General features: G+C 39.3%; 1 protein-coding gene across 2 annotated transcripts; it reads right to left on the bottom strand.

Moving 5' to 3' along the window:
* Positions 1–2,330: 2,330 nt before the first annotated feature.
* Positions 2,331–46,164, bottom strand: TAB3 (TGF-beta activated kinase 1 (MAP3K7) binding protein 3). 2 transcript variants are annotated; one of them, XM_084201204.1, is made up of 8 exons: positions 45,891–46,164; positions 20,261–20,449; positions 16,203–17,334; positions 15,885–16,022; positions 12,660–12,820; positions 10,442–10,535; positions 8,966–9,049; positions 2,331–6,822 (listed from the first exon to the last, which is right to left on the bottom strand). In XM_084201204.1, exons 2-8 carry the CDS (start codon positions 20,360–20,362, stop codon positions 6,674–6,676), a joined length of 1,860 nt encoding a protein of 619 aa, XP_084057330.1. In that variant the 5' UTR covers positions 20,363–20,449; positions 45,891–46,164; the 3' UTR covers positions 2,331–6,673. The 2 variants fall into 2 exon arrangements, with proteins under 2 accessions (XP_084057330.1, XP_084057329.1); XM_084201203.1 differs by having other exon boundaries at positions 15,885–17,334.
* Positions 46,165–61,739: the final 15,575 nt, after the last annotated feature.

Below are 61,739 nucleotides of genomic sequence, written 5' to 3'. Positions count from 1 at the left end.
AAAGCAAGGCACATACAGAAACTTAATTAGAGGGAAGGATTCACCAGCTCTCATAAAGCACAAGTTCTTCTCTACAAAGCTTTCTCAGACCCAGCTTACTCCCATCAGCCACCTGCAAAGTGTGTTTGTGTCACTCTCCCCATCCCTGGGGGCTCGGGGATCTGACTGTGGGCAGTCACACAGGGTGCTGCCAAAAGCAACTTCTGTCTTGCAAAATCATTGGATTTAACTGAATGGCTCAAAAGTAGAGTAATAATTTCAGGTGGAATAAAACATAATCCCCCAAACCTGAAATGTGCAAGACTGGTTTGGGATACTTTAGAGCAAACCAGCAGAGAGCCACTGAGAGTTTGGGATGAATATCTGAGCTGTGACTATTCTGTCACTGCAATCAATGCCAGAACTTGACACCAACTGCAGAAGACACTGTTGGGCTGCACCAGTCTGGAATCAGAATACCACATTCAAACCCATGAAAACTTTCCCCACCTAGAAGTTTTTTTCCTGAAGTATTCCATATTTTCCCTAAACTTATTTTTCTGAAATTCCTCAAAAAAAAAAAAAAAGAAAAAAAAAGAAAAAAAAAGAAGCCTTTAGTCAAAAGCAAAGCAGCACCTGCATTGCATATCTTTAATTCCCAGGCTTTGTGGCTTAGTTTCTAAAACGGTAATGGAATCATATTGACTTCATTTTTAAGGTAAACCTGGCGAGAGAGATTTTGTTAACTGGAAGAAGGGACAATGAATCAATGAGTTTGTATCATTAAAATGGAGCTCGCAAAAGCAGCAAGTATATGCAAGGCTCTAAGTCTTGCCTATCTGCAAAATTACCTGCTGAGGTTTTTCTGTTTTGGTTTGGTTTCTTTGAGTTTTTTGTTTGTTTGAGTTTTCTTCGGTTGGTTGGTTTTTGTGTTTGTTTGTTGTTGTTGTTGTTGCTGTTTAATTCAATATATTACTGTTTTCTAGAGAAACAGAATATTTTCTGAAGCAGCGTGGCGCCCCTTAAAAAGGCTTTTGCAGGTCTGGCCTGGCTCTACTGTCCAACTAGAACATGTCATAATCACAGACCCTCCAGCTAAAAATTAACAAAACCCCTTCTTTAACAACTTCACAAGGTTTCCATAAAAATTCAGGTAGCCCACTGAGTAGGTAACACTTTGAGTCCAGCCATTCAGACAAAACCAGGTATCAACCACCTCCTTTGAAAAAGCACATTTACAACCAGAGATGGTGCAATAAAGAATGCACAGCACCTACCCATCACAGCATGGGCTGTCCTCACTAGAAGCAGCAGCACAGCATTCCAGGAACATTTACCAGAACACAGGACAAACTATCTCTCAAAGAGCCACGGATTTAAGACACGGTTCACTGCTGCCAAAACAAAATTATCCTGAGGAATTAATCAACCAGTTTTATGCAATCCAGGCAGATCTGCCTCCTCATGGTCACCTCATGGTGACCACTTGTTAGACTGGTGTCTATTGTGCTAATGACGGTTTCCCATTAGCACAATATACTTTACAGGTATCTCAACTTTTGTATGTTTGCTTTTTTTAATCTGTTTCAACTGCAATGATTTCTAAAGCGAAAAAAATAAAACGCTTAATTAAAATACAAATGTCTCCTGAAACTCTGAAAAAGTCAACTTAGCAAAAGGAATGCAGAATGAAATTCTTACCTGTGTTTCCTGAGCGAAGTGCAGCAGGTTTGTGACCAGAAGGCAGCGGGTCACAGCTCTGGAGCTCCTGAGCTGTGGGCAGCTGATGCCATGGAGAACAGGACCCTACCAAGTGCCTGCACTCACATTTGTGCACTGGCACCTCTCCCCCTCTCCCAGAGCAGTGCCTTTCCAAGGGGTTAAGGCAGCAGAGGGACTCCTGTGCTGCAGGAACTGGGTACTGCAGCCATCACCCAGGGGCTGCAGCAGGCAAAGCTGCTCCTGGTAACAACCTTCTGTCCAAGGCAAGGGAGAAGTGCTGAGGCCAGCCTCACACTCTGAACATGCTATGTCCTGTTTCTACACCAGAAGCTGCACAGAATATCCATCATCTAAATAGGATTCCTACTCATTCACATTCATGGGAACAGGATGTGGACCCCAGTTCAATATTCAGGAAATGCCTAATGATCACCAAAACAAAAACCCCAAAAGCCCTGAAACAAACTTGCTACAGCTACAGGTCCAAGTGGGAGATCAGAAACAATCAGGCTATGAAGGCCTAAAAAGGCTGTATTTTAAAAATGTTTCCTACTACATACGAGAACAAATGCAGGATGTGATGTTTGCTTAGTTTTATTAATTTATTTTTGCAGGAATCTGCAGCTTGGAGTATGCACTTTCTGGAGGTACCATGCATGCATAGCCTCTGAATGCTTTTATACAATTTCATCTCTTAGTAATAAGTTCATTCACAGCATACACAAATCTAGAATGTAGACACCATATATACAGGATTAAACAAGATCGTGTCTTTTTTTAATGAAAAAATTTAACAGGGTTTCACACAGCAGGAAGTATGGATTAGATACACTGGTGCCACCATAAATAAATAAGTTTCAAGAACACAGTTTTTTAAAATTGGTTTCAAAGATACTGGAAATCCAGGATTATAATATTGCATTAACTCCATTGATTTCTGATTATTCCAAGAAAAATATTTGCATTTATGGACATAGACAGCAATGAAAGCCCCAACTGAAGAAATGTGGCAAAACTCAGTCATGTCTGGGTTCATGTTAAGACTGACTTTTTGAAATAAAAAAATGCAGCTGCACACAGAGACAGTACTGACTGTGAGATGTGATATCTGTGCATGTCTTCCTTCTTTGTGGGATCTGGAGTCACTGCAATACAGAGAACATCAATTCTGTGGTACCAAATTAGTTGTTGAATTCTTTATGTCTAACCATCCACTTCTCATCAGGATAGCCATGTTCACATTCTAGGGTACACCACTGGATTTTAAAAGAACTATCATCCTGATGACAAGCTTGTTTTTAACATATTTAATATTCTCACATTCTTTTTTAAAACATTCTTTATTTTGTCCCCATTTCAACTCAAGTATTTCTATTTCAGTTTCAAGGGATTTTACAATCAATATTAAATGTAGAAGTATTTAGAAATTGAAGTGAGAGATGTATAGCTGGGAGAGATAAAAGTAACTGAGAGAAAAGCTGGGTTTAAAAATAAAAACAAACGTGATTCAGTAGCATATCATAATCAGAAAGTACTGAGACCAGCTCTTTTAAGAATTATTACACCTTTTCACCACACCTCCCATTTTTCAAGGGAAACACACACATACCACAGACACACAGATACACAATTCAATCTGATCTAAGACTACATTTTACAAAGTACTTCCTTTCCTTTTCCTTTCCCACCCCCTTCCTCTTCACCCAAACAAGACTAATAATTACATCAAATTAAAAGTAGATCCAAAGTTCAGGATTTCTTTTGGTTTACTATGTTCTGAATAATTTTCCACAAGCCCCACTCTAAATAAACTTTTAAAGAACTACAGTAGTATCCTATAATTAAAGGGAATTCATCTTAATAGCACAGTAAATATAAAATAAGCTTTATAAAATTTCAATGAACAGTAAGATCATTTTGAATAACTGAATGTCCAAGTCAGTTACAAACTCTACCAATCTAGTAGCATGGTTGAGGGAGAGCTCAGTCATTAAGGAAAAAAGAAAATACAAGTAGTGCATTAAATCAACAGCATCAGCATCCCAACATTCTCTCTCTCACTCACACACACACAAGTTTTATACAATACAGTGCATTTTGTTGCCAGCTGACATTAGGGTTTTATGTGCATTCAATAAATATTCCATTAACCAATCTTTTTGGTATAATCTACAATTCAGTTGGGGTTTGAATGGCATCACCTGCTTTCAGAAAGAAAATGGATCTTCCAATATTCAAAATACAATTACATTCTAACAAACTAGAAATATTCAAGCACCATGTCAAGTCTTTACTATTAAAGTTTGAGTATGGGCATTTACAAGTAAAAGAATATAACAGAAGGGTGTGGTGGTTTCTTTGTTTGTTTGTACAAGCAACAAATGAGAGTAATTGAAAAAACAGAGTAAAGTCATTGGTACAAAGGACTCATTTATCAATTTAATGGCGCTCACTCACTCTTCCAATGATTATCTTGCTGTGGTGGCAGCCCTCCTTCTCTTCCTCTGGTGAAGCTGGGACTATGATTGGCAAGTCTCCATGTAAGGTTATTGCAGTTCAGGGCATTTTTGGACTGAATGCATATTTGCACCTCCTCCTTTGAAAGTAGCATCTATTCTGTCTGAAAATGGCACAACTGTGTTTTTGCATGACACCCCTACTCTCATTTGCTGACTGTCACTTCAGTTGCTATCTTTTTTGTAATTCCAGCAAAAACAAATGCTTCTAGAACTTCACCAGAAGTACAAAGGAACAGAAAATTGAAATAATACAATGGCAAAGGCATCAGGATAGAAAAGCCATGAAGTTACTGGTATTGTTTGGAATAATTCGTTATACAGCTGATAACAGCAATGCCTCTGCTCATCTGTTTTCTCTTTCTCAGTTTTGTCAAACTGTCCACTGGCATGCACAAAATTAATACCTGGCTTTTAATTTGAGCTGACAGTAACTGACAGTAACTTTCTTACCCCCTTCCACATGTGATGAGCTCCCCTCACAGCAGTGTAAATCACTGGGAAGGAAGGAAAACTACCTCTGATGCCTTTGACTTAGTTTTGCTCATTAGTGGTGCCCACTGATTGCTGGAGATCTCTTAGCTTATTTTAATTTATCCTGAAGATTTAGTGCAAGAACATATTGAAAAATGCCAGATAAAATATTGGTTCCTCATCTAAGATCAACAGTTTGGTTCTTACTGTTGTCTTTATAAACCACGGGGAAAGAAGACACCAGATTGAGCAATGCAGTCAAGATGAGTTTTTCTCCACCCACCCCTTGCAAATGCTGCTTTATTTTAAATAAAGATTCAGACATATGATTGTTCTACCACAGCTTAGCATGTTATCACACATCGAGTGAACTGTGGTAATTGACAATATGGATGTGGCTGCCATGAGCTAAGAACAGCTTAAAATGAAGTAGTTTCAAAATTTCATGGTAAAGTTAATAGCAAATTTTGCTTTACCAAGTCAATTACCATAATTCAGCTGAAGTGCTTGGCTGCATCTCTGAATTGTGATGAAGTTATACCATAAAAACTCAAATGCACTGTACCAGCCTCTGACCTGTACACAGAACACCCTACTCAGGCACACAGCTGTGTCACAGAATCATTCAGCTGCCCAAACCCAAGGTTGATCTCAAAGTATCGAGTGCTTAATTCCAGCAGCCTGAAGCATTCAGACAGATTGAACATCACCTTTAGAATACAGTGTATCATAGGCAGATAAGTACCAGTAGGATTTTCAATTGCAAGTCTTGTGTTCTTTAACCTATGACAAATATTTCCTGACCAAAATAGAAAGAATGCAGTGTGTAATTCTTCAGGATCTGGCATCTGCTATTTTGTACAGGCTGGTTTATTAATAATGTGCAAATAAACCTTTACTGAAGAACTGATTAATCATTTTTCAGCTAACTTTGATCTGGGGCACAAAGTACCTTCTGTGCTGTAAACACCATGAATTCTTCACAAATTGGAAGCTGAAAAGGCCTAAGGAACTGGGTATAAACTCTTCTCAAACACAACCATGGCTGAGCCCAAGTCTTCCAAATGGAATTTGGAGTAGCCTGTGTTTGGCATACCTCACTGTGCTGCTGCACAGCACAGGCTCAGAAGGTTGTATAGAAAAGCATCCTTTGAGCTTGGAAATACGACGGCCCAATGAAAGCATGCAGCAGGATTTGCATCTGCAGTGTGGTAGAATTCATTCTCGGTTTATTACCAGTGTTGACACAGCCAGGTGGGCACTGTACAAGCAAACGGGATTGTAAAAAATTACCTCTGATTACACTCTCTGTAACACTCACACAGTTCCTCACTTAGTCACCTCAGGTCACTATTTCAAACAGCAATTTTTTGTAGACATAAGTTACCCTGAAAAAAAGCAGCAATTACAAATACCCTTCTCCTTGTTTTTTTATACATTGCAAAATTTATCATTGCATTTACCTGTCTTCTTTTTCAGTAGCTTACAATCTAGAAGCACAGGGAGCCTTTGTTTTCCAGCTAGCTGTGGCCAGGTTAAGTCACCTCTGGCTCTTCAGTTCTTCTGGTTAAGTGTAACACTTCACACCATTACTAAGAGTCCTATAATTTTCTTTAAAAAACCAGTAGTTTTGGGTTGGTTGTTTTTAGAGCCACTAAGCAGTAACTATAACCACAGGAATAAACACCAGTAGTTATTTGCTTTCCTGCATACATTCTTCTCAAAATTAATCCTTTTACATTTTCAGGTTTCATTTTCTGCTTTGCTCACTACAATGGGAAGGAATTTAACCCTTAATTTATTTATTTTCTAGTGCAGCAGAAGCAGAAACATCCTAACACATTACCCCCACCCCTTGCAGTATGAAGATTGTTGACTGGCAAAGGCCGGGCAGGTGGTCTGAAAGGTTCCCCATGTTTCCTTCTCTTACAGCTGTTGGCTTGAGAGCCTGTGTTCAACCCAGTGCAGCCCTCTCCTGAATTTCAGGTGTATCGTGGCATTTCACACTGTTCACAGCGATTTAGTGCTGGGTGGTTTAGAAAGGTGCAGCTACCACAATTCCATGGGGCCCCTTCAAAGTCTTCATCTCTTGGCTGAGTCCGTGGAGTCTGTTTGGAGCTGTTTTGATGCTCTAAAGAAAAGCCAAAAGAAAATATTTTATTTCAGAAGAGAAGGATTAATAGTCAAGATCACATTACTGAAAGGTGACCTAATTAAACAGTCTATCTTAAAATGAACATGGAAACCTCTTCCTAAAGCACTTCTAATTGAATTTGTGAAATCTGAATATTTACAGAAGTATTTCACTTCTGTAAAGAGCCGCTTAACTTTAACACCTTAAAACCAAGAAGAGAACTCATCCCTGTTAGGTCACTGATGCTGCTAAAGGTTTAATAGCTTAAAGCATACAAGTTTGTTACTGGCACTGGAGCACCATCCTGTTAAGGTTTACACAGCAGACTATTTCCAAATATTTAACTACCATAACCCTGCTTCACCTGAAAGGGAAAAACTACTTCTAACTTAGTTGCTTCAAGTAATGTGACAAAACACATGTTAATTCTAGCATTAATTCAGGCTGAAAAAGAATACAATCTAAAAATAAAATGACAGGCCTATTTCAAAACAAGACAATTCCTCCTCATGCCTTTGAAGTAGGGATATATGTACATGAATCAGCATTTAAGTCTGTTTTCACTCATAAAATCAGTACATATGCAAATAACACAACAGGCCTTAACCCACAGAAACACTCAATTTTTCATGTCTCCCGACACCACCTCAACACCTCAGGTTATCTACTTTAAGTAAGGAATGCTCCCAGGATGTGGAAACACATTAGAAAATGTTAATATTTATTAACACACACACCTAGAAGGAATGGCTAGGACACCCAGCTGCTAAACATCTGCGAACTCATGTCTAACAAAGGCCTGCAATTTGTAAGTGCACACAAAGTAATTTGCAGTTGCTGCTCCACCTGCTAAGAAATGCAGCAGACCCCGATGACAACTTTAGTGCAGATAGTACAGAGACAAACAGAGGAAATAAAAGTAACCTCTTTGCTTAGATGCAGTCTCCAGGCCAGAAGCTGCACAGTCTCATCAGCAGTGCTCGACCTCAACAAATTCCTGGTGAGCCAGGCAGTGTGGGCACTCAGTGCGTTCCACTGGCTGGCCAGATGGCAGCACAGAGCACACCCTTGTCTGCCCACACCCGTCTGGCTGCCCACGCTTTCAACAGCTCAATATTAAACAATATTTATTATTTAAGGGAAAAAAATTTGATGCCTCCATGTAATAGTACAAGCTCTGAATACAGTACAGCAGCCCTACAACTGAACTGTAATAAGCTGGCAGACAAAACCTGGAAGCCTGTTGTAGAAATCCTTACAAGGCACTATATTCCCAACTGCCAAGTAAAATAACTCATTTCATGTGAGTTTTGCACATTATTTTGCTTTGAAATAACACATTAAATATGGTAGTGTAATTAAGATGATGTCTTCAAGCACCATAAAGTTGACAACTTCTTAACCAACTGCATGATCACTGCAATTTAAGGGGACTCCAGCCAGGCATACCATAGCTCACCTGGTGCTACTGCTTTCCTGGACACTACCACCTAATACAGGCAGCTCCTCCCAGTATTATCTTTGAGCCACAAGCAACAGTTCTAGGCCTCCTCTTTCTTTTAAATTTCCACTCAGTCATAATTTTATTACCTTGAGGAGTAAAACACTTACTTCAAAAGAGAGGGAAAATTTCCTAATATGAATTTAAAATTCACCTACAGAAACCTTTGTGGAGTCTTAGCAGCAACCAGAACTCATTTACAAACTTTGGAGTGTCAGGGAGACCATAGGATTACTGATTCAGAAGAGCTTTCCTTTCCACTAACAAGTGCAGTGCATGCCAGTTACACCAAGAGGAGACACTATATTACAAACCTTATCACACATAATATTTTCAGGGAAAAGATTGCTGTTTCTTCTGTATCAGAGCATAGGATCCCACACTGGCTATTTCAGCTCTTTTTTCTAGTAGAGAGTAACTATTTATAATCAAGGTGGTATTAACAGAACATTCATTCACAACAGTGAGGAAAACAAGTTGTAGCCAGGATTACTGCACTTACAGAAAAATGTTCTGGTTTGAATTATAGACAGAAAAGTTAAATAACTAGAGCTGCTTCCTGCCAACACAGGAATAATTTAAAAAGAAGAAAACCTCACTCAATGCAGATTTGGTGATAATGCCTGTTTGTTGACCTACCTTTTTTATATGGCTTTGGTGGCACAACAGGACCAGGCTCTATGTTATCATAGAAGTTACATGTGGCTTTCGGATCAAAGTTTCCTGTTAGAAAAGAAAAAGAAAGTGTAACTTGAAGATTATTTAAATGCCTAAGCCAGTGACATGAACATCCAAAGGCTTCTTATTTTATACATCTTATTATGACATTATATCTTCGCATTTTCACAAGTTTTGTCACATATTTTTAGTTTTCTGTCAATCATAGTAATTTTTAGCGGGGCAATCCCATATTGAAAAATCAACTCCAGCTCAATATTTTGCATTGCTGTGAAAATATGTGAAATGTACATCTTCCTACAGGATACTTCCTTGATAAAAAAGGATTGTGCATCTCCTTATCTCTTTGATTCGATTTGAGACAAGTTTCTGCTACAAAAAACTTTTAAAAACCCTAGTAAATTTCTGTTTGCCAGCCTCTTGGTTGCAACTCATTGTTCAGTTCTCTATTACTTGGCCATAGCCTTTGCCAGCAAAAAGTTAAAATTTTAAGTGAAGGATCTTCACAAAGGAGTAATGTTTTTTAATATGCTCTTGGCAAAGTCATTTTATGTCACCACTTTCTTGCTAATGGAATTTAACTTGGCTAACAGAAGTATTAGCAAGCCAAGTTATTAGGTTGCAACTGAAAAAACGCACACTTTTTAGAGGCAAGTTGTCACTGCTAATATAAATTGAACTATAAAAACATGCCATATTAGAATCATAGGATCATTTAGGTTGGAGAAGACCTCAAAGATCATTGAGTCCAGCTGCTACCCCAGCACTGCCAAGTCAATCACTAACCTATGTCCCCAGGAGCTGCATCTATAGGTTTTTTAAATACCTCCAGGGATGGCAACTCCACCACTTTCCTAGGCAGCCTGTTCCAGTGCTTGACAACCCTTGCCCTGAAGACATTTTCCCTAACATCCAATCTAAACCTGCTCTGGTGCAACTTGAGGCTGTTTCCTCTCATCTGTCACTTGTAACCTGGGAGAAGAGACTCCACCTCACCACAGCCTCCTTTCACGTTATTGTAAAGAGCAATGAGGTCCTCCTGAGCCTCCTTTTCTCCAGGCTAAACACTCACAGCTGCCTCAGCCATTTCTCATGGGACTGACTCTCCAGAGAGGAACAATTTGTGCCCTGCTCCTGCTGCTGCACAATTGCTGATCCAGGCCAGGTGCCATGGGCCTCCCTGGGCACACCTGGATCAAGTTCAGCTGCTGCTCACCAGCATCCCCAGCTCCTTTTCCTCCAGACACATTTCCAGCCACTCTCTCCCCAGCCTATAGCTCTGCCTGGGGTGTTATGACACATTTGAACCTCATAAAATTGACCACGCCCCATTATCCAACCTGTCCAGAGCCCTCTGCAGAGCCTTCCTAACCTCCAGCAGACTAACATTTGTGACCATATCCAAATGATATTTCTTAAAAAGCATCAATTCAATACCTCTAGATTGAAGGAGATCAACTTCTTTCAGTGTACAGTCAACATTTATCTGGAGTTGTCTGTTGAGGCTTCTCAATCTGGTCATTTCCTCAGGCTAGAAAGAAACATCCCAAAATAGTAATTGGGGGAAAGTCAGCATCTTATTTGAAATAGAAAAAACATTGCTGTATCTTTGTTAATAGCTTTACTAAAAACTGAGTATAGGTAAGACACTGAAAGAAGCCCAACTGTTGGGCCCACTAGCCCTAACTCACTCGCCCTCAAAAAACATTCTATTGGTTACGTGAGGAGGAAAACAGACAAGTTGATATTAAAATTCATTAGTAAGATGACATAGCTGAGGTCGAGTTTATAAAACACATGTTACTAAATTCTGTATAAATGGATGACTTGCTACCTGAGTTTGCATCAAGATAATAAAAAACAGAATACAAACTGCAGCCCACATTGACTATTACTTGCTTATAACTGAATGAGGTCAAAAGTTTATTCATTTGCATCAACCCAAGGAGCTCCAAGAAGCCCAACCTTTTAGCTCGGTATATTTAAATCACTCAATGATGAAAGACTGCAATTATTTTTAACAGCATAATCAGTTATTTAAGTGCATATATTTGCATATCGTTAAGAAACCCTAAGTTACTGGAATGGAAAGCTTTCTTAATGCTAGCAGCATCAATCACTAACACATTTTATCCAAGGATACATTCCATCATCACAGTCACAAAATCACAGAATATTCAAGGTTGCAAGGAACCTCTGGAGATCATCCAGGACTTTCCATCCTAGAAGTTCACTAAGCCTGGCTTCCCCTTGGTGAATCTATGTGACTGCTGCTGACCACTTTCTTGTCCTTCATGTGCCTGGAAACAGTCAGCAGCATTAGCTGCTCAATCACTTTCCCAAGGATCAAAGTGAGGCTGACCAACCTGTAGTTCCCTGGGTCCCCCCCTTCTTGCAGACATCAGTGATATTTGCTCTCCTCTAGCCTTTGGGAACTTTCCCAAACACCATTAATGAACCAAAGTTTATCTGGAGTGGCCTTGCAATGACACCTGCCAGCTCCCTCAGCACTCACAGGTATCTCATCCAGGATTATGACCTCGTGTGTGATTGCTTTGGCCAAGAATACCCTGACCTGATTCTCTTCCATTAAGGATATACCTTCTTTGCTTCACACTTTGCCCACAGTCTCTGGGACCTGGAATTCCTAATGGACTGTAAAGACTGAACCAAGGAGTTCATTCAGTATCTCAAGCCTTTTCCATGTCCTTCATAACCATGCCCCCCAACTTGCTGAGCCCACATTTTCACTGGCCTTCCTGCTGTCACCTAGGTAGTAACAGAAGCCTTTCTTTTGGTCTTTGAAATCCTGTGCCAGATTCACCTCCAGCTGGTCTCTGGCTTTCCTAACCTCATTCTGGCACACTCAGTGCCTCTGCACTTCTCCCAGGTACATCTTTGCCAAATGCTGTCCTGGAACAGGTGAGACACAGAACAGCCGCAGCAGCTAAACAGCCAAGAGCCCTTCTTTGCTTTCCAGCCTGCACCTGTGTGCATTGTTTGTGTCAATACAGCCTGTAAGTCTGAGCTGATTTGCTTAACAACTACACATAGTGGAAGCTATTTTTCAGCCAGATGAATTCCCTTATCAGAGCCACACACATGTCAGGGCTAGAGTCACTTGCAGGTAGAAGTCACACAGATAAGAAGAATCAACAAGGAAAATAGGAGAGTTCCAACTATTTCAGGCAACACTGCCACTGAGAAGTTATTTGGCACACCTGCACATATCAAAAGAGAAATACTGTCTATGAGGAGCAACTATTCAAACAATAAAATAGCTTTTAAAAAACAAAAGGTAAACCTTCCTGCATGAACACCAAGCTCTATATGGCTAAGGCTAACTGAATAGACTTGGACATACTTTTATTGGTTGTTAAGAAACCCAGTATAAAAACACATGCATACAAGTGCATGTGCTTCTGAAGTTTTACTGAGAACACCAAGAAAACTGCACACATATCCATTTCATCAACTACAAGAATTAGCTTATGACAAGTCAAGTACTTAGTGTCCTCAAAGACTGAAGACTTTATACTCAGAATACTTTTTGAAGTATTCAAAAATACCCAGTATTTTTGAACAGTACCTTAGTTTCGTCAAAACACAAAAAATAAATGTGTATGTTGAATTAAAATACTAACAAATTGCTTACTGTGGGAATTGCAGTTGTACAGCTGACTCTCCGAAGCCGCCTCTGCATCAGATCATGCTCCATGCCATTCACTTCAGTCTTCAGGCGTTCAAGCTCTTCTTTCTCAAGCTTCAGTTCCTTTGCTAATCTCTCCATCCTTGCCCGTTGATGTAACAGCAAGGCTAATGTTTTACATAGAAGAAATAGTTACTAGCACATAAAAACCTGAACGCTGAATTCTTAACGTATGCATAAGATTCATGAGTGACCCTTCTGGAAATAAAAAAGTGATCACAGACATGCAACCAAATATCAGTGTGAAGATGCTTTCATGCCAAATGAACTACAATTTAGAACAAAGTTCTTCCAGAATAAAAACACATTTTATACAGTAACTTGAAGTTGTTATTACCATTTTGGTCAAAGCTTCTTTTTTTGCATTTGGTCTTTCTCATCTCAAAAATATAAAGGCACCTGTACAAGGAGACAGCTTCTCAGGATGAAACAGCAACCTAGTCATACTAATACTCTACTGACAAAAAAAAAAAAAATATACCAGAGGTAAGATCAGGAGGTAACACACACTTCATACCTGCAGCTCAACAGCAGCTGACACACCAGCCCTGAGACATCAGCCAAATGTCAGTCCCAAATTTGTTTTTTCATTGCTATTCTAAACTGTGGTATAACTTCTAAGTACTTTTAGCTTTTCAGGAAATATTGTAATCCTCAATACTGTAATTTCCTAAGGGTTCAGAGGGAAAACTATGGAGCTTCAACAAAAAACTACAGTATTCAGAAAATAAAGAGTTGAGTCAGCTCAGGTGCTTCAGATCTTAATTTTATGACAGATCAATTTCTCCAACCTCTCTCTGCTGTTGAGTCACTCCCTCATTTTCATCATGGTATTGAAATTTATGACTCTCAGTCACAAACTGCTGTTGGGCTCCCAGAGAATTAAAGAAAAGAATTGTGACTAGCTAGAAGATAATATTCAGCTTCATAAAGAAGAGTATTTCTCAGTATTTCATCATGGTGCAAAGCTGGCCAAGTCAGTGTGATGCTTAATCCTTTCTGATCAGGCTGGTTTTACCTGATTGAAGTCTGCTAGGACAGAGAAAAAGAAGATATTTGATGTGGGTATTCAGACAAACATGCTGCTCATATAACAATGTTCAAAGCAAGGACGCTGTAGAACCTGCAAAATGATGCTTCATGAAAAGTCACAGCCAGAACTTGCCCTTTCCTTCATTCCATCCAAAAAGGCAAAGGAAAAGCAAAGAATGCAAGAATATTAACATATGAGCTAAAAAGAATTAGAAAAATAAGTAACAACATGACAACTTACTGTAAAGGAAGAACGCCCCAACCTGTTAGAAGCAGATATCACCATTCCACACAAAAATGTAGCACTGTAATTTGGATTTTGTATGGATTCACCAATTCATGGCCAACAAATAAACACCAAAGAGCCTAGCCAAGAATAACACCAGGAGTTTTTACACTACAGGCACCAGAATTATTGAACAGAACTGTTCTCTAGTTTTTCAAGTAGCATAAGTCATGCAAGCAGGATTAAGAAAAAAAGTACAGATATCAGACTGAATGATTTTCCACTATTGTTACCAATCCCTGTCTCTGTGTGATTCCTTAACTTAACATGGTGTGACTACATTTCAGAGCTTCACATTATACCCTAGTACAACTCATCAAATATGACTCATGTTACAAAGAAGCAAAGTACAGAAACTAGAATGAAATTCTGATTAAACTTTTTACAATGGCTCACATTCCAGCAAAAATTAAACAAACTTGTTCCCTAAATTAAGCTGTTAAACATACTCTTTTCTAGGACTCCTTTGTGGTAGTAAAGATAAAATGTTTATTCTTCTATAATTTATTTCTATCAAAAGTTCAGAGTGCAGCAATAAAAAAAAGCTCTGGTTGGTATTGCTACAATTGCAAACACCCCAAAAAGCATATACGAATTGGTTTTATTTGGTTTGCTTTTCAGAGACACAAATCTAATGGAAGGCACAAAGGCAAAACCAGGTCTTACATTTCAGAACATGTTTTTCACAGCTATGTGCAGCTACTTGCATTTTTCTCACATCAATACAATCTCTACTGAAGCTGTAATAGTAACACTACCAAAGCACAAGGCCTCAGTTACAGACCTACTGGCATTCATTTTTACTGAAGAATTGGGTCTACAGAATTTCTAATTGGGTCTACAAGGGACAGAACAGCTTTGTTGATGAGTTAGAAGAGCTCAAAAGGGAGTAGGTGAAATAAGAAATCAAGAACTACAGAGCAGCACTATAAGCTCTCATTTCAGCTCTCTGAAGTAAAACAAAGGCTAGAAGGAGCAACAAAGGAATAGACTCTTCTTTCCAAACACAAATCCAGAAAATACCTGTTGCAGGTTAACATTCTGTCATTACCCAAATTACTGGTTTGAATGCTTACAGATTGATTCACTTGCTTAATTTTAAATGCTTCCAATCTACAAATCTTGGAGCAGATTGCTCCAAGAAAAGTAGTTTTCAGCTTAGGGTTAACTTCATTTTTTTTTTTTACTGAATTACCAAATTCTTCATTTATATATGGCATTAAAACTATGTTTTATCCCTGTGCAGCAGAACAGACATCCTAAAATTTGTCTGCCAATCTCCTCTTCCTCTTTGAAAACTTGAAGTGGAAGAAGTGAACTTTTAAGATCTTCAAAATAATTACATTTTATTACCTTTAAAAAATATTTGTATTGACAAAGTTTTTCTAGCTGCATTCTTATCTCTCTCTCTTCTCTTTCACTTAATATGCTTCAATCTAAACCAAATGTAGAAGCCACTGCTTCAGGTGTTCTAACACTTCAACAGGGAACAAATACAAAACATTATAAAAATCCACATGTAATTTTATGACCCAGTTCTTCAATGCAGAATTGACAAAACTGACCCCATAGTACACGAACAAACTACTTATCATTGTTAACTGCAGTGTTTTAAGAAAGTCCCCTGAAATGAGAAGTACAGCAACGTTAGGACCCTTAGAAATTCTTTATGTATTAGAGTGAAATTTGGCAGTATTTAAAAAAAAAAAAAAAAAAACCAGAAAAAACTGTCTGATTTTTGACACAGTTTCTATTTTTTTTTTCTGTACAGGTTCAAATATTGTCACTAAGCAGCAAAATCAAACTGAAAATGCATTTTACAACAACCACAATTTGCAGAGTGAAACATTTACCTTGAGTGTAAGCATAGTCGTCTGATCCAGAACTAGAACTTCTCTGATACTTATGGCTTCCTTTTTCTCCTCCAGATCCTGGGATTACAGAAATAGGCTGAATAGGTTCTGGTGCTGCAGAACGCTCTTCTTGGTCCACTAAATTTAAAAGATTCTCAGTCGGTGCTCGACCTACTGTGATTTTAAAAATGGTTGGGTTTGGCTGAGATACCATTACCCGAGGAGACTGTGTTGGTGCACCTGCAGGTCCAGCTGGTTGAGTGTAGGTAATATATACTGGATTAACACTAAATGGAGGTTTGGGTTGTCCCGACATACCTCTGGATGGAGAGCTTGAAGGAGGAGTAGTGGCTGCATACAGCGGGTGCTGGTTTCGTTGAGATGGTTGATTACTTATAGGTGAAGGGCTTCTGTTCATTGCAGTCCCGGGTCTTTGTGGTGGCTCAACTGTAATTTCTATTTTATTCATGGAACCTTTGGATAAACTAGGTCCAGCAAAAGGAGGAAGGTACGATACAGAGTGACCACCTTGCTTTTGAAAAGTCTGGGATGCTTGCTGATATGGATGGGGTGGGACAGTGGAAGGACTAGGAGGCATGAAAACATGTGAACTCTGGTGACTCAACTGAGGAGGTTGAACTTGGTGTTGAGGAGAGCCGAAGGGAGAGGGACACTGGGATGCCGGAGGTGATCGAAAAGCTGACTGAGGGATCTGGGGTTGTTTTGGAGAATACTGAGAAGGTTGGTAGTTCTGTTGATGTGGATATACAGGTAGAGGACGAGGAGTATAATGTGGAACTGGGCCCTGTGGCGATGAATGCCACTGTGTATTCTGAGGAGTCTGTCGTCCTGAAGAACTTTGAGATGTTTGTCTAATATAAATAGAGCCAGGAGTCCCATAAAGATTGCTTGGAATCTGTGGAAGAATTTGTAGAGCTCTGGGTACACTCTGTCCAGAGGGGAGGTTTTGTGATACTGTAACAGTAATGGGATTTGTACTGTACCGAGGTATGTGCATATACGTGGGAGGGCCTTGCATAGCAGATGTGTTCATTCCTGGTTGTATGGAAGATGGCTGTGGAGGTGGCTGTGGAGGAGGAGTAGCTGCATTTCTATTCTGGTCATTCACGAAAAATGGATTGTAACTAGGAGAAGCTGCCACAACAGCAGGAGCAGAATGTGGTTCTTGGACTAAGCAAATGAGCTGTTTACCTGCCGTGCGCTGCGGGTCAATGTGTCCATCGCTTGAGCTGTGTACCAGTGTACGACCACCATTAAGTTGAGCTCCATCCCCCGCGTGATAGCTGGTATGAGGATGAATACCCAGATTAATGTGCAAAAGGCTATTTCTATTCATTCTGGTGTCATCAGGGCTGTGGTACTCCATATACAAATATTTGCTGCTCTCCTGTGCGAGGGCTCGACAACAGGCATCGAGGTTGTTGTTGTTCTAGAAGCAAGAACAGACACCTATCACTACAGAGCAAAGAGCCAGCACTGTGTTCAACATTCAGCTGAGGCCACAACCAGGCCTAGCCTGGACACAGCTAGGAGTAATGTTTCACACACAGGTATTGTGAAATAAAGATGATACTTGCTACAGGGTATGCTAGTAATACATAGCTCACATTGCAGCTGGCAAAATGCTCCGGTAACACTAGTTACACGATGACATATCAAAAAAACACCAAGGCCAGTTTCGGGAAAGCAATGATTACAACTCTCTGCATGTTCTTCAAGGAAGTCTGTACAATTAACTACTTTTAATAACAACACAAATCAAAATAAACTAGATCAAAATTGCAAACTCTGAAAAAAGCAAAAAAAATGCAGATAACATTTCAGTGTTTAGCTGAGTGTTTACTGCTTTCACTTTCAGTTTACTGTTTACGTGACTATTTGTCTTCACCCTGAAGTTTAAAAACCCAACATTTTAAATCAGCTTTTATTGGCAGAACAGTATTTAATACCTTAATAATGAAGTCAAAAGTATTGCTTGAAGAAGTCCCAGGGATTCCATAAAGAACACTACAATTCCAACCAAATTTAAACTGCCTTTAAGAATTTCAAGCTTAGGGCTAAAAAAGGTTTATTCATACATCAGTGAGAAACCAAATAACCCTTTTAAATGTTTGATTTGTTCTGTGGTGCTGGCAGTTGAAATTATACAGACAATAAATTATGAATCAAATGAGAAATATAATGGGGAATTCCTTTTCCCTTCTTGCCCTTTCCACTAATTTTAGCTTAATGTAGTCTGCTAAAAGAACAACATAAATGATAGCTTTTCCAAATGAGTAAAATCACTAGAAAGCATTCCAGATGGTGGATTTATTTTTCTCCCCACTTTATCATGTAACAGCCTCCATCAGCTGTGGTTCAGATTTTAATTTAAACAGTAGCTAAAGAAAACAAATTTCACTTTAAGTTCAACTGAATCTGGCCCTTAGCACCCTAACTTTGTTAAACATGACCCAGAACTGCACCTTCTGTGACAGAGAGCACCTCCTTCCACGGCAAGTGTGTACATATTTATATATGCACATACACCCCTGCCTTCCTCAGTGTGCTAAAATTACCATTCTAAGGAATGGGCATTAATAATGGCTGCATTTCTATTTTAATCACTATCACTATATAAATTTGTATGCATATATTACATATATACACATGCTGCCTTGCAATACAATTTTCAACAACCTCTGGCTGAAAAGTCATGTTACATTTCTTTTCTCATGGACTATACCTAGTCAGTCTTAATACCAGATTGAGAATGATTTTCCCAAAATTTATATGATTTCACTATCAGATGAATTCACATATTCTATATCTTCTTATATGAAGAGTTACTACAAAACATGACAGAAGAGTGCAGCACTTTAATAGGAACAGCTCTCACTCTACAGATACTTCTCCCTGACAACCTCCCTTCATGCTGAGCTCTCCTTCTAGACATCATTGATCACTGGGAATATCCAGACATAGCACTAAAAATTTAAGACCAGAATATGTGGGAACCAGACCTTGTAATAACAACCAGCACCATAAGGCCAAGGCAGAAGTCTCAAAATGTGAACCACTACCATAGGCCACTTGCCAGCTAAACAGAACTTCTTGAACAGAGCCTTCAGTTTCCTTAGGTCACTTGGTCAGGGTGCAAGTAAAGAGAACACATACAGGACAGGCTCTGATCTGATTTTATCAGGGTATGGAATACATTTGTCATTTCAAAGGACCCTCAATTTTTGACAGGTCTAAAACTCCAAACTGAGTTAAATCTAGAGCATTTATTGCAAATGGTTATTAGAAATCAGCACATGCATCTTTAAAATATAAAGTGGGTTTGGAAACAAAATCTATACTTAAAAACATAACAAGTATTTGCTGGGCAAAGTTAACTAGCTATCCAGAATGCCATATAATAGAGACAGAACACCATATGCTTCTGCACCATTATGGGTTCTTTACTTTTATAAATTTAAAAATATCTATGACAAACACAGCTCATCAAAAGGCTTGTGTGCTTAACAGTACAGAAGATATGACTGTCAGGATAAGTAAAGCTTTAAATTGAATGACTTCCCCTGCTTTACATTTGTCTGAAAGCAATTAAGTTTTATTTGTATGATTCAGAAGACAAAATGCAAAAATTACAACCCCTATTCTAAGTAAACCTACTCACCTGCCAGGGACAGGCAGGATGCAAGTACAGCTTTCCAACCTCAGCTATGGATGGCCACACAAGGCACCAAACCAGATCTTGCATGTTTCTATTCCATTCCTGATTCCTCCCATTAACTGAAGGTATTCCCAGTTGACCACTACTTATTACATATGGTGACTTGTTATCATTTCCAATTTCTGATTTGAGACGAAGGTTGAAGGATGAAATGGAAAGGAAAAGGAGTGCAGAGAGAAGAACCACCACCTGACCTCGATAGAGAGAAGTACAACTAAACCTCTGGAGAGCCATGAGAAAAAGATACCATAAAGGGGGAAAACTGTCAGATTGCTAAATCCAGCTCCTTATCTTGGAAGTATCACTGTTTACTAAAACTTCCTCCAATATATCTACATTATGTATGTAGTCATCATCAGTTAACATCCCATTAGGCACTTTCTTTGTTATCCATATGCATACAGTCACAGGTCACACAGGCAATGAAAAACCATCAGGGCAAAATAACCTCCACAAACCTAAGTGAAGTATGACAGAATTTTTGTACCTAAAAGACAGAAATTCGAGTAGTGGAGGCTTACAACCTTTTAAAATAAAACCAGGAGAATGAAAATCTACGCTCCACATGTACTAATAAAAAGGGTTTTCATACTGAACTCATAGTTTGTGCCAAAATAAAATAGACTGTTCACCATACCTGAAGCATGCACTGAGACACCACCCCTTCAGGTATCTCAGGGAAACGCTGCCGGAGATCATGGAGTACCTGCACGTCAAGCTGCTGGCTGCCCTGCGCCATGCCAGATGGATGATGTTCCAGATTACCAGAGAACGGAAGTCAACAGGCCTTCCAATGATTGTGGTCTTCTGAGGCTTCTGGCATTTTCTGTAAGAAAGAAAACAATCTTTTAAGCCATCACAATTCTGTCCTTCCCAAACTGCTTGTGTAGAAAAACTACCATAATGCTTTTTAACTACCAAGAGAGACAACAGCTTAAACATAAGAGTGGGAATATTCATTTCTCAAATGGTAATATTAAAACACTTAAAATACCATAGGTATGTCTATATGGCATTGCACTGGAATGTGCTAGTTCAGGTCTTTACTCAGTCCCACTGTAGCACCATGTGTGACTTTAATTATTGTGACCTGCATAAAACAGAACCGTTATATATTTACTCCCAGTGAAATTCTGAACGGTCTGCAGAAAAGAATGAAGTTATTTCCAATTACAGATGTATTATTTACAATATACTAGAAATAACAGGCTGGAAAACAAAGTAGCTAGTCTATTAACAGGGTTCAAACTCTTTTGTCTTTACATCACTACAAATCCAAGAAGTCAGAAGCAGTTTTTGGGAAACCGAACAAGAATTAAAGAGAATTTAAAGAGCCCTTTGCAAGATTAGAGAAGCATCTACATAAGATTTTTGTGAAGCACCTGTTACATTCATACTAACATAATGAGTGACAAAAACCAAACCAAACAAAATCCCCTAAACCTCCTTCCATTTCAAAATTCTTGTATTCAACAACAAAAATATTCTACCTGAACTTCAATACCCAAGGACTACTGGAAGACAAATCAGTCTGAGTCAACAAACACTTTTTGCACTTGTGGCTCATGATCACAGCAGTAACCAAAAAGCAGCTGATGTGCTGCAAAGATTCACAAAAACTTTGCATGAGGTGTTGCATGACACAGCCCCTGTTACACATCTATCACTGCTAAGCTTCAAAAACCTTTCCAACAGTACTGCTCAGTGGAATTCTTAACTGCAGAGAATGCACTGCTGTGCTCAAAAAGAAAATGAAAATCAGATACCAGCAGAGCTGGTGTTTAATAATATATTATCTGCCCAAAGTCCCAAGTTTAAATCATGCTTATCTTGACCTCAGTGCAACTGTGAGTGGCACATGGCACAGGTGTTCAGTCAGCTTTTCATCTGTTAGTTCAACTTCCAGCAGCAGCCTCCAGCACCACAACAGACCAGCAAACGCACACATACCTCTAGGCACTAAAATTCCAACAGTTTCATCTGAAAGTTTCTTTATTCTCATAGGCAAGAAAAAAGATTATGTATCTTCAAAGAAAAGTGTCATGTTTAGGGTAAAAAAAAAACCCCTTTGGTTAAAGTTTTAGAGGTAAAAAAAGCAGCAGTCAAGTCCAGTCCACGATGTGTGACTCTGCACGTGGACAGCTCTCACCTGCGATCAGCATTCACTGAACACCACCTGTGCTCACAGAAAGGGTCCCTCTCTGTCCCATCTCATGTATTCCAGTACCCAGTATCACATCTGCCACGTCACACACTTTTTCAAGATAAATGAGACAAGTCTAAAGAACAGTGAGATATGTGAATTATCTTCCTGTGATCGCAATACACTCGTACATCACAATTCATTTCTGTTCACAGCAATGCTTTTTTTAAAAGGAAATGAAGCTTCCAGCAGAAAATTCCTGTCTACACTCACAACAGGTGATCTTTTATAAACCTATTGTTTTTGTAAATGACAAACAAACATTATACTCTGAAAGGCAGAGCATCACAAGAATACTCAAAGAAAACCTGACAGCAATCAAGCTCTATGTGTTTCTAGACAACTCTCCTTATCCCAGGAGGCAAAGGCTGAAATGCAGTAATGAAGGAGTACCCTAACAGAATAAATTGCAGTTAAAACTTCTGTGGAATAACAGATGATGGCATCTGAAACAGGAGCTAATAATTATGAAAATTTCATTTGCACGGACAAGAGCCTTTGCATCATTTCTCTTAAAATAAAAGCTTAAATGTAACATGGGTGACTGTAAATGTAACGTGGAGATCCACATTAGAAGATCCATCAAGATATTCAATGTTTTTCTACTACAGTTTTAAAACAATAGAAGTTAACTTTTTGTTTTCTAACATTACCCAAATATGCGTGGTGAGTAGAGGTATAATACAAAGTAACTGGCAGTTACTGGCCAACTATGAATTTCATCAAACGTCTAAACACAATGGGTAACAAAGTTCCATTTTTATTTTGAGGAGTTGAAGCTTCCAGCCTTTACACTGACACAGATAGCCTTAAAAAGCCTACAAGAGACTCAAAATGCCTATTGGGGAGCATGAACAAACACACAATCATTCTGAAGTCCCTGGATTACCCTGTTAAGCTACTGTGAAAATTTGCTGGGTTTTTTTTCCCCCTAGCCAACACCACAAAATTTACTATTGTCATTATGTACAAGCCCAGCCTATTGTCCAGCATTTTGTTCAGCTTATTCTACTTGACCTGACTACAACTGACTGCACATTTTCCACTCCAAGCAGGCACGAACTGGCTGGAATACAATACCCACTTCCCATGTTGCTCCACAGCACACGGCAGGCAGAGAACCAAGTTATTCAGAGAGCCAAGGGCTTACAGCAAAGGCTACACAGCTGAGATGCTTAGACAAGAACTCCTGCTGAGCCACAACACACTAGGAAAGCAATTCTTCAAAGACTCTCTTCGACAGCATTCATAGGCTAAGGGACATACTGAGATGCCTTACATGATCAACCTCGTAATTACTGAAAGTTCAATGCATCAAAACCCAACCCAAAGTCAAAATGAAAACAAGATGTTTCATCTGTAGCTTTTAGGAAGGAGTTGAGAGTACCAAAACTCTAGATGAAAAGTATCTCATGAAGATGGACTAAAATAACAGTGCTAAATACATGGCAGTTTAATGGCAAAACCACAGCATATTGTCACAGAATTGGTCCCGCTGTGTTAACAAGCAGAGCTAACCTCAGGAGCCACTCAGTAAATCTCAGGGATTAAGCAAACCATGACTCAAGTCCTAAAGAAATAGAATAATTTGCCTTTTCACACCTTTTACATGCCCAAATGATATGTACATTTAATCTTTTCCTTAAGCCATTTGTGTATGAGTTAAGAAAACAACCAACAGTTCCATCAATCAACTGATGCCTCTCTTCTGAAAGAGTAAATAAAAAAGCAGAACTACTACAGTTCTTGATCCTCCCCAAGATCTGTTCAAATACACAGAGAAGGAAATCTATTCTGCTACTGTCATTTCTGAAGCACTAAATCAATTTAAATAAAGACACCTAAACCACCAGGAAAAAGGTCCAATTGAAACTAAAGTATGTCAATAAATACCAATTATGTCAACACTATCTGAAAATGTATAAATTATATACTGGTATGCACTTATACAATTATTATGTATGGAACAATTAAGTAATTCCTGAGTGAACTTCCAGAAAACAGGCTACCTGGAAGACACTTTCTTAGGACTTAATAATTTAAATTTAATTGTTAAGAGTTTTATAACAATTGATGGGTATTGAAGAGTAAGAAGAAAAAAACTGAGAGGCAGAACACAAAAATAAAAAATCAGCTTACAGGATCATAAATATACTGGGGTCAGAAGCTACCCACAAGGAATATCAAAGTCCAGCTCCTTGCCCTGCACAGGGCAGCCCCAAGAATTATACTGTGCCTGAGAGCACTGTCCAAACACTTCTTGAACTCTGTCAGGCTTGGTGCTGTGACCACCTACCTCCCTGTTCCAGTGGCCAACCACCCTCTGGGGGAAGAACCTTTTCCTGATACCCTACCTAAACCTCTGTGACACAGCTTCAGGCCATTCCCTCTGGTCCTGTCACTGTCACCACAGAGCAGAGATCAGTGCCTGCCCCTCCTCTTCCCCTCATGAAGAAGTTGTGACTGCAGTGAGGTCTCCCCTCAGTCTCCTCCAGGCCAAGCAAGCCCAGTGCCCTCAGCTGCTCCTCCAGACCCTTCACCACCCTCACAGCCTCCTTGGTAGTTACAACTCACATAAAACTGAACAGCTTTCTCCACCTTTCTTCTCACCCTCAGTCAACTCAACTGTAATAACTCGACCTGTTAAAACAATATAAAAACTAAACCAGAGACTTTTTATTAGTTAACAAGCTTTCTCTGCACAATGCATACCCACTGAACATCACACCATTGTGTAAAGGAAGATGAAAAGGTAAAAAGGAGAAAAGGACGCAAGACCAAGAACACCACACCACCTCCCTCAGCACATGTCAGTCATCTAATCTGTTAAAGCCATGACAAGTGGACACCTTCACCTAAAGCAGATTTATAACAAAAGCAAAAGCTGTTCTTGTATACACAGCAGTAAATCAGGATGGGGATTTTACCATGTGCTGTCAATACTGGAGTTAACAGAGACCATGGTGTGGCACTGCAAGAAAGCTGCCTGTCAGCTGAGCCCCAAAGCTACCACCAGATACCAGGGCAAAACTGAAACCACACTTCAAACTCCCCATCACTTACTCAATGTGAAATACTAAGCAATACTAACATTATCCTCTACAAAAGCTCTCTCTGAAAACTGTGACAGACCAACTGATTACAGGCAGCAGCTCTTTATCACCAGAATGATTCCAGCCCCTACATCTCTGCTGACACACTGGTTAAATGTTTCCAAAGGCTAGGATACTGTCCATATACTGCTTGCCAACAGTAACACATGAGAACACAAGAGACTAATTAGCTCAGACAACATATTTAGAAAGCACTTTATTAGATTGAGTATCAGTATCCTTGGGGTTTTAGCTACTTCTGTAGTTTTAACAAATAACAATGATTTTGCCATACTGCATGATCACATCCCAATTCCACTTCTGTATTTCAGTACTCAAGTAGATGTTAAGGTGTATAATTATTGTGGTACTTCCTACCGTGACTGAAAACAGAAAAGCTGTTGAAGAGCAACATTTTTTTAAATCAGCTTGCATAGAACCATGACACTTAAGATTAAAGTTATAAATTCAAGCTGAATTGCTTCGCACAAAGGATTAACTATGCCAAAACGTGGTTTTTAACATCCCATCTCACACATACCTATTATTTAACAGGCATCAATTATAGCCTTGTAAACATGCCCAGCATCTGACCTGGCTGCAGATGCAATCATGTAATCCCACCTCTAATCCTTGAGCAGCCTCTGGAACCACTGTTACCTTAAATTCAAAGGTTCCTGCCTGCAGTAGAAAATTACATTGGCTGCAATTCTTAAAAATTCTAATACTGAAAAGGAAGACATAATTCCAATAGTGAAAAGTAAGAACACAGGTTTGTACACTAAGTTTTCATTTCTTTAACTATTCAAATAAGCAAAAGCAATTAACTCCTCCCACAAGTGTCACAACACTTACAGCAATCCAGCTAAAACATTGGATTGCTCTTCCAGCAAAGGCAGGCAAATGATTTTATGGTAATGTGACACCTTCACAAAAACTTGCTAGCTAGAAGACCTTAAAATCTCAGAAATACAAGAAACTAAAGTGTTTTAACAGTGCCAAGAGCAATTTTTCCTTACAACCATCTTCAGTCACACACTCACTGTATAAACATGATTTAAGAGAAACCCCAAAGTTTATTTTTCGCTTCAACTGTCCAGCTAAAATAATTTTTAGGATTATATATATAGCTAGGCACAACTTTTCCACCTCAGAAATTAGAATGCCTATTTGTTAAGAGAAGTTTTCTTTATTTACAGGGTTATACTTCCCACATCTTTGGGACTGTATTGCTTCACACAGTAGGACAGACACAACAGAACTTTTAAGACATTTTGTCAGTTCACACAGACTTATAAAGGTCAACAAAGCAAAATACAAGCAGTCAATGTTTAAAGTTGAGCTCAGCATGCTGCTGACACTGTTCTGAATGACTGGCTAAGTCAGTAAAACCACAGCTTCATGGTTTGGCAAGCTGTCTTCTGATGAACAGTCATTCACTTGTGTAAAAGATCATAAAACCTCTGGATGTTAGCAATGCAATGTGAAGCACAAAAAAGAGGTATATGGTAGAATGAAACTAAAAATAAAGCTGACAAGCTATCTCTGTTGACCAATTGATCTCTTATGGTAAAGTTATACAAGCTCTCCTGATAATTCCATATCCCTGTCCATTTATCCATACAACAGTTACCCAGATGTGTCATGTGATGGCCTAGAACAGCTCAGAGTACTGAAATGGAATGTTAATCATTAAAGTCAGCATGATTAGAATACTATCATGGATGAAAAAGGAGTGTAGAGCAACAAAATAATTCCTTCACTTGTTTGGTTTTTCCCCCCAGGAGCTTAAACTTAAGCAGTGATCAGTTTTGTCCATGTCTGAAACTCTTCCCACAGACTCTATGAATGAGTAAAACTGTGATACAGTGTGGTGTGCCTGTATCACACAAAAACAACATATAACTCTGAGGTAACAGAAACCTGGACAGAAGAAACCCATTTCTGGCCCAACAGTGACACTGCTTAAAAACATGACTGAAGCATAAAAGGGTTTAATCTGTAATTAACAAGCATGTTAATTACAGAGGTTGTTACAAAAATTCAAAAAATCATTATCAATCACTGTTCCCTCTTAAGCATGTGTTTTGTATTTTTTTGTATGCCTTAGTATTTGCTTTGCTTTTCCCCCTTTAATTACACTCTGCCATCCTTATGGGCCATTAACACTGAAATGAACTTTTGTTTAGTATATGGACAGTATCCTGGCCTTTGGAAACATTTAACCAGGGCATCAGGAGAGATGTACCGGGTGGAAACAGAAAACAGTTACTGTTTTCTCTCTTCCATCTACATCACAGAATTATTAAGGTTGGAAGAGACTTTCAAGATCATCAAGTGTAACCTCTGACTGAATACGGCCATGCCCACTAAACTGTATCACTGAGTGCTACTAATTTTCTGAACACTTTCGGGGATGGTGACTCCACCCTTCCCGGGGCAGCCTGTTCCCATGTTTAGCCACTTTTTCAGCAAATAAATTTTTCCTGATATCCAACCTGAACCTCCCCTGGCACAACTTGAGGCCAGTTCCCTTTGTTCTACATCTAACTTATCTGGGAGAAGATACAAACCTCCACCTGGTCACAACCTCCTTACAGGCAGGCAAAGCAAGCAATAAGGTCACCCCTGAGGCCTCCTCTCCAGGCTAAACCTGGCTCCCCCACAGCTGCTCCTGAGAATTGTGTTCCAGACCCTTCATCACCTCCACTGCCCTTCTCTGGACATGCTCCAGCACCTCAAAGTCCTTGCAATGAGGGATCCAAAACTTGAATTTTCCAACAAAACATTTATATAGAGACGTTATTTATTTAATTGCTTTGGAAGCAGAAGGGGTGAAACTCATCCCTATCCCATATACAAGTCAAACCTCCACAAAGCAGAATTTACTTTTAATAACTACATTACACTGGGAAATAGTAAAACCTGAATTATAATAAGAAGATTACTTAACTGGAACAACGATACTTCTTTTTCGCAAGTAGCTAAGAGGTTCTTGGCTAGTAATTCCTCTACAGAGGAAGTCACAGCACAGTCTGGTTGTGATAAGACCCTCAAAGGTCACCCCAGTTCCAAAGCCCTGTTGAGGGGGCACTAGACCAGGTTGCTCAAAGGCCTGTCCAGCATGGCCTGCAACACTGCCAACAACGGAGCGTCACCTGTTTGAGCAGACTGTTAGAGTGCCCCACCACCCTCATCAGAAATGCCTTCCTTATGTCCAATCTAAACCTACTGTATTCCTGCTTAAAATCACTGCCCCTCATCCTGTCATGACAGACCTTGGCAAGAAGTCTCCCCTAATCTTTCCTCTAAGCCTCTCATACACTGAGAAGCTGCACCACAGTAGTAAATACTTTGAAGGAACTGCTGGTTCCCTCACTCCAGTGAGCAAGTGGAAGCAGCTCTCACTACAGAGCAAAGTTACAAAAGAGAAAGTTTCCAAGGCAGGGGGATAGCTCAGGAATGATGCTACTATGCCACAAATATCAGCTTCCAGAAGGGCTCTGCCGAACACAAGGCACAACTACAAGTTGCAAATGCAAGTGAGTCTGTACAGCTCACAGACAATCCTGAGGTTAGCACAAGTATCATGACTGAACCCAAAGCTGTGAGAACTTTTCTTAGGAGGACATATGATCTACGATTTCTGACTGAACACCTGTGAAATGAGGCTGTGGCTGGGAAAAATCCTGCAGGGAACAGTACACTGTCAGATTTCCTAATTCATCAACTTCTGTGTTGGCCCTGATAAAAGCAGTGATGCAAAATTTTTTGGTAGTGATATCCTATTCTGGGAATCAAAGGATATAAGAAAATGCAAAACCGAGTATATACTAAAAAGCATTGGAGAAGGTCTACTATAAATCCATGGATCACAAACTTCATATTTTTCTTCATTTTTAAGTACAGTCTTTGATTCATATTTCCAAGTTTAGCAACTACTAGAAGCTGAGGTTTATACAGGAAAGAACAGAGCTAACAAAGTGCAAAAGTTCTGGACTATTGTTTCATACACAATCTGTTTGAGAAAGTGAGCTTCCTTCTCAGAAGTTTGAGATTAATACTTCTCAAAGAAGCAATGTCTCCAAATACCATGGACACTGAGTTATCTGCAGAGCACCAGTCTGAATCTTGACCAGCACAAAAGGAATTCAATACTGTTCCAGGCTGAGATGCTTAGTAACTCCTACACAAGGTGATTCTCAGCATTAACTCCTATTCCTACATGACAAATTCATTGCTACGTACTGAATTCACTTGTAAAATATTTGGAACAGGCTTTGTTCTTTGGGTATATTTACAAGTCAAAACACAAGTCTCTCCACAAGATACTTCTACAAAATGAATCACTGCAAGTACTTTTGCAGGACTTCAGATCAGTAAGAATTCACTAAAGCCAGAAGTTGCAAAAAGTCTCAAGACAGAAATAATTTTAAAAAAACCCAAACAACCAACCCACCAAATTTGGATTACTCACACTGAACTTGTAAAATTTTGGTGTTATCTACACTCATAAATCAGCTGTTACACGTTTCAATGGCTAGTCAGAAAATTAGCCTAAATGTGCCCCTCACTTTTCTTTACTCTTTGACTTGGGCTTCTCTCTATTAAAAATGACTGCTCTAAACAAACAAATTGTTATCAATAAATATGAAAGAGGCTCCATTTGCAGAGTAAAAGCTGATTGTCTAAGCCTGCAGATACTTCTATAAAAGGCACACCAATGCACTCCACACATTCAGAGCTATACTATTTGAATTTTTAACCAGTTTTTTTACTTGGGTGCCTCAGAAAACAATTTTATGAAAAAAGCCTGGCCATCCTCTCACAGTGAGCTGAAGCTGTGCAATAACTACAGAATTTAAATTCACTTAATCATGCTGCAATCCAGCAATAGGATGAGCTATAATAACATAAAATTTGAAAAATAAAATCTAATTGCTTATGCTACCACAGAAAATTTCATCTATTTGAATTAACACTTGAAGTATTAGAACTAAGCAACTACCAAGGAAGAAAGAAGAGGACAAAAGTTCTAAATCAACTGTTTAAATATCAGGTATCCTGCTTCTGAAACACCAGTAAGATTTTTGTGATGGCTTGCCATAATAGTGTTGCAAACAACAGTTTAAAATAAACAGACCAGACATGTTTCTCTGTTAAGTCTCTGATTAATTCTTCTATGACAAATCTTGAAAATACTCTATATTCAATACACTGAACCAAAGCTTTCTGCTTTGTTGATAACTGCATATATGGAAAAGCTTTACAGGATGCTGACAAATTCTGTAACACACCCCGTCTTAAACATTTACATTTTTCTGCATCATTGAGAAAATGATCACAAAGTATATTTATACCTTAAAGTAGAAGTATTCCTTTTCCTGCAGAAACAGGAGAGACTGTAATTGCCACTAATTTCAAGTTAAGTGACCTGTGTAACTTTATTAGCAGCCCATGTAAGTGACATCTCTGCAAAAAGCAACATCAATTGCAGTGTCTGCACACTGCATTCCCTACATTTCTACACCCAGTATGGCCAGTACAGAAAGAAGAAAATGGCATTGGGAAGCACAACATTCAACACTCTCTGGCTTGATGACCACCACCCTCTCCTCACTTTGGCCATCAAAACTGGAAGAAAAACCCTAGATTGGAAAGAAGTGGAATAAGGGGATGACAGAACCACTTTTCAGGATCCCCAGCAAACACAAATTGATGGAGGACATGACTCTTCACATATGAAACTGAGGAGGGAAGCAGACAAGCACATATAAACAGGAACAAAAAGGGAGAAAGCTGACAGAGAAAAAAAACAACAGGAGTCAATACAGAACAACAGTACAGAAAAATATGAACCATACTCACTACAACAGAAAACATCAACTTCCATTTCTAAAGTTTAGAATTAAACTTTGGTGGCCTGACTGTGTAAATTTCTTTGACATGAATAATTGCTATAAAATACGATGAACAAGTTACACAGTGTGCCTGTCTTTTCTATCATTCCAGAAGAAATTGTTAACATAAGGAAATCTAACATGGACCTTGCTGATTCTGTGGTATCTTCTGACAAGTCCTTGCACGAATACCTGCTCATGGGAGTATTGCAAGACAGTCATATAAAGAGGTTACACACCACGTTATATTAATGTTACTTTTGTTTACTGCAATGTAACATATTGACACATGATCACACCTGTACATGTAGAGGCCTCGACTATGTGCCATAGTCAGGAACTGCTGTGCCCAATATCCTTGGGTTGTAAAGTAAAAAATTATCAGCCAACAACATAAATACATACAGACATGCATGTGTATGAGCTATATATGTATATATACAGATGTCATATACACCTTAGATTATGCTTTTTACACCTTTTTTTTTCTTCTTCTTTTTGCTTTTAGGGGCAGAGAGGGAAGAATACCTTAAACTCAGATTGTTGTTTCTACAACAGACAGTTTCTGCAACATCAGACCACAACCATCTTCTATAAACATTATTTTATCTCAGCCCCAGATGGACTTTCTGGGGAGATGTGCCTTAGATACTACATGATGCAGACATTTTAAAATGCTTTCTTTCTACACTAACTTCAGCATTCTCTATTAAAAAAATACTAATGGGATACAGAAAAAAAAAAAAAAAGTCTGGTGAAAAGAAAGCTGTTTCCCCTCTTTCCATAAGCTTTCCATATGTTTCATCTGTTGCAACAAGAAGCATTGGTAAGTAAGGTAGTGTTTAATCAACACTCAGATAAAGCTGTAGCTGTCCTGTCTATGGAAGTGATTGAATGGCAAATCTCTATAAGGAAGTTTCAATATTATTTCAGATTCACTTGTTTTTATCATCTTGGCCTGAAATGGAACAAGCCAAAAGAGATAACGGAAAGAGCAGAATATGAATACAGTTGTTCATCCTAAAATGCATTCCTGCCAAAATTCTTGTATAGCTTCAGACCTTGAAGAATATCCAGTATCTTAATGAAAGCTTTAGAGTATCCTCTTCCTATACAGAGCTTCAAACCAGGTGGGTTTAACACCTGAGAAAGTACAGATAACAGCTGAAAAATTGCAGTCACCTACACTAAACCTTTTCATGAACAAAATTAATTTCTGGTAGTCACAGAATTGGTTGGGTCAGAAGGGATTTTAAAGATAAGCTAAATCAAAACCCACTGCCATGGGCAGTGACACCTTTTCAATATATTTATACACGCATGTGTGCATATGTATATATGTTTGTTAATATATTTTTATTTATTTTTCTTGTATTTATTGCTTCAGCCAAATTAAAAATCTAATAGCTACTTGGTAAATTCTTCTGTTCCCAACTCAGTGTAGTATCCAAAGCCTGTATATTTGAAAAAACAATCAATACTTACAGCTAGAATATTCTACTGTAATAATGGAGCAGTCTTCATGCTGTCAAATAACTGTCATGGTCTTCTGTGCACACTGGGTACAATTTTAAACTGACTTTTTTCTAACATTTATTCCAATATCCTTATTTTTCTAAAATTAAACTGGAAGATGAATGAACTACAATCACTCATAGGTCAGCTATAGTTACACAGATGCACAAACTCCTCCTAAAACCCACACATTAGCTCTCTCTCCCAAGGCTAAGTCATGACTTTGGTAGGTTAACCAAAGCTGTGTTTGCAGTCTGGACCTTAGTTACTCAACTCAATGAAACTGCCTGCAAAGGCAGGTTGGCAGTATTCAGGTCGTCTGTCATAACACTTGTTTATTTTTGCTGGTCTGACACCAGGCCAGAAAATTTCAAATCCAAGTGATGAGATTAACACAATTGCTGGCTGGAGTACGTGTAACTTTTTACATGCACCTGAGCATAAAACACCAATTTTGTGATGGATGATGGAGCTGGGTGCTCTTTCACAGAGCCTGTGACTGCAACCCATAGCAAGAACACATTGAACAAACATTTGGCTTTATAAAATCAGCCTTGTAGGATACAAAGTAGAAGGAAAGAGGTCCTTGACTACCAGGCAGTCTTTCCACAGCTGACGCTGCACAGCTGGCTGATGGTGAAATTTCAAGTAAATGTCACTTTCATCAGGTAGAGATACTGAAAAAAAATGGTGTAAATCTGAATATGAGACAAAATGAATGAGGCCCGTGTTCTGGAACTTTCAGGTAGTACTTGACTCTTCAAAGCATTTCACCCAAAAGTCCCTATTCACAATTTCAAGGGTATCATTTCAAGGTATTTTTACAATACCTTATTTTATTCTACATGACAAATATCCTTCCAAATATAAGTTACATATGCAAGTTAAATACTTTAAGAAATCAGTATCTCTCTAAAGCCAAATAATTTCCACACTGATCTGCCTTACTGTACACCATTAAGGTTGGTAGGATAAACGGCACTGATTTCATTTCCCTTTTAGGAAGCTATCCTCATAATCCTGCTTTAGAAAAAGAAAAAACCACTAGGGCTCAAAGGCAGCTTCAACCTAAAATAGTTACTAACTCATTCTTTTCTTAAAGAGGTTTGGATTATTTCACTCTTCAAAACCAAAAAGATGCTGTCCAGCAGCTCAAGGTAGGTGCAGCCTCCAAAATCCATGTCATTCTTTGTTTTAATAGACCTTGCTCTTCTTTCAGGATTTATGGAGTTTTGTGCGTAACTCAGTAAAGCAATAGCTTAAAGAACTGTTCAAACATTCTCTACACTACACTGAGCTTGCTCTGGTATTTGTGCTGCACTCAGGGCTCGATAGGAACTGACACCCACACAACAATTTGAGTGTCTCGGATGCACTACAAGAACACAAAAACCTTTCTTTCACCTGTTAAGCCACAGTGGTTTCCTTTGCTTAGATACTGCAGCAAAGGAAGAGATGTGGTATTAACCAATCTCCCAGTTTCTTAACTGTTAAGAAGTGGGAGTGTCCATATGGCTTGTAGAAAGCAACAATGTGGAGCATGCCCAGCTCTTTGATTAGTTAATAAGAATTTCAACCCTTTCAAACTAGTCTTCCCATTTAGCTCCCTTCAGTCTTAGAGGTGCATCATGTAGAGAAAACACCGAGGGGAAAATAAGAAAAAAATCAAGGTCATATCTTCCCACAAATACAATGCAGTCTTACATACAACAGGAGGTTAGACAGTAGAAAAATCTAAAGTTTAAAATAACTTGCTGCCTCCCCCTGGCCAGCCAAGCACAACTGCCACCAGAACATTCCCCTTAGGCCAGTTAGTGACACAAAATGCCAGCCCTGGACAAAGGAGCACAAAGTGAGAAATGTGTACATTTCTGAACAAAAAAAAAACCTAACCAGCTTATATTAAAATAACACTGTAATCTGATGCCTTGATTCCAAAATCACAGCACAAGCAGTCACACCCTCTGCTTCACCAAACAGTCCAATGACTCCTTCAGAATTCTCACAACATTACTGCAAACAAACTCAACTCTAAGCATTTACACAACCCAGACTCAAGTGTAAGCTTTGGGTTCTCTCTGCTTTGAAAGGAGAGAGAGGAGAAGTAAGGAGATGAAAACCTTTGACATTTTTAGTGCTGTTTAAGCACAAGCCTTATTTGATTTTGCTCTGAGTCATTCCTCCCCCACAGGATGGAAAGCAATGCTACATGTTCAGTATGTGAATGGCCAGATGAGCTGAGCAATACCACAACAGACCTGTTAAGTCTGACTATAAATCATATGCAGATTTTCTGTTCCTTCTAACTGCTGGAGAAATATGCAAATTAAGTAATTAGGTACCTCAGAGAAGCATGTTCTTTGATTCAGCATCAGCTTTAAAAAAACAAAGGTAATTCATACTTTAAAAAATCCCAGACAATACAATAATAATTGGTGCTCATTTTCACGACTATTGCGCACCACCAGTTTTCCATTACGGTGAACCAAACTCAGTACTATCTAAAGTCTGGGGGTTTCATAGGCTGAAAAATGATGAGATTTTTTTTTTTTTTTAACAATATTTGCTTGAGAACCACAATCAAAAGAATGTCCAGCTACCAGATTTACATTAGAGTACCATCTCATCCAACCTTAATGATTCTCTGTTTTAGCCACCTTCCAAGAAGGGCTATTGGTCTCCAGTCAGGAAACACACAAGACTTTGGATACTCAACACCCACTAATTCTCCATTACTGTCTGCACAGTTTAGCCTATGTAGTTACTCTTAATTCAAATATCTTATTATTTTGTCTAATTTTCAAATGGATTAAAAGTAAATTTCACATAAATTTACTCTTGCAGAAGACAATGCACATTCAGCTCTGTACATACTTCCTCAAGTACACAACAGCCTCTATTGCTTTGATTATTTGTCAGATTTCCCCACCCAACCATTCCGTTTGATAAGAGCAACTTTCTACATATTTGAGCCGTTAATGAACTGCACACAGTCCTCAGACAAAATAGCCTAATGAGAAAGTGCCTTTATAATAACATATTTCCAAGTATGTGTAAGAGTAAAGACATTCCTTCTGTAGTTATACACGCTCAATTCAACTGAATCAAGTCCAGAATAAATACAAACATATTAAAAACCCCAAAGAGGTGCATGATTATGCCACAGGTTCAAACACTGTAGTATTGACTTTCTACTTATTATTCATTTTATAAACTTTCAATGATATCATGAAAAAAATCATATAGGCATGATAAAATTCTATTAAAAATTCTCAATCTGCATTATTTATTACAAAAAGCAACTTTTAAAATTCAAATTATTATTTTCAAATACGAACCAAATATTTGAAGGAAATCTCATTACTAGAAATCAAAAGTATGTGTTCCTAATTTACAAAATTTTTCATACAACTGCTTTTACCTAAATAAAATGAACTGCCAAATGTATTTTACATTTTAAAAGCAGTTTTTAAATTAATAGCATGACACAAACACATCTCTAATGAAGACTATGTAACAAACATGTTCTAGACTGGTCTGGAAGTCAGTAGAAAGACAACTTAGTAGTTATAATATTCCAAAATTCGCTGCTAAGATGCTATTGAAATGTTACTTCTAGAAAAAAAAGTAATTCTAAAACATCAAAAGTGCAAAACAATTAACAGAAGGAAAATAAAACACACCAAAAATTACAAACATACCACACTCAATACCAAGCTTCTCTCAAACTTTAACTGGGAACATGGGGGCTGCAATCTAACTCCCTTCTATGCAGAGGCACAGAAATATGCAGTTACAAGGGAAAAGCAATACTGAACAACCAAATTCATCCTTTGTTTTTGTCCAGCATACAGAGTCAACTCAGAACACCAACCCCAGCAAAAGAGAGGTGGTTTTGATACTGCTGTTGAACACTGAAAAAACATTAATTTTAAACAAGTGAGTAATAGGCACAGAAACCCTTTAACTTCAGGAAAAAAAGCTGCAGTGATGGTGGTGGGGGGGGAATCTTTGTCTAGAGAAATATTTATCATCACAAAATGCTCTCCAATAGCACAGACTCTGGGCACTTCCTCAAGAGAAATTGTCATGAAGGAAGTCTCATCTGGCTGTTTCATAATCACTTTAAACTAGTAGAACACAATAATTCTGAAGAAAGAATTTGCTTCTCCTTTCCTTTCAATGCTTGCTCCTCCCAACACACCACCACAAATTTAGAGACCAAATAGTGACATGGACATCACTAAAGCTAATCTTTGATTTACAAACACTAAATACTCACCCAAACTGGTTCAGCTCCCTGACTCCCCACAAAGTCCCCCAGTATCTTGTGTCATAGACAGACACAAAACTTTGAGACAGAAGCAGGCAGCCAGGGTGAGAAAGAAGTGTTAAACCAAAGTGTCAGGATGAGATCTGACCATGAAGACTTGAGAGTAAACTCTTCCTTCAGGTAAGGCACAAAAACTTATTGAAAATTAGACTTGCTCATTAAGAAAGCAGTCCAAGTCACAGTCTGAGGCTGAACTCTTTAATTCCATTTAGCAGTTTTCCTGTTACTCACAGGAAGCTCATAGTTGCAAGGAACTATACAACCAACAGTTCTGGTTGGTCACACTTTACCCAGTGATTTAAACACTGAAAACATGTAAGATTTGTAAAAGTCTAATTTTCCATGTTAAATGATAGAAAAACCAGCATCTCCTTGAAATCCAGATGATCTATATTCAAGCAAGCCAGAAACCTAAGCTTTGGAGTACTGTTGATTGTTCTCAACTTCCTGAAAACCTGCCTTCCTGAATCTTCATTTTCTTTTTTATTTGGAAGAAATGGGGAAAGTTCTTAGCCTTGACCACAGGAAAAACAAAGCCATCAAACCAGATTAGTTATGAATCTCAGGGATTAGCAAATACAAAGCACAGAACAGAGAAAATAATCCAAAAGCCAGGGCAAACTATCCAAAATACGAATATTGTGACTGAAAAAGCATTTTGAGATACATAAAACTGATATGAGTTTAATCCAGTATCATACAAGAATTAAACCACATCTAAAGACAAGTTTGCAATCCTCACAGATCCCTCCTGAAAAGTTATTCTGCAGAAAGACTTACAATCACAGTAATATACTCAAAAGTCACTCATCTTTGAGTATTTAATAAAGCTAACACAAATTTGATGTACTTGAATATATGTGTAATAAAAACCTATTATAATTCAACCTTGAGGTTTGCACCTTAGCAAACTCATTTCATGTTTAAGCAGTCTTTTTTCATAGCTAGTAAAATCATTAACCATTAAAGGAACCGAAATTAAATACTGCTTACTACAAATGCAACACAGCTGTTAATGCTTTTTAAGAATGCATTATTCAAATAATCACCACAACACTTCCCAAATACTTCCAAATACTTACACCAAAATATTTAAAAAAAAAAAAAATCCAGTTTTTTGGTAGAGTATTTGTCTACTGGATAGTCCTGAGTGGTATTCTGCCACATTCTACATGCTATCAGGAAACCGAACAACTAAGATGCTCATAGTACGGAATATGGGGTCATTAGCAGTACTGAACAAATAACCCCAAGCATCAAGTTTTTCTCCTTGCTTGACTTTTATTGTAGTTTAATAAAAATTAAGATTATTTATGATTATGTAACATGCTTACATAATTCACAAAGTCTACTATACACAGAAATAACTTGCCCTACAAGTCTAACTACACCATACACTTGCTGGGAAAAAAAAAACAAACAACCCCCTCAACCCCCATAAAACCAACTATAGTGAAAAAAACCAAACAAAACCAAACTCAGAAAAGCAGACAAAAGAAAGCCCTAAGCAAGTCTAAATGCATTCCCCTTAAGTATGTAGAGTGTTCACTTTCTGAACAGACTAACAAGCCTGCGCCATATATAGTTTAACTTCAAAAATAAGTGCAGTTTACATAAGCCTGTGGCAGTCAACCATTTTTACTGATGTCACTACGATGGCACTACAACCAACAGTGGCAAAAAAGTTCAGAAAGTAGAACTTAGGAACTAATTCAAAATACCTATAGTCCTTACTCCAAGGCTGACTAAGTAAGGCTACTGGCAAGCATTAAACTCAAATATTCCATGAATTTTGTCAAGTGGATAGAGTAATGCAAGGATTAAGCTCAAGAGAAGGTACTCAGAGTAACCCCAAAGCAGCAATTTGCTACTGTCACAAGGACAATTCCTCACCTAAGATACATCTGTGCTTTCTGAAATCTGTGTTCTAGCACATAATCAAAACATAAGAAGAAGCATATCAAAATGTCAACATCATAACTACTTTCACCTGAATCATAGAAATTCTAACACTTAAACCTATTTCTTTCTTTTCCTCTTCTTCTGGAGCTCACAAAAACCTTACCTTTCAAAACTTTCAAAAAAATGAGGCATTTAGAGACTTTAGAATCTCATTCTTTAAACTTCTTTACAGGAAACAGGACAAAACAATAATTTATGGTACAGATTTTAACAGTATGCAGTGGTGGGGGGGAAAGCACATAAGGACTGCTTGGTTTTGAGGGATCTTTCCAAACTCAATTCACAGAAGAAAGTCAGACTTCTTTTGATCCTTTCCTGTCAGCTCCCCAACACCAATCCCCCTTCAGATGGTTCTCTGAACCATCAAGTCCATGATTTGACACCCACAGGGACCAGGGCTTCACTGAGCCCAAGACTGGCAACAAGAAGTTTTCTCCACCTCATCCAACCACCAAGAGAGTGAGCAGAATCACTCCTTCCAAAGATAGGGATTTCTTAAAAGGTAAGATAAGTAGGAGCTCTTCTTCCCTCTCCTCTGTGTTTTCAGGACAGGAATCCTCCATCAGACTGGAGACACTGGTCCACTCTGTGTTTCAACCTCTCCATAACAGACAGACACGAGAACAAATGGCACTGGGATTTCTGAAATCAAAACCCAGGAACTGAACAGTACAGATAAGGACCAAGCAGCACAAGCCTCCCTGCCTTGATCACATCTTGGGTAACATATGCTCTTAGGAGAAGTGTCATAAATTTTTGCTACAACTTTTACAGAAAAAATGTCTCAGTTAAGGCAAAGCAGCTTTAAAGTGACTGAGTGTTCCTACAGAAATAGAAGTACTGTTTATCACAGTACCAGAAACGTCTGTGTTGTTGGTACTAGTTCCTCCATGAGTAGCAACAACACAGAGATCACTGAAGATGCCTCAGTGTCCACATTACTACAAAAAAATGTCACTCACCTGATGGAACTAAGACCATCAAGACCTGCTGCACAGAGTTGCTGAGAGGATTCCTTCTTCTCTTTGGAAAACTTCAAGTTGTCCTCTACAGAAGCCACTTCCTTCTTACAGACCTCTTACTCCTAGATCAAGGAACTTTATTTCAACACTTAAGTGATTTTTGACTCTCTCTCTCTCTTTTTTTTTTCTTAATACAGTAGATCATGATTTCTAAAGACAGACCAAAATAGCTGATCTTACTCAGGTCTCTCTTAGGCCTAAGGCTACCTTCAGCCTCATTTACCTCAACTCCCAAATCTTGAAAGGGATTGGCAGGTAGAACATTTACTTGACTTGGAACTTTCTTTAAAGCAAAAGAAGCATTTAGAGCATCTAGAGGCTGGTCTTCAAAAGCAAAGAGGCAGATTTCATTTAAGAGAACCTACATTCTGCCATTTATGAACTTAATTCAGCTGCAATAGATGTGGTACAAACGCTCTCTTCCTTTAAACTGGATATTCCAAGAAAATAATATTAAAAAAATGTTTGTTCCAGAAAGTGAACTCAAACCAACACAGAAGGAAGCTAGATGTAAACAGGGATAATTCTCACTGTCACTGCTTGCTACTGAAACCAATACACATTGAAAAGTAACAGCTTCAGTGTAAGAGCAGGAGAAAGTACAAAACTGTAAACATATTCCTGAGCAATTATTCAAGAAGTTTTTACTCACAATGCATGAAGCATTCAGCCCAACAATGAGATTTGTTGTGAAACACCTGTATTAATCATTGATGCTCATGAAGTTGGAACAGCATGCAAATTTTTATAACCACACTTTCATGATGCTGCCCAAACAGCATAGATAAAAGACTAAAATACCTGTTCCCTTGTGCTGTCCATTTGAAACTGACTAATGAGTTGAAAAAAATCCACGGTAATGTACAAAAGCACTGACAAAAGTTTTAAAATATAATTTTGTTTAAGCTTTCTGAATTAAGCTACAACACTTACTCAGCAATTACTGAAGTCCCATTTGCCAATGTCCAGATCACCCAGCAGCTAAAACTTGATTTTTACCAGGAAAAAACATAAAGTGACTTTTCAGCAGAATATCCAGCGAATAACTTAAAAGTTTTTAACACATTCAAATCAGCAGTGAGAAGATGATATTTGATGTAATGCTTGCTAGTAGAAATTTAACCTATTCATATTTTTTTAGCAAATATGAAGAAACAGAGGAAATTGTACCAAATTAACACTTTGTCTTATCTAGACATGTAATTTCTGATCCAGCATTAGCAGGATTACAGTGAGAATTCCAAGAAAAAAAGCTGGTATACATTAATACAATGCTTTGCAAGAGCCTAGTACCTGGTTTACTATTTCTGCAAGCTGATCTTCAAGAACATCCACATGAAAGCCAAGTTCTATATTTCTTTCATAACCTGCACAACATCTAGGTAAAAAAAAAAGGCAACAAAACCCAACCATCTCCTATTCATCAACTATTATTGATCCAATGCCCAACATGGAAGAACAAAACAAATCTGTAACTTTTTCAAGTGCTAAGAAAAAATGCCCACATCCTGAGTCAAGCAAAAGTATACAAAGAAGACACAGAATTACACTTGAGGATTTATACCAACGTGACAAATAACATACACAGAACAAGCAAAGCCTTTTGCCAGCCAATTTCTTATGCAGCTGTGGCACTGTAAACCAGGAAGAGTTGTTCAAAGAGATGAGACCTGGGAGCAAATCACCTCAGAATATAACGAAGGAATCAAAAAATGCTTAAGCATAAAGCTGCAAGATTAAAATATCAGCACTGCTGTAGTTCTTTTTACCAAATCTGGTAAGAAACAGCCAATACTGAATGCAGTTTATTAAATCATTCAAGTTTTTTTCCTGCCACAACATCCAAGACAAATACTGATAGTAACAGGATTTCTTTTTCTAAAAACTCTCAGTTTGTCCCTAGATTAACCATGATTTCACATAAATTGATTCACTTTTCAAATTAATGCACACTTTAGCAGATATGCAATTTCATTTGAAAGAAAACATTTCATTGTGAGTGTGGAACAAGACTGACTGAACAGAATCTGTTGAAAGGTGTTTTCTAGAAAGCACTCTAAATGATCCACCAGCAAGCCCACATGCAGGTAGGAAAACATCTGTACTTGAGCTGTGACAGCAAGGCCGCTCAACACTACCACAGCAGAATTGCCTCTCTCTCTTTCTCTTTGTGGCTTTGCTATTTGCTTACAAAGCCCCCTGCTTTAAACAACTCTCTGAAAAGAGCAGTAATTTTCCTTACAAAAGAGCCAGATTAGGACAAAACCTGGTAATTCAATGCTTTTGAAATACCACTGCTTTGAATTTAGGGCCTTAATAAAATGAAGCCTACCAGAAACTGAAGAACTAATGCTTCTTAAAAACACAAAGGGGTATATACCCTCAAAAGAGATGGCATTTTTAATTTTTAATCTCTAGTGCCATACTGACTATTTTAAAACAATACTTGAAAAGGAAGAAACATTCAACATAGTAATCAGTGGGGTGTAAGAATATTGAAATGTTATTTCCACAATGCCATTAAGCTGAGACAGACATTGTGATCTATCTGGTATAATTAATCTTCAAAAAGAAAAGAACAAGAAAAATGCCAAACAGTAAGAACTCACTGCACAACTTGAACTGTATCAGCAATACTGTGGCATTGTCTCACCATATTACATACTGAATTTTGTGACATGTATTTCAGCTTCTCAAGTCAATGAAAACACCCCAGTGATGTTTTTTTCTGGAAGTTGTGCACATGAGTCTGCTGGATACCAATACCACAGTGCCACTTCTTAAACACTGACTGATACAGCACAGAAGTTGCTGACCAACTACCCTCCTCACACAGAACAGGAGACACCCAGCATGGATATTCAGCACCACAGAACCACCTACACAATCACCACTTGCCTGGAGCTGGAGAGAGTGTTTTCTTTAAGTATTATGAGCACATTCCCAGTTTGAAAGCCTTTCAAAGGACAACTTTGACACTTGAAGGTTTGGCAGATTACAAGAACCTATTCTAGCAGTGTTTTAAACCAACACCTTCAACATTTGCACACGTGATTCTAAACAAGTCTTTCAAAACTCATCTTTCCACTTACAGAGAGTTTCACACGTGAGAACTGGCACCATGACATCACCACACAAGCAACTTCTGCAAAGCTGTCCTCAATCTCTCACAAAAGCAAGACAGTCAATATAGCCTTTCAGACAGTATTTTAGTCTACTATGCCCATACAGAAATAAGCCTAGAGAAAATTTGTACAAAACCAAGAGTTCCAACATGGAAAAAAACCCCAGCAATAATAGAAAACTTTGCCAGAGATTTGAAAGTAAATCCCTAATATCAGTTTACTGCACTAGGTAGCAGCAACATTTTTTTTGTTCGGCTTTATTTTTCTGTTAGAGTAAAGACAGGGACAGGAAAAGATATTGCAAAACCACAAGTCACAGATATTTCTACCACATATCTGGCAGTCAAAAGTAGCCCAAAAGGTGCTTATGGTAATGTTTTGGGCTCTGTATGAAGCCTCTCAGTCTCACCCTGTTTTTCACATGCCTATTAACCATACCATGTAACAAAAATAACTTCTACTGCAAACACCTTCAGTTACACTTTCCTTACACTTGTGTGAGCACACAGGCACTGCACCTACTTCAGCGCACAGCAGAGGAACAGCAGCATCACAGATGCTCCCAGAGCAGAATGTGTCATAACACAGTTGAGTTGGATGACTAAGCACACACTCAGACTTGATGTTGCCCAAAATTTACTAGATTTAATCATTTACTCAATGACTTGATCATCACTAAAATACCTTTGGTGTCAAAATAGTAAATCAAAGGCTTTTGCTTGTGTTGGTGATTTTGTTGAAACACTGAAGCTATGAAAGTAGAGATTTGAAAATCATCCCAGTTGAAGACAAAGTGCTTTGAAAAAGAATTCAATAAAATATCTTAGGTTTCCTATTTATTATGAACTGCAGTACATACCCCTGTAACTCTTGCTCTAACCAAGAATACTTCTCCAGGTCATACTTTGAGGATACTTATGCTGTTTACGAATGCATACAAAATCAATCATCACAGGTTTGAAATTAGGAGAAAGCCTCTACAGACCAGCACAACCAAAAACTTCATTTAAGACCTACATAATTCTCAAGAGGGGACAGAGGAGAGTTTGCCAGATAACCCAAAGAATCACATCAATGTACTCTCCTGGATGACTTCAAAGGAGTCTTTTTCCATTAGGATTACCTTTTACTCTGCAACTCAACAGAGAGATACCAGCACAGACATCACCAAAGCTGGCTGAAAGTCAGATGTGTTTTCACAATACCTACTCAACTTATCTAGTCTTCCTCAAGATAAAATATCATGGAAAGAAAAAGAAGCCTCAATGAGATTCAGGAAACAAGAATGGACACAGATCTCACAACACCCTCATTACATTTACCTGCCATCATTATATGTAAAGGTTATGACACAAGAAGAAAAAAAAACATAATTAAAGTGTAATTTCATAATAAGAGTATAATTTCATATTAAGAATACATCATACTCATCTGGCTACCAGTGTTTAAACCAAAAGATGCAAGATTAAAGGCAGGCTGAAATGCTGATTCTATTATTCTTTACTAATGTGTGCAAAATTTGGTATGTTGCTAATTTTATGGACAAACAGAGACTGTCTATATATACATTGATACAGGTTGTTAAGGCACTCTTCAGATTGCTGCTGTCAACAGACACCATTCATAAGGCAGGACAAAGTGCAAGCTTTAAAAAATGTTGTGAAATACTTTATTTTTAAGAATCCTGTTCCTCTCTCCCTATAAAGAGGAAATGAATTTAACATTTCTTCTTTTTACATGAAATATGTTAACTGCAAATATACTTAAGGAGGGACAGAAGAAAGTATTGCTTCTCTTGAAGAGCTAGAAAACAAAATTAAAGTTACCAGAACAGGGACTGGCCTTTGATCATGAAAGCTTTACCTGTAAGTTTTAAGAGTTCTGTTATACTAAGTCCTCTGGAAATGTTAGTGATCAGATGCACCTGCTAGAGAACGTAAGCCCATAAAGAAATACTACTCAATTTTGTCACAGTAAACACCAGCACTAAAAATAACAAACACATATTGACACATCAGCTGGATAAGTTGACCTGACCACTCTCAAGATTTATTTAGAATTGAAGAATAGTGTCTTCAAGCCTGCTAGCACTGAGACCTTCCATAACAGTTTTATGCATGTTTACCTGAACACAGCGTCTTACTTTAAGTTTTTCCATTACTTTCCAAGTGTGGCACATCTAAGCCATTCCATTTTTTTGAACACAGGGAACCTCTACCAAAACCTGAAATACAGATATTCCCAAACCATCTAAGCAATTGTCTTTCCTCTCCTTGCTTTCTCCTTGCCAAAGCCAGGGAAACAACAGCTAATATCATGTTACAAGTTATGTTTGAACAAGGGGAAAAGCACAGCGACTGCACAGTCCTACACTAACACTGAACAGTATAAATAAGAGTTGCATCCATCCACCATATCCACTTGCATTTAAAAAACCAACTATAAGGAAACTGGAGTTAATTCTCCTCAGAGCCAATACACGCAGTCGATAAGATCTCAAACCCGACCTGAAGCCAAGACTCTGGACAGAGCACAGCCAAGGCCTTGCTACCTTTGGGGGCCTTCTATTTCTAGAGCCAAGGCACAGCAGCAGCAGCAGCATCGCGCTGCAGTCACGTCCAAGGGGCAGTGGCAGCGTTTACCTGTGAATCCATTTGCTTTTTATTAATTAATTAATTTTTACGCAGCAAGAGCAGCATCAGTGGCCCAGCAGACAGCACAGCCCCTGCTCAGGGGACACCCTCACGGGATCCCCGGGCACTCCGCCCGCCTCGCTCCGCAAAGGGCTCCGAAAACAAAGACCAAAGTTTTCCCTGCTCGGTGCGTGGGAGTGCGGCAGCAAAACAGGAGCCAGGATCAACACGAGCCGCCTCCCGTCACCACACCCGGGCCCACGCAGGGCAGGACAGCCCCTGCTCCCCGGGGCAGCCCGTCTGTTCCCCCGGGACGGCTGCAGCCCGCTCCCACACGGGGAGGGGGGGACACCCACAGCCCGCCGGGATGGGGGAGCGGGTTTGTCACCCGAACCTCCCTCACTGACCCCCGGCAGAGGGGCGGCCCTGCCCGCCCCCCAATTCACCCCCCACACCCGTCCCTCACCACCGCCCCCCCTCACCGTGCTGCGCTGGGGGCTCGGCTCCGGCTGCGGCTGCGGCTCCGGCGGCTGCATTCCCGCCCCTCGGCTCTGCCCCGGGCCCCGCTGCGGGGGCCCCCCCGCTCCTCCTGAGGAAGGGGAGAGGGAGAGGCGCGTGCCCCGGCGGGCGGCGCGGAGAGCAGCGGCGGCGGGAGCAGGGAGCGGGGTGCCGGGGCACAGCGCGGCCGGGAAGCGCTTCCGGGCTCAGTGCGGGGCGCTGGGGCCGCCGGGCGGGGCGGGGCCCCGGCTGCGCCCAACGGCATCCGACATGGCGCGGCCCGCGCGCGCCGGACCGCACGGCTCTCGCGAGACTTGGCGGAGGCAGCAGCGGCCGGGGTTGGGGGGGGGGGAGCGGGGGCGCGAAGGCGCGCGGCAAAGAGCGGGGGAAGGCGGAGCAAGGGCGGGGACGGGGGCGGGGCGAGACCGGGAGAGGCGGGGCCAGGCCAGATGGGCGGGGCCAGGCGGGTGTGAGGGGGCTCCGCGCTGGGGCGGCCTCCTGGCCCTCCTCCGGCCCGGCCCCCGAGCGATTCTCAGCGCCTTTAAACGAAGCTTCCCCGGATCCAGGGCAAGGCACAGCGCTGCGTGCTAGAGGTGACTGGGGACCCTGCCCCCGGCTTTCCCCTCTAGAGAAGCCTGAGCGTGTTTGGGCAGTGACAGGAGCTCAGGTGTTATTTTCTGAGTATTGACAGCTGCGATAAGGTGCGTGCACGCCGTGGTTCCGGCACAGTTCACAGGATCACAGAATGCGTCAGGCTGGACCACAGTGAGGCATCGGGCCCAGCCTCTCGGCTCAGGCAGGCTCATCCCAGAGCGCATGGCTCGGGGCTGTCCTCATCCCAGAGCGCATGGCTCGGGGCTGTCCTCATCCCAGAGCGCATGGCTCGGGGCTGTGTCCCGACGGGGCTGGAATGTCTCCAGTGAGGGGGACTCCATGCCCTCCATGGACGATCTGTTCCAGTGCGTGTTCTTACATGGCACAGGATAGTTATGAGCAAAAAACGCTGGTGTGCTGTGCTCCTACCCAAATGTCTCATGATCCTGTGCCAGTCCAAGTAATATTTTTGGTCCCTCTGCTTGCAGGATTGACTCGGGGCTGTTATGATTAATATGGATTGATCCAGTGTGAACTTTGAATTGATATCTCCGGAGGCTGAAATCTTCCTGTTGAGGCAGAGCCTTGCAGATGGTTTAGTGGGTGTGCACTGATTTTTCATCCACACACTGGGCCTTGAGATTACATTTGGTTTGTACGCCAGCATAAACTGGTTTATGCATCTTTTCACAAATCATAAAGACTATTATTTGTGTTCTTCAGAGTTTGTGTGTGTGTGCATTTAGATATTTTTCTTTGTTTAAACAGCATCTGTCTTGTGTAGATTTTTTTGTCTTTTTTATAGCTTCAGAGCCACAGAAATGCCGTTGCATTGATGCTGATGAGAGCAGATGCAGAGCCCTGTAACCACCTTCTGTCTCTCTCTGGTACAGGACTGGACGTGCAGGGGGACGTGTGTCTTGTATTGCCATTACTGACTCTCCACGTCATCTTCCGTGTGCAGAGGCCTCAGCTCCTGTGTCAGAGGTTGTGTGAAGTTAATTAAGGAATTCCTGTATTCTGATCCCCACATCGGAAACACGCCAAGCCTGACTAACATTTCTGGAGAAGCAAAACTGGAAGTAAACAGGATCTCAGTGCAACAATACTTTTATCTAAAAGAGTTTGATTCTTATCCTCTGATTGGAACTATCATCAAGATGCTCAAGTGCATATTCCTCAGCAAAAATCCATAATTTTCAAATACAAGTGTGTTAATGCCAATGAATAGTTCCCACAGCTATATGTAGTCTCACTTAAAATGTAAGAAACAGCTACAGCTGTTGATGTTGTGCACATGACACAACACCAGCATCTCTGTGGTCTGACTTACATGTGCTCTGGCTTCTCCAGCATTTTTTTGTGTTTTCCAGCTACTGTCTTAATTCATCCTGTCATTGTTGGTTCCAGATTTTCAAATCAACATCTGAGTCACTTTGTCACTGCTCCTCTGTAAAGTCCTGGCAAACCACTGTAGGGCTTCATGGCTCCTTTTCACTTTAGAAGCAACCAGTGCTTTGTTTTTGTTTGGAAATGATGCTTTTCCTCTGCAATTCTTTGTAATGGACTAAGAGAGGACTGTAATCCAGCAATTGCCTGACTTTCATCCCACTTTCAAAGCAGGAGTGTTCCAACAGAAATTGCAGACACTCAAAATTTTTTATCTACCCTTAGCTAGTTGTATGCTTGAGAGCAGGACTGTGAGACTGGGAAATTAATCGGTCTTGAAACTTCACAATTAATCATAGCACAGCCAGGGCTGTGCTCAAGAATTTAAGAAAAAAATCCTTATGGGTATTAGGTGCCTGATTACCCCAGAAATCAAAGGTTGTGTATGTTCTAACTTTGCTGAGCACATCTCTGTTAATTTTATTGCTGATCCAGCTTTTCTGTCTCTTAGCCATATGACAACTACAAAAATTGATTATACGGAAAAGTAATGTTAGGAAAGCGCTTAATGCATTTTTAGCTGCTTCTAATGGGATTTAGCAGCTGGAAACAAGGAGAGCTGGCACTGAGTAATCAGGGCTGTTCTTAGACAGCTGTGTGGGAACCACAGTATCAGGACTCTGAAATAAATCACCATTTTTTTCCTGTATTTTAAAATATGCAATATATGCAAGGAAGAATTTGAAAGCTAGCTCTCAATACTTGCAGCTCAGACAGTTAACTCAAAGTCAAATGGAATTCATTGTTAAATCCAGTTCTGTAATAACTTCTAGATGAAAATGCCCTGGGGTTCTGTGTGATTTTATTTTTTAAATTTAATGCCTATGGCAGTTACTACTGCCCATTTTTGAAAGGCCTCAGGTCTGGATTTAAATTCCATGCTACATTAATTTTTAAGCAGAACAAAAATGTAGTTATTTCTGCTCCCCTTTTCTCTTTATGAGCAACAATCCAAGAGACCCATTTTCCTATTTTGGAAGAAAGCAATTTTATGCATGTTTGTGCCTAGGAATTGCAGTCAGAAAAACATCTTGTTAAAATGGCCCTTCCATAGGTTTTCTGTCTGAATAGTTCCTATATTCACTTAGCTCCATTTACAAATCAAAAGCATAATTTTCAACATAAACACTGTAAACCAAGTCTTGAATCCCCCTGTTACACCATGGTCGGTGTTTTGTCACTGAAATGCACCAAAGAAGTTTATTTGGTGATGCCTAAAGGGGAAAACAGCCCCACTATGTGGGAATGGAGTGCATCCATTTGTCAGAGTTTTAGTAAAAAAAAAAGGTTATATTTTTTGGTCCTAAAGTACTTTAAGTATGTAACACTATAATGAAAAAAAAAAAAAAAAAACCAGGAATGTGTGCCTAGAGTAAGAAGATACCATTGTTTTCATACTATTTTCCTTATGGAAGGAAATTACCTTGGGATAAAATCTAAGCAGTCATATATAGGTCTGTGGTAGTACTTTGGGTTAGTGTCAGGTCCTGCTGACCCCTGTGGTAGTTTGTATTCAAGAAATTGCAGAATTCAGGATCTAAGCAGGATTATTTAGGTGGAAGCCTATGGAACTGGAGCTCATAGTCAAGGATTTCCTTTCTATGATAATTTTAATTCTGCCTGCTTGTTCTTTAAAAAGTCCTGTGCCATTGGTTTGTAAGTGTGCCTCAATTCTCTGTGTTTCATTGCATTTAAAGAGTGCATCCATGGTCTTTCCTCAACTTAAGGTGAATTATATGCCCTAAAAACAATTTCTAGAGCACAATTCATGTACTAGATTCCAAATTTAATCAAAACTTTTTGGAATTACACATAATCCTTTGTACTTTTGTTTCTGCTAAAGCTGTTTGCAAAGCTGTTGTAAAGCTGTTTTGACTCTGCTAGATACCCTGGTTATTTTTTCATTTCAAATTGGTGTCAGCCATGTCACTAAGGTAGCAGTAGAAAATGTTTGTTTTAACAGGGTTCATGGATCAAGAAGTTGAGCTCAAAGAAGATATCTTGGAAGTTACTAGTAAACACTGCAATAGTGAAACTGAGAAGTCAAAATAAACCTCTGAGAAAATGGAAAATATTCCCAAGAGCAGTCAAAAATGTTATTGCTTTATCTTTAGGTAGAATCTTTTCCTGCCTTATGGAGATCTAAATAGCTGCATATTGTTAGACCCTAAGAAAGGTCACCTGACACAGTCTGAGGAACCTCTTGGTGTATGTTTAAGTGTGCATGTGTGTCCAGGAAAGGATAAGGCATTATGCCCCACTATTCCCTTTTCCTTTTTCCCTTATTCTCCACTTCAGACATAAAACACTGTGGTCACATCTCTTTTTGTGCCAGAACATTTTCAAGGAATGCCTTTTTACTCTGAAGTTCTGTGAGTGACTCCAGCAGGCAGGGACAGAACTCTGCTGCTCTTTGGGAATGGTCTTCTGACCTGGAGAACCAGGCAGACACTGGGAAGAGCCATAGAGCTGCTCCCTCAGGGTGCCAGTCCCCACCTCTTCGTTGCTTGCAGTCATCACTTTTATTTTGCAATTTCTGTAATTAAATTTGCTGCTTTACAGATTAGTCTGTGACTTGGAAGAACAGACTTTTTGAAAAACAGATTCTTCAAAAGAAGCATGCTTAAAAACTTACGAAAATTTCAAGTGTTCTTTGCAGAATCTCCTTCACAACTGCAGTCCTGTCATAGTTGTTGTCACTAGAGCTGTTTAGTTGGTGCTGAAAGACTGATGAATTAAATCAGTCATATAAGGGATTGGAGCATAAGTGTTTTTCAGTGTTTAAATGGGATATGTAGTGTGAGGAAAGTGAAAAGACATCCTTTTGTGTATGCCTTTTATGATCATGAATTTTTGTTGTTATGGTTCAAAGGCTTTAGTAATAATTCAAATGGAATTTTTTATTTTTTTTTTCCTGAAGTGTCATGAAGACTATGTTTCTCTTTTGGATTATATATATAAATATAATTGATTCCCTTGGGGGTGTTTTTCATTGGTGCTTTGAAAAACGCCAATCACTTGTTTTTAAAATTGTAAAAGTTTAATAGTAATAAAATGGTTATAAAAATAGTAATATAATTAGAATAATACAGATTTGGACAATTTGGATGAGGACAATATGATACAATAAAAACAAAGAGTTACTGACAGTTTGGGTACCTCTTTCTGGGCAAAATAAGCCCAAAAATGGACACCCGTTAACAGAGGATTAACCCTTAGAAACAATAGCCTGTTGCATATTCATACACCTCATACATGATGCATAAATTCCATTCAAACACAGGATTCTGTCTAGTCAGTGTCAACTTCTTCCTCTTAATCCTGACGGTGTCTTCATTGATGAGCGAGGCAGGAAGAAGTTCATTTCTTTTGATAAGAGAGCAATAAATTCTTTTTCTCTGGAAGATTTAGGTGTCCTGTGGCTGCTATCTTGGTGCAAGCCCTTTCTTTGAAAAAAGTATCTTATATAGCATAGTTTCATTTTAACATTTTGTTATATCCTAAAACTATATTTAACACACTACTTAAGAAAATTAATACAGCATAACTTTCTAACATAGCACATATAATATTCATTCTAATATTTGCGAAAAGCCAATCATAAAATACGCATTTTTCACAGCTGTTAATTTTGGTGCTCTGGTCAGATGTAGTTTCTGAATACCTAGAGTTCCCCTGTGGTAGCAGAAATTTAAATGAATGACATCATTTACTCCTTCTGTGCCAGTGCTATTGTGTGGGACTACTGTATTCTATAAAATGAGCTTCCGGTTTTATCTTAGGTGTGGCTGTCCTTCCGCAGTGCACACAATGCCCCTGCTTTGAGTCCATTGTGCCATTTATGTCTTACATAGATGCACCTAGACTGGGGAATCTGATTTGTAAAATTGCTTTTAGGGATTTTTAAATTCTTCAGAATAAAAGAAACACATTTGCAAATTACCATACTAGAAGACTCTGTGCGTTCCTTAACTTAGGATGATTTGGTGGTTTGCAGTTCCCTCAGGATGAGAGTAACATTTTTGCCTCAATTCTTGTAATCAGATCTAATAGTATCAGGGTGTTTTTTCCAGTTCTCAGATTTTTCACTGAAGTGTGACATTTGAAAAGAAGATAATGCTTTTGAGTTGTACTGACTGCTTGTCCAAACTCATCATCACATCCTGTCAGTGGCCCAGCCATTGCTCAGTGCTGGCTGATGCTGTGAACAGGAACAGGGGCAGATAGCAGATCACCACATCACATCAGATATGGTTGCTAGTGAAAGCAGTCAGAATGATCAGGGCAGAAAAACCCAGTCTGTAAAAACAAAATACTCCTCCTTATGGGAGTGCAAGAGAATTCTGATAGAAAGCATCCTTAGGCAGTAGCCCAAGGATCAAGTGCTCTTTACACTCTTTCTTGCTTTCCCACTCATTTGTTGGGTAAGAGAGATACAAGGGGTGTTACAGCCCTGTGAGTTGTTCCAGAGGGAAGGAACAGTGTGTTTTGACTGTGAAGTGAATACTTCCTTTTATTCTCTGTTGTTATATTCCTGGAAAGATGCACAAGTGTAATAGAGAATGATTTTCAAACCACACTCTGTGATACCACACAAAGGTACAACGCTGCTGCGGGATATAGAGTGAAAACCAGCTACTTACATGAGGTTTGGGCAAGGTTCCTGTTTATTATATAAAATACAACGGATTTCATTCTGTGATTGTTTTGATTGTATTTTACAGCCTGCTATGGAAAGTTCATTTTAGCCATGCTGAAATATTTCGGGCCAGCAGTAAGAACGTAAGTTGTGTGGGAAACACTTTCAGCATCAGTCTATTGAGTCAGCACCTGCAGTGCCTTTACTCAGTAAATGGTGGGGCATAACCACACCAAGTTTAATCCAGCTAGCATGCAGTTTCACAATCATACAAATGTAGCACTGTAGGTTCTAGTGAGGGCTTACAAACTTCATATATATATTATATATCCATATATGTAGGGTTTTCTGCAGGTTTGTAGAGTCAGTGATGAAGTGTGTGCTGCTGAGTCTATATTATTCCTGTTTCTAGCTACATGAAAGTTAATGTGAGTGTGCCCACTACACCAGAACCAGCTCTTGTGGCAGGGGCATCTGCAGAGAGGCTGCCATGGTGTCACAGTACACACTGGGTTAGTAGCCAGAGATTAATGTAATTAATGACCTACATGTGTTCCTAAATAATAATGGAGAATTTTGTCTCAAATCACTGGGCAAAGCATATAATTTCTTGGAAAGGAAGCTTTAAGGTAGAGCCCTATAATTAAATATTTAAAAGTGTCTTGCTGTTGATTTGCAGTTTATGACGTCTTGCAGTAGTGCAGAACAGCCTACAACAGTTCTATAACTCAGCACCACTTTAGGAGGAAGACTGGGGGGGTTGAAGAACACTGGTACTTCAGGGAGAGATGAGGCCAAGAAGTTTTTAAAACACAGCTTGTGCTGCAACACTTAATTGAAACAGTTGCCCTCAATTCTTGAGAAACTAGCACTTAATTCTGAAGGCATCTGTGACTCCTGTTCCAAACTCTCATCCCAAGACAATAATCAGTAAAGTACTGGACTCCCATATGTGGGCCATAGGTGAGTATTTTACAGTTATAAGGATAATGTAAGGCCAGGGCAGAGCACAAGACAGTGTTGGTGGTGCACAAGGACTGTGCACAACATCACCTCATGATTTTGCAGCTGGGACACCGTGGACTGGTGTGTGCAGCAAGGAGAGTTTGCAGAGTCACTTGCAGACATTTCTCACGGGAGCGCTGCGACAAACAGCTTCTATTTCCAAAGTGACACCGGGTCATATGTGGGATTTTTGCTGTTAGCTAACTTGCTTGCTGGGGGCACTACTTCATAAGCAAGGGACTTCTCTTGTCTCCAGCCAGCTGAAAAGCACTGACCCTTCTTTCTGTGTGGTGCTGGTGTAGATAGTAGCTTCCAACACTTCTGGTGAGGTGAACCATAATTGAAGTAGAATGGGGAAAAAAAAATCTTGTTACATCTCTCTTTTTGCTGAGGTCCTTTTGCTAGCTGCTATGGATTCCTTGGTACTAACTTTAAATCCATTAAGTATTAAGCCACACAGTATTAATACTATGATTGTCTTTTGAACCATGGACTATTGACTTTTTCCAGTTACAAGACCTAATATAAAGCATATGAAAACAGAAAACAAATCCTGCTGTCATCAGGTGAAATTAGACTAATGTTTCCTTTTTATGAAATTCCAGATGGTCTGCAGAAAGGTTTTCCCTGAGGCACTAATAATAAAGATTCAACACCTTCTGCTCTCTTTGAAAATACACACTCCTGAAATTCATTCCACCATTTTTCTCCTTAATGAATAGAAGTAAATTTTCTGGAGACAAGGAAGAACTTCCTGCTGCTGGTTTTGTATGGAATACTTAAGTTTTATAAAATTGGGCAACTACTCTAACATGCATAGCTTAACATACACTTGTTCTGTACTAATCAAGACTTTCATAGTCCAGCCTTCTGTATTTTTTTCTACACAGGTTATCAGAGCATGAAAATGAGTTCTGATTAACCTTCTGTCAGGTACTGCAAGAATAAGAACAAGCAAAAAAAGGACAGAAGATTCCAGCAATTCTCCTGAGTTATATGACCAGACAATATCTGGATGGGTGGGCTTTCTTCAAGCCAGTAGTTTGAAAAGACAGGCGAAGTTCACAGGGGGCAGAGGAAAAAAAATCAACCAGAAAAAAAAGAGAAAACAATATGAATGCTGACTTTCAAAGAGGAATACCTCAGGGAAGTAACACCTTTTAAATAAGCCTTTAACTGGACATGCAGCTTTCCACCACAGAAACTGAACATCTTTTCCAAGCAATGTATTTTCCTTTGTGTCAAATCTGTGCCAACACAATACTAAACACAGTGAATGCAATTTAAAAAGAATGAAAGTCTTCATTATTACAATGAAATTAATGGAGAAGAGAAAGTAAATACTTCATATTTCAGTCAAATAACATCAGGGAACAAAGTGAAGCAGTAAATGAATCAGGGTAAGTATTTCACTTTTCACTAATAAAAAAAAATCATATTTTTCCACATCTGTGAGAATTGTTTTCTTAACAAACACTTCCAATTATATGTGAAACAAGGCAGCTGCTCATTTCCAAAGACAGATAACTATGTATTTTTAATTTATGTTGTCACACAGTCCTTTATTGCAGTGAAACACAAAGCATGTTCTTGAATTTTTTCACATCAGACAGCAGCTGACAGCCACTACTATTGTAGGTTTAAAAACTTACTCTTTTGTCTGTCTTGCCCCCAAGGAAATGTTTTGTTTCAGAATCTGCATATGCCTTTGAAGATGTACCTTCAGCAATATAAGAGCTGGAATGGTGTCATTCATCCTTGGATTCAAGGATTCCACTCCAAAACAGTTACCCAAAGTTACCAGGCTACATTGCATGTGGCTTCAAGTGAAAACCATTCGGTTTCCCACTAATTGGAAAGTACAGTGAAGTTTAAAGAAACAGCTGCTTTTAAAAATGACTTTTCAAACCCCACTCACACAGGGTCTGCTACTTGTTAACATTCAAGGCAAGGCGAAATTATCAGTGCTTCCTTTGGCACAGAAGCTAATCCTCATGCATCGTTTGCATGGGAAGGCAGCCAGGCCCAGGCGCAGACAAAACTCCGCGCGTATCCCCGGAGCGAGCGCTCGCAGGACGCCTGGCCCTGCGCCTTCCTCAGCAACGCCATAAATCTTCTGGAAGCCATCAGCATCGGGGAGGCTGAGGCTGGGCTTTACTGCTTCTATTTCCTATCTCATTGCAGTCTTTCAGCCAGAAGATGTGTCTGCCAAGGTGTACATAGAGGGAGCTGGTGTAGTTCCAGGAGTGAGCTTGTGCTATTGAATTCTGTCAGCGCTGCAGCTTCACTCAGATAAAAATGTTACCAAAGACAAAAAGCTTGCAAGGGCTCGTAAGAGCTGTGTGATTTGTTGTTTGGTTTGGTTTTGTGTAAGGATGAGGCAGGTTTTAGGACAATATTCAAATAGGACCAGCATTAATTATTTTTCAAGTAACTGTAGCAAAATTACATTATCTACAGAAATTAACTCTTAAACCCATCACAGCTGGTTTTATTTTTAGATTTTTTAAGGAGCACATTTAAACCTAACACAGCTAGAAGATTTTCCACTGATTTGATGTGCACACACTCAGACCCTTAATATCTGAGAAGAGAATCAAGAGAAAGACTCAGTTGAAAGAGAATTAAGCATGCAAAATCTTTCTTCCTAAAGGTAATTTTTTTCTGGGCTATCTTCTCTGTGAGTTATGAACATGTGCAGCTTTTCCTTGCTGTGTCAGTTTCGGTTGTTAATGACAGGAGCCACAGACATCAGAGAAACTTGTACTGTCAATTTGTATTTTTATTTCAGCCCTCTCAGTTGTCATTGTAAGCTGAGAGTCTTATCTAGATTTTACTATGGCAGGCTAATACCCCTGGAACCAAGTGAAGAGGGAAGAGCAGGGTCAAAGTGTGTATGGGGCTGGAATAGAAAAATTCCATAGCCATTCTCTGCTGGCAAAAAAGAATACAAGGATGGTTTTTCCTTAAATAGGGTGAAAAGTACCTGCATAATTTCCACCATAGCATTTGTAATGCATGTCACCAAATCCTGAAATTGGCTTAGAAATTGTGAGGAAGTTTAATTTTTTTCTTGCTTGTGATTTTGCCTGTACAGTTAAATAGTTTTATTGAGACTTTATTGAGAATTTATTTCCAAAATACAAAACACCTTTTTTTTGTTCTCCAACTGTTCATTTGAAGCAGACAGTTTAGCTTATATACAACGATTGCTTCCTAAACAATAAACAGCAGAAATGTGCTTCCTAACGGATCTCCTATTGATCCTTCCCAAAGTATTTTAAATAGATAATTAACACAGGATAATTAAAAGTATCTTCAGTCTCTGTAATTGTACAGCCTACAATTTTTCATAGTAATGTGATTCATTTTATCTGAAGTTGTTCAACACATATCTTTGGAAGAATTTAATTTGCATGCCTGGTTGGTACCGCCTTCCCTCGGTTTCCTTCATTTTGTGAGATGCTCAATTAGTCACAAGTCTGAACAGACAGATTCAGGCAGACTCATGGTTTGGAGTACTCCTTGCTCACTGAATTCCTTTATAGGACTTAGCACAGTATCCTTAGGGCTAAACCTCCAGTGCAGCAACACAGCCCTCAATCTATAGCGAGACCTCCAAAAGGGAGCAATTCCATGGTCATTACTTTCCAGCAAAAGGAGGCAAGCATCCGTGAAGATGGAGAGATCTGTTAGCCATGTGTATCTTTCTCCATTGCTTTACAGAAGGCTCGGGATATTGACATCCCTGTTCTCCCCATCAAGTGCTTCTGTGGAAAAACTCAGCCTCTCACTACGCCTGGTAAGCTGTGGTAATTTTATGGCCATGGTGCTGCAGGAGTCTGAAACTGTGACTTCTGAGTAACAGCTGTATTCTAATGTGTTACATGAAAAGATGCAGTTTGATAATTTTCATTTAATAAAATGTTTCATGGGTAAGCTGTTTAGAGATTAGCACCCTTTTTCTGATAAAATTGCTAGGTGAATGCAGATATCTACATTGTTGCTGTCTAAATGTTTTAACAGAAATACTCTTAATAAGAACATATTTCCTAAGTGACTGTCAGTTTGGTAACAATTCTAATGCAAATCTTAGAAAACAATGGACCATGTTCTGTATTTAGCCTGGCATGAGGCTCCAGCAGAGAATAAGGTAGACAGAAGTATTTTCATGTTGTCGCTGTGCTGTCTGAATTCTGGGCTAGATTGGGTCTTCTTGCTCTAGGCCATAAAGCTGGAGGGTCTAAAGTCATAACTGCATCAAATTCAGAATACATCTAAGAAAAATAAAACTTAGCAGAGCTTGGCACTAATGTAGGATGCTTTTGTCATGGGGTCAAAAGCCACTTTAATTATATTTTTGATAACTCTTTGTGATGAACTGTGTTGCCCAAAGAGGAGTCTATTTGTGTATGGGAAAACAAATTGTTCCAGCCATGGCTCTTTGGAAATGTTATATTCTGTGTCAGCTCCTGCATTCCCCAGGCCTTTGATACTCACGAATCATTTCAGTAAACCTTATTCCTTCTGGCTTTATTTGATTTTTCTGTGTTGGGATGTATCATAGTGGATAAATGTTGTGCCATTTCTTTGTCCAGTGGTCATTTTATCTCGGCTTTAAAAAAATCAGTGAATTTGGTTTTCCTCTTCCATTAGATCATGTAGTGAAGCTTTTGGATCTTTCTTAAGCATCATAATTACATTTTTTTAAAGTTCCTTTGTCACATTAGTTGCTACACAGACATGTTTCTTTCCATGTTATTTCTAATCCACCCTGTCAGAATGACCACAGGTTGAAGTATCAATGGAGGAAATGCTGAGGAGGATTGAGAGGAACACTATCCAAGAAACTAGCCAGGCTTCCAGTGAAGAGACTGAAATACCAGCCTTCAATATAGAGAGACACTTCTCTTGGACATTTTTAATATTTTCAGGGCACAAAGATTGGGGTATATTATTTGTCATCTCCAAAAGTCTCTTGGCAACTAGATTCCCTTCTTATAATTTATATCAGTTCATGACTATTCTGACAAAGACTGAAAATGTAATAAAGAAAAAAAAGGTTCTTTTTTACAGTGTGTTTTGTTCACAAGAAAGGGTGCCAAGGATTGTACACCCTAGGGGACTCTATAAGTTGTATGAGAAATCTGTGGCATGGACAAGAAGCAAATTGAATGCATCGTTTCTGTGGCTTTCTCTTCCTTTTGGCGAGGGATGTTTGAAATTCTCACCTGGTAGAGATCCAAAAGGTGAGCATCTCTAGCAAAAAGGTAGATGTAAATAGCTGAAGCCTTCATTTCCCAACCCAGGTTGTGCAACTTTGCTAAGTCAGAGGACTGAGTTTGTGTGAGGTCTATGATGTAGGGAGAGTTATTGGAAATTTTTTACTTTCAAGGGCTGATAATACTTCTGATAGAGTCCAAGACCAAATTCAGAACACCAACATCATCACCACCAAAATAACCCAAACTTCCAAGAGAATGCATCTGAGTGGCACTGTGACTTGCACACGAATGGCTGTCAGCAGATTTGAGTCAGATTTCGAGCTCAGTTACCCAGCTGAACTTAGATATCCATCACCACTTGGACACACACCCTTCTGGGCTGGTTCCTGCTGGCAGTCCCTCCTCGTTCCAGAAGTACACATTGGGATTGCCTCTTGCCCTAGGGAGACTCAGGCTGTAGATATGGGGTGGTTCTCAGGGATGAATCTGTAGTGATCAGCTGACTCCTTTCTGATCCTTTCATTGATACTACAGTCCTCTGCACATGGCATCACATCCACATGACAAATCTGGAACAGAGCTGGCTTCCCTGCTATCATTAACTTTGGTTCATCACGATGCTTCAGCGGCCTGCCAAGCTCTCCAGTAGTAACGGGATAAATATAACCGGCTGAAGCAACAACACGAGGGCAAGCAGCAACTTTATCTTGCCACTTCAACTTTACACTTTGGAAAAGGAATGACTGTTCTGAACAACTATCACAGCAGTTGCTGATATTAGCCTGAGCTGTTGATGGTGACAGGGTTTCCAAAAGAGACAGCGTCCCAGTGGATTCACATTTTATATATGTCAGCTTGTAAATGGTTGGAACTTCCTTTTGGCATTACAAGGGATCAGCAGTAAAGAAGCTACATAAGCCAGTTTCTCTCCTGTAGTTGATGCAATTGACTCTTCAGACAAGCAGGCCCAAAGTACACATTTAATGCTTTCAGGTCTAGCTTTTTAAATTCATTTTAATGCAACAGCTTTCTTGGGTTTGCCCGGGATTTATATTGATATAAATAAAGGATACCAAATCAGGTTCCCAAAAGTGATCATCAAAGAACTCAATGCTGCGGAAGAAGGGCTAAACACTTATCTCCGCTGCTGTAAACCCAAACTCATATCAACAAACCAAAATAATTTAGTTTGACAGGAAACTATGATACCTAACACAGAATATATACAGCCTCCAGCACCCACTGTGGGAAATCTCTACTGACTACACTTGAGGCACTGAGAACAAAATGTGTCCCCTGTATCTTTAAGAGACCAGCAGCCTTGGAACAACAAATTAGCCTCAGTCTGCAGTCTGTATGTTAAATGAATGAAATTTTATCATCCTTCATCCAAGAGTGCAGATAGCATGGGTAGATGTGGGGTGTACTTGTGCTTCTCGTTAGTCACTCAAGGATGACACCTTCTATGTTACACTTGCTGCCATTGGACATTAATCTACTTTACAGTTTTATGTCAAATACTTTTTTGAAATCCAAGTAGATTATGTCCATTAATCACTTTCCCCAGTCTGTGTTCCTTGTGATCTCATCTCTTATTAATATCTTTAGGATCTTGCCTACCACCAAGGTCAAACTGGTCTATAATTTCCTAGCTCCACCCCAGGCCTTTTTAAAGAGGGTTGTGTTTGCGTTATGGTGTCCTTCAGCGGCTGCTTCATTTTCAGAAGGCTACTAAGAATCTTTCACCTGTTTTGTATGGTTTTGATTTCTAAAGTTTTCTAGAAGTACTGAAAATGTTGCTTTTAGTTGCTTTAGTTGGTCTTTTTGGTGTTAAACCTGGACTCCTCGCTGCTAAAATCTTTTTGCATTCGGCATCATCTTCTTTCTACACAGAAAGTAGCTCACTTCAGTTTTCATTTACCTCTTTGTAGCATAAGGTTTCTAACTGCAAATCAAAAAGCCTTCATGCTTTTCTTATTTTTTTTCCGCTTCGGTGAACATGGTGATTCTTTTTATGGTCAAAGTGTGGGCAACATACAGGATTGCCTTGGCTATACAAATATCCTTGATTAGATTCTGGTTTTCGGGGGTGGAAAAAAAAAAAAAACAACAAACAACCCAGCTTGTATTGATAACTGTCTGCCTCTCATTGTTTCCTGTCTTTTCTTTATATACCCATCAAGTTTCAAAGTTCATTAGAGGCCAGACCATTTTACTTTGAAGCCTTCAACACATCCCAAGCATAGCAATGGAATTTAAAAAGCAAAAAGAAAGAAAAATTACAGCACAGTAAACCACTATATACAGATCAAAGGCCAAAGCTGACTGAGATGAGGAAAAGTTGTCAGACAGAAATAATATTTTAGTACATTCTGTAGGTAAAGTCTTTGTCTAGATTGGAGTAATTACAGTTGAGTCGTTGAAAGTGGTGTCCAGAAAGTTAAGTAAATCCTTGTCAATGGCCTTAACAGAAATCCAAATGGGCTAAAACAGCTATCAGCAGCAAGTGCTGTACCTGTCATAATTAGAACCAAGGCTTGACTTCATTTTGTCAAGTGTCTCTGTGACATAAGAGTAAACAGGAGATTTCACTGGAAATCCTTATTAGAAGTCCTTCAAGAAAATGAAAATATGCTAAAAATAAACCACGGAAATTTGTATACTTATTTTGTAAGGAAAATATCTTGCTGTTCTGAACTTTCTTACCCTGATAATTTCCATCAGTGATATGAGTTAACATATATATTTGACTTGGTTTAGATTTGGATTCTCTCAGTTCTGAGCTGGATTGCCCGTTGATGTTGCATGCAGGGCAGTGCAGATGAGGGCACAGAACATGCCATGTACATGGTGTCAGCATTCTCAGCATGTAGCATAGCTTCAAAGGCATGTCACAAATTAAGATCATGTTTAACGTACTG

Source organism: Fringilla coelebs, assembly GCF_963513975.1.
Source record: "Fringilla coelebs genome assembly, chromosome: 2".
Taxonomy (NCBI): domain Eukaryota; kingdom Metazoa; phylum Chordata; class Aves; order Passeriformes; family Fringillidae; genus Fringilla; species Fringilla coelebs.
Note: the sequence above shows the minus strand (reverse complement) of the source record. Positions and strands in the feature narration are given on the sequence as shown.

What these genes read in the sequence shown, in the direction of transcription:
- TAB3 (XM_084201203.1), bottom strand. Translation starts at nt 20,362, where the DNA reads ATGGCGCAGGGCAGCCAGCAGCTTGACGTGCAGGTACTCCATGATCTC. An exon ending in CGACTATGCTTACACTCAAG is followed by an intron (nt 12,821 to 15,884) that starts GTAAATGTTTCA and finishes GTAAAACATTAG; the next exon opens with CCTTGCTGTTACATCAACGG. An exon ending in ACCAAAGCCATATAAAAAAG is followed by an intron (nt 6,823 to 8,965) that starts GTAGGTCAACAA and finishes GCTTTTCTTTAG; the next exon opens with AGCATCAAAACAGCTCCAAA.